We start from the raw sequence: 72,089 nt of genomic DNA on the forward strand, positions 1-72,089 counted from the left end.
TTACCAGTTGGATTCTTTCAATCTGTCTTCTTCTGTAAATAATGCTGATTTTTCAGTCATGGTTCAGTCAGGAGATAAACCATGTGGTACGTGGAATGGGTGCAGTTTATCAAAAGAATTCATACCTAGTAACAGGTGAATGGAGTAAAGAATGCAGTAATACCTAATAGAGAAAGCAGCCACTACTCTTAGGGGTGATATCAGTGCAAAAGTTCCTCCCTCACTCCCACCCCCAAAACACCACTCCCCACCCCAAACTGAGGCTCAGAACCCCCTGGTGGCACATGGCTGTAGCCCAGCAGATAGTGGAGAAGTTCACTGAAGTTCCACAGGAGGATGCCAGCAAGCAGAGAGCTGCCTCCTATATGTAGGGGAAACTCATGGGGAGCTACATTTGGGGTAGGTGGAGTGGGTCCTGAACTCGCAGGGAAGTGGCTGGAACACCCATTGGGATGTTGCTTAACTGAGGTCCACAGTACTTGCTGGGAAACTGCCTGCAGGATGCACTAAGGCTCACTCCAACTTTATTATTTAAAAATTTATTTCTGATTACAAATGCAATATGAGGTCAATATTGGAAAAATGTGGAATCAGAATAGGATAAAATAGGGAAAACCACAGCTCTCAAAAGCATTTAAAAGCAACTTTTACAGAGTATATATATCCTACATGTACATTGTATAGATTGTACAAAAATTGTATTTTAGAGGATGGTAACACGATATGTGTTTATATTCAATAATGTAAGTCATTCCATTTTTTTCTATTTAATAAGGTAGTCTTGGCTATGTTCACCTACTTGATTTTTAATATAAATATTATATTCTACTTGTCAGTTTTCATACATACCAACACGCAAACACAACTGGATTTTGAAATGTCTGGCACTTTTTGGTCATTCAACATTAAAGGAAATACTTTTGATGGACTTTGTTTTTTTACACACTCCTTATATATTACTTTAATAGCATTAGAATAATATACTTTGTGAAATAAAAATTACTAATTCCTAGTTTTGAAATTCTGTTTCCATGTTTTCATTTTGTAGAACTATGATGAACAGTTCTATGCATAAAGGTGATCTGAACTGTTTTTAAGATTCTTCAATATAGTGTCTATAAAGTTGAACTGAGAGGCAAAAGTCATGCATTATCAAAGCTCATAGAAAATTGCTGTCTTGTGTATCATTTAAAAATATTTTCCATTTTAACCATCAGTATGTGTGAGTATACCACAGACTATCTCTGAGAGTATGCCTTAGCATTAAGTTTTCTTTTTTGTTGTTTCAAAACATCATGTAAGTATAATTTTTCAGACTTTGAGTAGAAAAGATATTGCAGTTGTGTGTGTGTGTGTGTGTGTGTGTGTGTGTGTGTGTTTTCTGTGCTTGTGAGAGCAAGAGAGACAGAGACAAAGACAGAGAGATACTAAGGATTGTAAAGGTGGCACAACTCTATCTCATTTTCAGTTTTTAGCTATATAAAGAATCAAAGTACTAATTATATTCTGAAAAATCAAAATATGCCCTAAATGATACAAATTATAATTCATAAACCTAATATAATTTATTATTTTTATTGTTCTCAATTCACTCAGATAATGCACATATAATTATAGGGCTACTATGCAAGGTTCTTTTCAGAACAGCAAGGACTAGATGATTTCATAGCAACTAATTGTAATGCAATAATTCGGGAAGTTTTCTGAAAGCACAAATTTGAGTATGTTAAAATAGTTTCAAATTTTATTTTCCTTGGACGAAAGCTTCTTTTACAGTGCAAATGTATTTTAATTATAAATCTACACTTAAAAATCATATTAAAGGGAAACTATTTTTACTGATACATGCCAGGGGGTAAATAATATTAATGCTAAATGCATACCTTTTAAGAAAAGAATAAAATGGACTATGATATGTCTTTGTTTAAGCACAAAGTTCCAAAGCTCTCCAATTGTCCTTTGGATGAAAGTTGAATCACATTTTCTTTACTATAGAATCAAATCTGAGCATTTCAAGAGGTAAACAGTGATTCTTTGATGCCTTACTTCAAAGCATTCAGAGGAAATTAATCAAATTAATCCATCCTTCTTTCCACTGGTAACAAAAATTATTCACTGCTTTGGACTCAGGGCATTTCACAAGACCCTAATGAGTATTGGGAAGGAAAAAAAAAGTATTAAATGGTGGCATTAAGGAGGAGACTGTAAAGCACTGAATATTCTTTTTTTTAATGCCAGATTGGAAATGTAATTGAGTGAAGCAGGCCCCGGGTGGTTGGAAGCATTGCAAAGTGCATGGCCCGCCTAAAGGTGGCAGCTGCTACCCAGCAACCATGGATCATTGCCACATTGGAATTCAGAACCAGGTTTGGCAGATATTCCAGTGTTTGTGGAAAAGAAAGAAATTCATATTTTAATGTGAGCTCTCTAAATTTTTGAGTGTTGATGTTAACAAAAAAAAGTCTTTGTGAGCTGACTCAAATAAGTCAGGAAGTTCCTCCTTGTTAAATGAAAAAGCATTATGTACTTGACCTTGGTCTTGCCCCTCCCCAATTTTAATCAAAGTCCTTAAAAGCATTTAGAAAATATTTAAGTGACAATTATTTCTTATGTCAATTTTTCCTTGAGGAGCATCAAGAGAAAAATGTATTTCCTTCCAAAAGCCATTGGTTGAAGACCAAGCAACTCTAATCATTTGGCTAATATGATTGTTTATATATTTCCCAGTAATCAAATAATTGTTCTCAGTTGATAAAGGGGAAGAGTATTTAAAAGGTTATTTTTAAATTACAGCAATACAGGTATTTTTTGAAACAAAGGGATATTGCTTTCAATACATTTTTTGCCTAAAATAGATGGTCTCTTTCCATATCTCTTCCAAATCTCTGAACGAATTCTCACGTTTTTTCAAAATTGTTGCTGTAAGCATGGTTAAATTATATCACCTCTATAGCCAGACTCTCATATTCTGAATCCAGTTCTGATGTTGCTAGCTACTTCACCTTGTGTGTCTTACCCATATTTCTTGAGTCTCAGGTTCCTCATCTAGAAAATAATGGTCATTTTGGGATCAACTTCAGAGGCTTACTATGAGGATTTTGTAAGGAAATCTTTAAAGCTATCAGTGATAGAAAGTGTTCCATACATCTTAGTTATCATTATGTCCTTTGAAGTCATTCTTTTTTCCTGGTTTACATGGAAATACTGCTGCAGATGTCAGAAGACACATTTTTCTCCCACCTGAAACATTGCACATTTGTAGCAACCATCTTCATAGAGGAAAACAGAATTCTTATTCACTGCTGCACATATTTAATGTATTTTTGAGATCACTCTACCCCATTTCTGGTCTTTATAAAGTTATCATAAAATTATAAGTGTCTTTGACAATTATCTAGTTACTAGACACAAAAGTATCAATACATGGGAACTCAGAGAGACTGACTGATTTGCCTGGGCTAAATAAATAAGAAAGTGGCAGAACTGGGACTAAAATTGTGTTTCTTTGTTTTGCTTTCATTATATATTTCTATCTAAATATATTTAAGTTGAAATTGTAAATATTAAAAAAATTTGAATGCCTTAATTCATAGACTTTCTCCATTAAATTGGAAAGAAAAGGCTACATTAACAAGAGAAAACCATTATTTTTATAGGGAAATTTTGTCAATTAAGCTGCAGTATGCCAAACATCTGTGTACCTGTCAACCAATTCTACATGATTGACATAGTTTGCATTCATATACAGATATTCCTGCATTTTGAGATCTAGTTTTACACATTGACATTTTAATATAAATGATCAATAGAAAATCATATTCCATGGGCATCATGAATGAGTCAACAAATTTATTTGGCTTACTCTAAATAAATATTTCTTAAATGTCACATTTGCACAGCATTAAAAGTTTTAAGCAAATACTCGTGAAGCATGCCCCGTGACACTGATGATTGGATATATTATCTTGTCTCTTTCTAATGAAGAAAACAGTGTAGTTGCCAACTTTATATGAACTAAGGGAAGTTCTCTGACCACATGAGATGTTATTTCAAAGTAGATTTCCTTTGGAAGGATGATATTATGCTAAAATAATATGAGATTTATTTTTATTGCCCACTAAAGAACTAAGGAAAATACAATGCCATGGAAATTGTTATTTTAATGCTGTATTCAAAAGAATAAAAGTTAAATATAGAACTTTGAATTGCTTTTCTTCTCTCCTCACTGGTAGTATATGTTCGTATTCTGGAGATTGGGAAATTCAACTTCACACAACACATCCAGCTAATCAGATTGCAGAAACATTGTGGTTTCCATCATTTCCTTATCAGTGACAGTCCATTAAAAGCTCTAACCCCATGGAGTGAATTTCAGTTTTAAACTTTTGCATTCTGAAAACGGTCTTCCCAAGACCATTAATAGATAAGATGGATGCCACATTTGTTGACAGTTCAAGATACTTTTACCCCACTAGAACTGTTTTGAAACCAACAACAGACCTATTATCTTCTTTTACAAAGAAATTTTATAGTGCTATTTTAGTGAATTGCAAAACTCTGAAGGAAATTTTACTTTTATTTACCTGTGTTTTTGTTTCCTTACACAATGCAGTAAAATATGTACAATGTGTGTTTGTAGTCTACATTTGAATTGCATCCTTTCAGAAAAATTGAATAGGTCTACTAAAAACAATTTTCCTTTCAAGTGCGGCATGCTTTGTCCTTCTGAGAACAGAAAGATGATGATTTATTCCTGGATTCTTAATAGTTTTGGTTGCAATAAGTTAGTCATTATCACAATTGAATGTCAGGATTGTAAAATAATCAAAACAGCCTTTCCAAACTTAGTGTGGAGAAACTGAACAAATGCAAGCACAAAGATATGACTTCACCTCCTGACAAAGAAGGAGGAGGAGATTCCTGCCCAGACTGATGTCCCAAAGAAACAACCATGATTGTGAGGCATGGCATCCAGGGGGAGTTAAAGTCTTACTATTTTAGGTAGTTTTTAAAATTGAAAATGTGTACAAGTTTCCTTCCATGAATGTAGTTAGAACATGTCAAAAAAGAACGGAATTCAACTCTCTGAATTCAGTCTCAGAGGTTTCAGAATAGTTTCAAATAGTAGGGATAGTCACCTGAAGCAATTAGGCTTTTGAGAAGAATGGCATGTGGGCCACTGCTCTAGCTGTCCCTGAATGGGGACTGGAGACAAGGGCACAAATCTAGGTTTCCGGAGCTGTCCAAACAATAACTAGTGCCTTTGAAATATAAAATTCAGGAAACAATCAATGCATACTTAGGATTATTTGGTGATACAAAAAGTGCAGAAATAAATATGCCTGGAGATGGAGATACAGCTACTGATCTACAGTGCACAGAAAACTGGATACACTGAGTAGAGTGACAAATTCATGGTGTGTTGAAGAGAAGAGCTGTGTTGTCCTGTCAGGTACTGAGATTAAAATCTGTTTACAAAAAATAAATAAATAAATAAGAAAAAAAATCTGTTTACAACATTCAGCAAAAGAGGGTTGGCTCCCTTTGGAAATTTATTTGTACTTCAAAGGATGCTAAATAGAAACAGGATCGAAGATATGTTTGAAAGAAATATGCTGTATTTGAAGTGGAGTCATCTCCCATCTTTAGTGAAAATAGCTCCATAATATCCCAGAAGCCAGGAGCACTATAGAGAGATTGTTTGGGTGGAATTACCAAATACACTTACTTACATTAAATTAATATCAATAATAGTCAATACACTTTGATCATTTTCTATGTATAGTAGTATACTTTATGTGGCTTATGTTATTTAATCTCTTCAATTAATCTATGAGGAGTCACTCAATGTTTGTCAACATCACAGATTAATAAATTGAGTTTAATACAGATTAGGTATCTTTCCTCAAGATTATGAAACTAGAAAGCATCAGAATAAGAGTTTTCAAACCCTTATTTAGCAAGGCAGTATATACTTCCTAATGCATATGATTAAGAAACAAGTTATCTCATACTTTATGTATATGTTATTTGATACTAAGAGACTCAGTCAATCCTTCTGAGGGTACAGGTAATGGTAAACGCTTTTTCTTTCCACCCAAAAGCTTCAGATAAAATGTTTTTAAGTGAATTGACTGTAAATAAAATTTTAATTTTATCTTAACAATATGCTAGAAAGATAGTTTTAAAAGTTTTTCATAATTCAAGATGATTTATATAATTTATATAATGTTCACATTAATTAAAACATGGTAACTGGGGTATACGTATGGATAATTAGAGTAAGTTGGTAAGCTAAATGTTCTGTCTAACATAGATTATAAATTTGAGTAGACAAGAAAAATATGTTGCAATATCCATTTGAGCAACAGCAGCTTCTTGTTACAAACACCATGCTTAATATAACTATCCCTAGATATAAGTGAAAAATATCGATTATCACAGTTTTGCTTTTTGCTTTTTTAGTAAACAAAAGAGATATTAAGTTTCAGAATGATGAGCTCAACTTTCTTATTCCATGTGTCATTAGGATGTGGTATATAAATATTCTCCAACTTTGCTCTATATCTTCACAACAACGTGCAATGATAAACTAATGCTTTGCAATCTGAAAATTACATTTGTCACTTTTTTCCTCTAAGGGTGTCAGATTGAAAAACCTTTCTCATTTATGATCTGTGCTTCAATTACAGTTGAATTCAAGACTACATGAAAGAACTTGGTGCTGACAGTATTCAGTTTTCACATGGATATGGTTTTCCAAGACACCATAGTTTTCTGCTCCTTGTCCTTACTCATCTGTCTACTTGCCTCTTAGATTAAATATTCTCAACAAATATGCTTATTTGAAAGGGTCTTGTTTGAATTTTAATGTTATTATTTTGCTGCCCCATTTATACCTTATACTTAAACAAATTGCTTCTCCCCACTGCTGTAGCTTGTTACAAAGTCTCCATTGTGGATTACAAAAAGGTTTCATAATATCTGACCCTGAGGTGGCTAACATGATTCCAACACAGTATCTACAGGATAAATCCAAGCACCTCAAGGATAGATAGGTGTAGAAAGATCAAGTTAACAAAAACTAACACTTATAATATGAAAAAAAAAAAAAAAACTAGAACAACATGCAGTGCTTAACAAAATAATATACTGAGAAGAATATGAATATTACAATGTCTATATTTGTTGTCACTCACATAGAAGTATGGTGTTATCATTAGTCATTGAATTAGCCTAACTAGATTTTGATGGCTAAGAACACTCTCCAAATAGGCATCTTGATTTTTTCCACTGAGATGGGATTGGAATTTCAGTTCTCCAACTAAGAGATGTTTTATATCAACCCAACTTGACATAATTAGCCAATTCTCAATTTAATGTGTCATCCAATCTCTCCCCACTGATGTTCATAAATTTTGTATACACTCTGATTTCATTGGATTATTCATTATTTTTGACTTGACTCTCTATTCCAAGGGAAAAATAAAAGGTTTTATAGTACATTATAGTAGTTGCTAGATCATATACCTAAATTTTAGCTTCTTTTCACATTTATAATCATAAATCTATTAAATTAATTTCCAGAACATTTTGGAATATAGGTGGATTGAGATACTCATTCTTGTCATGTTTAGATACGTCTGTTGGTACTTATGCTTTCTTTGAATTTTATTAAACATTGAATTGATTTTATCAAGTATAAAAATATATTCTCTCTTAAGATTTAATTGCTATTTACTAGTGATATTTGAGATTTGCTTTTTTTAAAATAATGCGAGTCAGTCTGTGGTTTGACACAGCAAAGTCCATTTCAACTTCTAGCCCAGAACTATTTAAATAATGTGAGAATTAGTTGATTTTAGGTATATGAAAATTTCCTTTCTAAAGACCTGTGATTTTTGTACCTTTCAACATGGTAGTTCTTGTAGATCTTTTAAAAAATTTCTTCATTATTATGGTACTATTCAGTATTCTTCTCATACATTAATCAATGATGCTAATGTATCTTAATATAAATAATCAATTTTATTTAGTAATTAAATAAATTACCATAGAATTATTTTTAAAATACCTTATGATTTTACAACATTTATATTAGGAGTCATCAAGCTCTAAACTATTTTTCCTGAAGAGATCTGGCAAGATTTTATATAAATTTTGAGTAAATGCTTATTTTTGCCTTTTTTCTACTTTATTTCATATTCACACCACAATAATGACTCTTCTAATTTAAAATATAAACCATAGAGATTTCCTTAAAGGTGGCAGGGGAGGACTGGAACTGTCAAAGACAGAGTGACAGGTGGGGTTGGGAATAAGTGAATGGTCTTGAGAGACTCAAAGTTGCTGGCAGCTTGGAACTGCACCTGGTAGGACAGTGGATGGATCTTGCAACTGTACACTTTGGACATAAACTGGTTAGTGGGCTGCTTGGGCCGGCATTCAGCATGCACCATGAAGAGCAATGTGAGGGAAACTGGTACCCAAGTAGGGGCCTTCTGTGTGGTGCTGCCTCGATGGTGTCTTAGGTGTGGAATTGTCCATGCACTTGGGGCAGTAGAGCTTCACCAGGGCCTCACCTGGGGTGTCAGAAAGGCTATTGGAAAGCATTGACTTGTTCTCACAGTGCACGTGGGGCAGTAGCCGAACTCTCCCTGCTGGGACTTTTCCAACATCTGGGTGGTGCCATGGTTTGTGAGGATATAGGTGGTCTGGGTGAACCCATACAGCATCTTGGCTGACTGCTTAATCAGGGTTCTCTGGTTGGGGTTGTCTTCCAGCTCTTCATCAGGCTCCAGGTTCAAGATCATGTCTAGAGCTTGTCTACAATGAGGCACCTGCTCATTGAGTTGACTGAGATTAAATTTGTCCTGGATGGAGTCTTCATCCACTTCACAGAAGAATTCATAGTCATGGAGCCCACAGAACCAGTATAAATAACACTTCCTGATGTTTAAATCATTTTTTTTAATTTGTCATTTATTTTTCCTTACTGATTTCCTGATGCTTCTTTGTCTCTGTAATTTTGCTTTCTTGAGTGATCATAAAAGTCTTTGAAAGTTAGGGGTCTTTTTTTTCTTTTGTTTTGCAAAGCATGTCATGATTAAAATGTGTTTCTACTTATTTTAATGAATTAATAAATAAAAATATCGTAGGAATGATATTTTTAATTTCTATGTCCTTTTAAGTGTCTATTGAACATAGTATCGGTAAAGACTAGTAACCACATCAAAAGAGTTCAGCTCAATGGATTGATTTCACATGTCAGAAGATACCTGCTTAGTCAGACTCAGATCAAAAACAGAATACCAATAACCTAGCACATTCTCATCTCAGTAAAAATTGTTCCAGTTAACTGCTCTCATGACTTCTAAAACCAGAGATTCATCCTGTCTTTTTTTGTACTTAGTATTGATAAATTATGCATTATGCACATTACAGACGATCAATTCCCATTGTGTGAGTATTCCACAATTTTTACGGCTTCTCCTATGAGTGGATATTTATGTGGGTAGCACCCAGTTTGGGCTTACAAATAATGCTATAATGAATATTCTAGTGCATGCCTTTCAGTGAACTTATGAATGCACTCCTGTTGGGTTTAGGTATATATATAGGAGTGGAGCTAATTATCTTTGGAACTGTGTATCTTCAGCTTTTGTAAATACTGCAGTTTTTCAAACTGTCCTTATGCTTGAGGTTTTTTTTTTTCTATTGATACCATTTTTTTTAGTACATCTTTATTGGAGTATAATTGCTTCACAATACCATGTTAGTTTCTGTTGCACAACAAAGCAAATCAGCCGTATGCATACAAATGTCCCCATATCCCCTCCCTCTTAAGCCTCCCTCCCATCCTCCCTATCCCACCCTTCTAGGTCACCTCAAAGCACCGAGCTGATCTCCCTGTGCTATGCTGCTTCTTCCCACCAGCCAACTAATTTACATTCGGGAGTGTATATACATCAATGCTACTCTCACTTTGCCCCAGCTTCCCCCTCCCACCCCATGTCATCAAGTCCATTTTCTATGTCTACCTCTTTATTCCTGCCCTGCAACTAGGTTCATCAGTACCATTTTTTTTTTAGATTCCATATATATGCATTAACATATGGTGACATACTTCACTCTGTATGACAGACTCTAGGTCCACCCACCTCACTACAAATAACTCAATTTAGTTCCTTTTTATGGCTGAGTAATATTCCATTGTATATATGTGCCACATCTTCTTTATCCATTCCTCTGTCGATGGACACTTAGGTTGGTTCCATGTCCTGGTTATTGTAAATAGTGCTGCAATGAACATTGGGGTGCATGTCTCTTTTTGAATTATGGTTCTCTCAGAGTATATGCCCAGTAGTGGGATTGCTAGGTCATATGGTAGTTCTTTTTTTAGTTCTTTAAGGACCCTCCATACTGTTTTCCATAGTGGTTGGATCAATTTACATTCCCACCAACAATGCAGGAGGGCTCCCTTTTCACCACACCCTTTCCAGCATTTATTGTTTCTAGATTTTTTGATAATGGCCATTCTGACTGGCATGAGGTGATACCTCATTGTAGTTTTGATTTGCATTTCTCTAATAATTAGTGATGTTGAGCATCTTTTCATGTGCCTTTTGGCCAACTGTATGTGTCCCTTGGTGAAATGTCTATTTAGGTCTTCTGCCCACTTTTTAACTGACTTGTTTGTTTGTTTGATATTGAGCTGCATGAGCTATTTGTATAATTTGGAGATTAATCCTTTGTCTGTTGTTTTATTTGCAAATATTTTCTCCCATTCGGAGGGTTGTCTTTTTGTCTTGTTTATGGTTTCCTTTGTTGTGCAAAAGTTTTTAAGTTTAATTAATTAAGTCCCATTTGTTTATTTTTGTTTTTATTTCTGTTACTCTAGGAGGTGGGTCAAAAAAGTTCTTCCTGTGGTTTATGTCACAGTGTTTTTCCTATGTTTTCCTCCAAAAGTTTTATAGTGTCTGGTCTTACATTTAAGTCATTAATCCATTTGGAGTTTATTTTTGTGTATGGTGTTAGGTAGTGTTCTCATTTCATTCTTTTACATGTCGTTCTCCAGTTTTCCCAGCACCACTTATTGAAGAGGCTTTCTTTTCTCCATTGTATGTTCTTGCCTCCTTTGTCATAAAACAGGTGTCCATATGTGCATGGATTTATCTCTGGTCATTCTGTCCTGTACCATTGATCTATATTTGTTTTTGTTCCAGTACCTTGCTGTCTTGATTACTGTAGCTTTGTGGTATAGTTTGAAGTCGGGGAGGCTAATTCCTCCAACTCCATTTTTTTTTTACTCAAGATTGCTTTGGCTATTCAGGGTCTTTTGTGTTTCCATATGAATTGTAAGATTTTTTGTTCCAATTCTGTGAAGAATGCCATTGGTAGTTTGATAGGGATTACACTGAATCTGTAGATTGCTTTAGGCTATATAGTCATTTTCACAATATTGATTCTTCCAATCCAAGAACATGGTATATTTCTCCATCTGTTTTTTGTCATCTTTGGTTTCTTTCATCAGTGTTTTATAGTTTTCTGAGTACAAGTCTTTTGCCTCCTTAGGCAGGTTTATTCCTAGGTATTTTATTCTTTTTGCTGCAATGGTAAATGGGAGTGTTTCCTTAATTTCTCTTTCTGATTTTTTGTTGGTGGTGTGTAGGAATGCCAGAGATTTCTGTGCATTAATTTTGTATCCTGCAACTTTATCAAACTCATTGATTAGTTCTAGTAGTTTCCTGGTGGTATCTTTAGGATTTTCTATGTATAGCATCATGTCATCAGCAAATAGTGATGGTTTTAATCCTTATTTTTCCAATTTGTATTCCTTTTATTTCTTTTTTTTCTCTGATTGCCATGGCTAGGACTTCCAAAACTATGTTGAATAAGAGTGGCGAGAGTGGACATCCTTCTCTTGTTCTTGATCCTAGTGGAAATGCTTTCAGTTTTTCACCATTGAGTATGATGCTTGCTGTGGGTTTGTCATATATGGACTTTATTATGTTGAGGTAGGTTCCCTCTATGCCCACTTTCTGGAGGGTTTTTATAATAAATTGGTGTTGAATTTTGTCAGAAGTTTTTTCTGCATCTACTGAGATGATCATATTGTTTTTATTCCTTAAATTGTTAATGTGGTGTATCACATTGATTGATTTGCATATATTGAAGAATCCTTGCAACCCTGGGATAAATTCCACTTGGTCATGGTGTGTGATCCTTTTAATGTGCTGTTGGATTCTGTTTGCTAGTGTTTTGTTCAGGATTATTACATCTCTGTTCATCAGTGATATTGGCCTGTAGTTTTCATTTTTTGTGATACCTTTTTCTGGTTTTGGTATCAGGGTGCTGGTGGCTTCGTATAATGAATTTGGGAGTGTTTCTCCCTCGGCAATTTTTTAGAAGAGTTTGAGAAGGATTGGTGTTTGCTCTTCTCTAAATGTGCTCTTCTCTAAATGTTTGATAGAATTCGCCTGAGAAGCCATCTTGTCCTGGACATTTTTTTGTTGGAAGATTTTTAATTATGGTTTCAATTTCATTACTTGTGATAGGTCTGTTCATATTTTCTAATTCTTCTGGGTTCAGTCTTGGAAAATTGTACTTTTCAAAGAATTTGTCCATTTCTTCATGGTTGTCCATTTTATTGGCATATGGTTGTTTGTAGTAGTCTCTTATAATCCTTTGTATTTCTGCAGTGTCTGTTGTGATTTCTCCTTTTTCATTTCTAATTTTATTGATTTGTGTCCTCTCCCTCTTTTTCTTGATGATTCTGTCTAAGGGTTTATCAATTTTGTTTATCTTCTCAAAGAACCAGCTTTTAGTTTTATTGATCTTTGCTATTGTTTTCTTCATTTCTATTTCATTTATTTCTGCTCTGATCTTTATGATTTCTTTCCTTCCTCTGACTTTGGGTTTTCTTTGCTCTTCTTTCTTTAGTTGTCTTAAAAGTAACATTAGCTTGTTTATGTGAGATTTTTCTTGTTTCTTGAGGTGAGATTGAATTGCTGTAAACTTCCCTCTTAGAACTGCTTTTGCTGTGATGCATAGGTTTTGGGTCATTGTGTTTTCATTGTCATTTGTTTCTATGTATTTTTTATTTCTTCTTTGATTTCTTCAGTGATCTCTTGGTTATTTAGGAGCGCACTGTTTAACTCCCATGTTTTTTTGTGTTTTTTACAGGTTTTTTCCTGTAATTGATTTCCAATCTCATAGTGTTGTGGTCAGAAAAAATGCTTAATAGGTTTCAATTTTCTTAAATTTACCGAGGCTTGATTTGTGACCCAAGATGTGATCTATCCTGGAGAATGTTCCATCAGTACTTGAGAATAAAGTGTATTCCATCACTTTTGGGTGGAATGTTCTATAAATATCAATTAGATCTATGTGGTCTATTATGTCATTTAAAGTTTGTGTTTCCTTATTAATTTTCTGTCTGGATAATCTGTCCATTGGTGTAAGTGAGGTGTTAAAGTCCCCTACTATTCTTTTGTTACTGTCAATTTTTCCTTTCATGGTTGTTAGCATTTGCCTTATGTATTGAAGTGTTCCTATGTTGGGTGCATAAACATTTATAATTGTTATATCTTCTTTTTGGACTGATCCTTTGATTATTATGTAATGTCCCTCCTTATCTCTTGTAACAGTCTTTATTTTAAAGTCTATTTTATCTGATACAAGTATTGCTACTCCAGCTTTCTTTTGATTTCCATTTGCATGGAATATCTATTTCCATCCCTTCACTTTCAGTCTGTATGTGTCCCTAGGACTGAATTGGGTCTCTTGTAGACAGCATATATATGGGTCTTTTTTTGTATCCATTCAGCCAGTCTGTGTCCTTTGGTTGCGGCATTTAGTTTATTTACTTTCAAGGTTATTATCGATATGTATGTTCCTATTACCATTTTCTTAATTGTTTTCGGTTTGTTTTTGTGGGTCTTTTTCTTCTCTTTGTGTTTCCTGCTTAGGGAAGTTTCTTTAGCATTTGTTGTAAACTGTTTTCATGGTGCTGAATTCTCTTAGCTTTGGTTTGTCTGAAAAGCTTTTGACTTCTCCATCAAACCTGAATTAAATCCTTGCTGGGTACAGTAATCTTGGTTGTAGGTTTTTTTCTTTCATCACTTTAAGTATATCCTGCCACTCCCTTCTAGCTTGCAGGGTTTCCACTGAAAAATCAGCTGATAACCTTACGGGGATTTCTTTGTATATTATTTTTTTGTTTTTCTCTTGCTGTTTTTAATATTTTTCTTTCCATTTAATTTTTGTTAATTTGATGAATATGTGTACTGGTGTATTCTTCCTAGGTTTTATCCTGTATTGGGACTCTCTGTGCTTCCCGGATTTGGCTGACTCTTTCCTTTCCCATGTTAAGGAAGTTTTCCACTATAATCTCTTCAAATATTTTCTCAGACCATTTGTTTTTCTCTTCTTCTTCTGGGACGCCTATAATTTGAATGTTGGTGCATTTAGTATTGTCCCAGTGGCCTCTGAGATTGTCTTCAATTCTTTTCATTCTTTTTTTCTCTTCTTTATTTTTCTCCTCAGCAGTTATTTCCACCATTTTGCCTTCCAGCTCACTTATTCATTCTTCTGCTTCCACTATTCTGTTACTGATTCCTTCTAGTGTATTTTTCATTTCAGTTATTGTGTTGTTCATCTCTGTTTGTTTGTTCTTTAGTTCTTCTAGGTCTTTGTTAAACACTTCTTGTATTTTCTCAATCCGTGCTTCCATTCTATTTCTGAGATTCTGAATCATCTTTGCTATCATTACTCTGAATTCTTTTTCAGGTAGATTGCCTATTTCCTTTTCATTTACTTGGTCTTGTAGGTTTTTACCTTGCTCCTTCAACTGTGACATATTTTTTTGCCATCTCATTTTTTTTTTTTTAATGAGTAGGTTGTGTTCCTGTTTTACTGGTTGTTTGGCCCGAGGCTTCCAACACTAGAGTTTGTAGGCTATTGAGTAGAGATGGTCTTTGTGCTGAGATGAGGACCTCTGGGAGACCTCACTCTGAAAAATATTCCCTGGAGTCTGAGGTTCTCTGTTAGTCCAGTGGTTCAGACTCGGAGCTCCCATTGCAAGAGCTTCCGCCCGACCCCAAGGTCATGAATCAAGATCCCACAAGCCATGTGGGGCAGCAAAAAAAAGAAAAAAAAAAAAACAGTAACAAAGTAAAAATAAAATTAGACTAGGAAACTAACAGATTTATTAGAAAGAATGTAAAAATAAAAATATATATGAATCAACAACTGGAGTGTACATCAGTACCCTATAGTAAAAAAGAGGAGGAGGGAAAAGGAAAAAAAAAAAGGTGGGGGAGGGAAGGCCTTGGCTGTGGAGAGCGAGGCCTAAGCAAGGGTGAGGTTTGGGTGGTGTATGGGACCAATGCTCAGGACCCACAGGGCTGGAAAACGTCCTAAGGGCTGTGGGGGATGGGGCTTATACTCAAGGAACAGTAGGAACCCAGGCGTGCCACCCACCCCTGGTCTCAGAGGGTAGGGGACCTCACCTGGGAGCCTAGCAGGGGCAGAGCAAATGCCCTCCTCTCCTCTCCTGCTCCTCTGGTCTGGGGTCTGGGAGGGTCCCTCCTGCCTGCCTCTCTGATCTCCCAGGCCTCTCTCCTATGTCCCCAGGACCAATACGGTAGGGGGAAAAGGGGGCCTTGGAGGGCAGGGGACCAGCCTGGGAGCTCAGCAGGCTCCCTGTGCCCAAGTGAGTAGGGTAATCACCCTCTGCTCCTCTCCTGATCCTCCTGGATGGCCCCTCCTATCTGCCACTCCTGATCTCCCCAGCCTCCCTCCTATGTCCCCAGGACCCATGCGGCCTGGATGGGGCTTTGAGGGGAGGGGGAATTGGCTTGGGAACTCAGCAAGCTCCCCAGCCCAAGGGACACCAATGCTGTCTGGGCTCCACTTCTCCCCCATCGGTCTGCCTACATCCTACTCGTTCACTCTGAGGTTCCTCCTGTCTCCTTGGGGGTCAGAGTCCCCTACCAGTGGCTGGCAGGCACCCTAGTTGTGGGGAGAAGCTAACTCTGTGTGTTCCCACACCACCATCTTGACTCCTCCCCTGTGCTTGAGTTTTGAGGTACATAATTTACTTTGATATTTATAAGAAATCTAAAAACTCAGCTTTTATTTTCCTATTTACACAAACTTTCAGAAATATGTTTTAACTTCAAAATATTTTATCACATTTTGTTATAATTACTAGTTTTATAACATTGTGGTAAGAAAATGTGATGTAAACCCTTATAATTTATCTGTTTTCAAGTGTGTTGCAATTTATTTTAAAATGTCCAAAGTATGTTGGAAAAATAGGAGACAGAAAGTGGATAGAGTGAGAACATAGTTACATAGAAAGAACAGTCTACAGTTTAGTAGTTAAATGACCTCAATTTCCTTTTTCTATTATCTTCCTGTTATGTTGAAATTTTTTCCTTTTACATACTATCATTGATTTCTTATTAACTTCTTTTTTACCTTCTTATCATTTTTTTCTAACACTCAATGGTTTCAGACTAATCATATCCCTAATTTGGACTGGTATATTTGTAAATATCAATTGACATTTCTTTCATTCTTCATCACTTTTTAAATAGTTTTTGTATATAATTTTTTTTAACATTTTTATCAAACATTTGGGTAATTTGTTTCTCTCTGTGTACATGTAGTTATTGCATCTTTAAAACTCAGACTTTATACTTTGCTTTTGATTCAGGAATTTAACCCAAAAAAGGATTATTGCTGTGACATTTATAATCAGATTAATGTTTCTTGTTGTCTTAGGGCCTCTAGTGTGGCTGTAATTTTTAGATTTTGTTTTTTACTTTCTTAGCAGTATTTTTTAATCTCACCTAAACCCATTTTTGCCTCATTATTCCTTTCTCATTCCAGCCTGTTCTTCCCATCTAATTAGTTATTGCTGTTTTATAGACATTATGTATTTTTATGTGATTATGACAACAAAAGTTTTCCTGAAATTCCTCCTAGGTCATTGAGTGTTTTTTTGACACATATGTACTGGGCTCTTATTTTCCAAAAATGATTCTAGGTCTTGGGGACTGATCAACTAGCAAGAAAAACTTGAGTTCTTACACTTGAGGAACTTGAATCTGACAGGGGCAAGGGGGGCAATCAATAAAATATTTGGAAAATAAAAGAATAAACATAGTAGATAAAAATTCATGTTATGAAAAAAATCTAACAGACCAAGAATTTTCATAGTACATTGGGGCAGTTGATGTGGAGTGGTCAGGTGTGGCCTCTGTGAGGAATGAAATTGAAGGAGTAAGCCAGGCGATAATGTGGGGAAAGCCATTTCCAGACAAAGAAATATCCTGTGCAAAAGACTTAAGTCAGCTCTAGTATAAAATACATCCTCTCACCTTTGGAAAAATATTACTTTCATGTACATTTGCATCTTTACACTGTCAAAGTATCATTATTTAGTTTAATAAAGTCTTTGCTCCAATTATCACAAACAAATGTAGAAATGCATTATCTCTTCTTTGGATGAACTTAATCTGGATACTTTATCAGAATATTTTAAGGTATATCATGAACTACAATTTGTTAATATAAAACTTAAAGAGCCAGTTAAAAAATATGAAGTTGATTTTTTATCATTAATTTAGAACAATTTTACATGCTTCCAATTAATTTAGAGATTACCAAAAAAGGGGCATTTAAAAAGCATTTGATCTTCAGAAAACCTTTACTAAGTAATTATAAGCTCTTAAGATCACTTTCCTTTAGGGCTTCCCTGGTGGCACAGTGGTTGAGAGTCCGCCTGCCGATGCAGGGAACACGGGTTCGTGCCACGGTCCGGGAAGATCCCACATGCCGCGGAGTGGCTAGGACCGTGAGCCATGGCCACTGAGCCTGTGCTCCACAACGGGAGAAGCTGCAACAGTGAGAGGCCTGCGTACCGCCAAAAAAAATCACTCTCCTTTGAAAAGGAAAGCATGTGTTCTTTTGTGTAATCCGTCTTAAACTTTAAAGTTTTTCATTCTGGGCAAAAGAAGTTTGCTCAATATTTTCCAAAATAAATATTTCTAGATGCACAGTAAGTTAGCAAAAGACGAGAATTTGAGCTATGTAAATTTTGAAAATTTTAGTGGATTATGTTTGTCACTAATTTCTAGTACTGAATCCTCTCACTAGATCTTTTTAGAACTTATTTAGTTTTTTGCTGTTGTTGTTTTTTTTTTTTTTTTTTTTTGCGTATTACCTTTATTTTGCAGAAAATGTTTTGCTCATTGTCTTTGGCTATTTTTTTCAGAAGAAAAATATTGCCATTGTATGTTTAACAATACAAGAGGCAATTACATATGCTCAAAATAAACACATTCTATTGGGCAGAACAGTGAAATTTCCATTGCAGTTAAAGTCTGTTGTCCTCAACTATGAATTTATTATTTTGTCCCTAACAGCTTAACTATAAGTATGATAGCTGTCACAAAAGGGACCTGAAAACTACTCTGAAGAAACAAGGGATGCAATTGAAAGTATGCTTTTTATTTCACTAAATAAGACGAGTTGAGTTTATTAATTCTAGTGTGTCAAATCTTCTATATTCTGTAAGAGACACAAAAAAATAAGTTTCTGGATCTTAGCAAACAAAATTTTATTATGATCAAGTAATGGTGATTTAATAGTCCAACTGAGTTTTGTTTCCATACTTAAATTCATCTGTAGCATATAAAGGCAACATAGGACAACACTTGTGTTGCAGATGATGGGTGGGGTTATTTTTTTGATGAACAAGAGGACATATATTCCTTTTCATATTTTAAAGTGAAGTTAATAAGATTTTTTTTTCTTTCTTGACCTATGAGACTGTCATTTTGTACCTAGATCAAATCCTGAGTAAAACTGGTAGACATAAAAAAAAAGTAGTGTCTATTTTAAGGAAAGGCTTTGGTTTACATGGAAGGTGGTGACAGGGATATCCATGAGGTTATGAGGCCAAGGTGTGATATTGGCTGTCAGGAATATCTGTGGCCACGACATGGTTCTTATAGAGTGAGAATCCTGAGGAGAAGGGACCTGAGATTATTTGGGTAAGATAGTGTTCACTGGGAAGGTCTGGACTCCCAGCCCATTAGGTAGCTATGCTGTCTGAGACCCTGGTGTGAAGGTGCTCTGCTAGCTGACCACAGGTTGGGGTACTGATGCAGTCCTGTTGTGCTCAGGAGTAACATGATAGTATGTACACACATGCTGAGGCTGGGCTAAGTTCATGGGATCAGATCATGGACAACTTGCAAATGAATTGTCAGAATAGGTTGGAGAATTTTTCCAATGAGTGTATGGGCTAAGTATGAGCTTGTCCAAGTGAGGAGGAGTCCTAGGCACGGCTTTGAGGACAGGGACAGGGATGTGTGAACTGTGGTTCCTCAGCATAGAGCATTTTTCACAGCCATGGGTGGAGAAAAGTGAGACAGGACCTCCAAACTGAGGATGGGGGTTGACAGCAGGTAGAAGGAACTGAGTCCAGGGATAAGCTACTTCCATTAGTAATACCCAGGTTGCTGTTTGTCTCTGGGTTCTTCCATCTTATCTTTGTGATCCCTGCTTCTTTTTGCATCACAGCAAGCCCTTGCAAATCAGTTTTATGTAGTTTTAAGAGCTGTAATCTCTTTCTGGTAAGCCTTGACAGATATGCATTGAGTCTTGAGAATGCCGTGGCTGGTAGTCATCCCCTGTAGACCCTCAACTCATACTATATGAATTTAGAGCTTTTATTTATGTAAGGAGTTCAATATGCACATATGAATTGGACTGACCCCCCAGGCACCCACTCTCTGTTCACACACTTCCAGAAGTGGTTGCTCTCCATCACAAAATCCAAGATAAAACAACACATGGTGTTCGGGTCCAGGCCAGACATACTCAATTTCAGCACTGGGAACATCCTCCTGCTGTTATTGGTGACCATCACCTGGTTGGTGAGCTCTCTGAAGTACAGCCATATCTAACTTTTCTTGGTTGACACTGGGGTCACCCTTCTCCCTGCCAGCCTGTAGCTCTCACTTCAAGGAGCTCAGCTGGTGGTCCACTCTATTGCAGGCTATTCTACAAGTTCCGGACACCAAGGGAGATTGTCCTCTTGCTGACCCTTCTTCATGGCCCTCCAACCCAGACTTACTTACCCAAGAGCCATATTTAACTCCTTTCAACAGCCACTCTTCCAAGAAAAGGAGCAGCAAAGGTCCACAGTTCCCAGGCAGAGACCTGTGAGGAGAAGACTTGAAGGTAGGGGAGGGGCAGAGGGGTGAAGATAGAGGATAGTCCCCTTGAACTCCTGCAAGGCATGACTAAAGTAGCTCTTTGTGGCATTGGATTTGCTTTAAACAATTAAAAATCAGACTATTGACTAGCACACAAATATTTATAAAATATACAAATAAAACTATTGATATCTTTGAAGCCCATTTTTAAACAAAAGGAACATTTTTAAATGTGCCAGGATATAAATTATGGGTACCTCAGGATTATTATAACTTTTCTATAACATTTTATTAGATCTTTATGGTGTTTTTAAAAATGTTGGCCACTGATATTTGAAATTTGATAGGTATTTATAAAGTTTCCTCAAAGGATTCTTATGACAGCTAAAATTTTTGCCTATTTAGACAGACACTTTTGGCTGGCTACTCGGTAAAGTACCACATGCTGTGATTATTACGTTTTGTGCTTTCCAAGTCAACACCCAGATGCCTGTGAACCTGACCTGCACAGAGTAGTTATTTTGGTTCTTTAAACTGCCTGCCAAACTGTTACAGTAGCTTTTACATATGGACAGATGGCCACTTCAGAACAAATCAAAATATAATATTTGGTCTCTGAACTTACTTTTGAATTCAAATCTTTGAAGATGAATGCTAACTCAGATTGAATTTTGGGTTTGACTAATTGTTTTGATGTTCTTAGGCAGTTTTCATGAAACATATTTGATCAAATAACTTAACATGGACTTCACTTCTTATTAGTTGTATAATGTCCCTTCTGGTGTGTTAAATGCAATAAAAATTTGAGCATATATACTAATATGTAGCTCCTACCCAGCATATGATGAACAAAATATGTATTAACAAGAGACATCAATCCATTTCTGAGGTTATGCACGTAGTTTACTGCTGAAATGCGGTAAAACTTTAAAATTTGTAATTTCTGGTCAGAGTTTATGAGAAACATGAATATGAGCAAGATAGGTAAATTTAGTGTTTTTTTAACAAGGTAGGTATGGCACAGACTTCAAACTATAACACAGATTTCAAGCAAACAAGGGTAATTACATTGATTTAAGCAGTTCTTTCCCATTTATTCATATATTTTTTTGTCTTAATTCAGACCTAGCTTAATTCACCCCTCCCTCCCTCCTTTCCTCCCTCTCTCCCTTCCTTCCTTCCTTCCTTCCTTCCATCTTTCCTTCCCTTTCTTCTGTTCTGCCTTTCTTTCTCCTATCTCTTTAAACTGCAGTCCTGAGTAAAATGGATGGTTTCAGATTAACCTAATTAATTACAACTAAATAGCCACTTATGTCATTAACCCAGGATACTTCCCTGGGCTACTCAGATCCAAATGTAGATTTCATATTTTCAATGGAACAATGTTTGTTAGAAAATATATTTCATATTATAATCTTTATAATGAGAAAAATGCTAATTAAAACCAAAACCATTAGTCACCTGTAAGGTTTGAAATATATGAAAAGTTTGATAACACTCTGTTGGTGAGGCTAAGGAGGAAAAAGCAGTCTAATATTTTGTTTTTCAAAATGTAAAATGGGACAACATCCATGGAGAAGATTTTATCAATATCTAACAAAATCATAGCTGTATTTGGCCTTTGATCTATCAATCCCTCTTCCAGGAATCTGTTCCAAAGATCCAAAAGTACACTGACATTAGTTTGAAATGACATGTATCAAATGTTCTTCAATGTAACATTATTGGTACTAGTAACAAAATTGAAATCACCCCCAAAATCCAAAATTCTAACACCAAAATCCAACAGTTATATAAACTGCAATATATCTACACAGTGGATTACTATGTACTTGCGCAAAGCAGTTGGGAAGATCTCTACAAAATGGATTAAATGGATTATATATTGTATATTTTGGAGTATAAATTGTTAAGTGATAAAAGGAAGTTGCAGAAAACTGTGTATAGTATGTCACCTTTTGTGTAAGAAACCCTCCCTTCCTTCCTTCCTTCTTTCCATCCTTCCTTCCACCCCTTTCTCTCTCTTTCATCTCTGTTTCTTTTCTTTATTATTTCACAGTTTGTGCTTTTTTTTTTATATTTGCAAAAATAAATAAGGGAAGGAGAGAAGAAAAACTCATAAAAATTGTTCCCTATAAGGTAACTGTCTCTCCATTCTGAAAAGTGAGACGTTGAAATCATCTACTATTATTGCACTCCTGTCTATTTTTCTAGTCAATTCTGTCAGTGTTTGTTTTATATATTTAGGTGCTCTGATGTTGCATGAATATATATTTGTAATTGTTATATCTTCCTAGTGATTTGACCTTTTATCGTTATATAATGTCCTACTTTGTTTTTGTGATAGTTTTTTGTTCAAATTGACAATAAATTTTAAGCATAATTAACTGTCATTAGCACAAATTCATGAACTGTATCTTCGTTTTTCTCATTTTTTGAAACCTTATATTTATAATCATAGTTATTTATATTTGATAAATAAAATTTTTATAAAGAATTCAAGTTATAAGTAAATGGAAATGTATCATTCAATTTTTGTTTTCTTGCTAGTGGAGGACATAAGCAAAACTAAGATTTTTAATTCATAAATATGGTAATAAAATTGAACATGTATTTAAAGTATTGAAATAGTATAACTGAAGAATAAAAGAAACATTATAATAAATGCTTTATTATCATTAATGTTAAATTCTTTTGATTACTGATTTTAATTGAAGATTTTAAAAATACACTATAAAAAATAAAAATACATTATAAATATATTTGCATTATAAATCTATATTTAAAACTTGTAAATGTTGATAGAACTAATTGTCCTGTTGAATAATGGAACAGAGTTCCTCATCTAATTATTTAATTTTTATGATCCTTGTGAAATAACAGTTAACTATTTGAAATGTGCTATTCATTTTTGTATGTGTTTTACAGAAAGAAATTGTATTCTGTCATAGCTTACATTTCTAAATTCAAAAAGGCAAATATTTCAAGACCTTTATTATCTTGATCATTTTGACACATTTAAAAATCATCCAATTTTAACAAAGATGTCCTTACCAGGAAATGGTAAGTTCTACTGACAAGTTAAAACAAATGACCAATTATTATTTTTAATTATATTTGTTGCTGGGAAAAAGAAATTGTAGAAAACTAGTCAGAGAAGAAGGATTATATCCTTTAATTTGTAATAAATTTATTTGTAAAGATGGGTGATGTGATGCCTAGCTGTAAAAATAAGTAACATGACAAGTAAATATTAAAGCCATGGAAGTGACCTAAAAATACCTGGATAATTATTGCAGATTATATAAATGTGGGTTTCTGGGGTAGGATTGGAGGTACCAGCCACTTTCCACTGGAAACAAAGCTTCAGTGACTTATATTCTATTGCCAGAAGAACTGGGGAATTTAAACATAGAAATAGAGTAATTGGATGATTTATTTCATAAGCATACATTTTTAAATGTTGCTGATGACTTTTCTTGAAAGTAAAGCCAGAAGGATTTTAAGATTCTTAACTGTAAATATTAGAAATGATTATTATAATACTTTCCATGATAAAATTATTTGAAACTTACTCTTGTATATTCCCAATGAAAGGTGATTCTTATTTTTTATTGTGGCTAATTTAATGAAATAATATTTTATACAAAACACAATTTTCCTAACTTGGAAATTATAATTAATTAAATTAAGAACACATTTGAGTTTTGAGTGTTGTCATTTAGACTGTGGGCATTATCAGGGCACAATAATCCACTTGGTGAAAATTTAGTCTAGTTGAAGGCCAATTATTTTACTTCCTAGTAATTCACATGATATGTCCTTGCAAATAGAAGCAGCCACTAGCCAAGTAACTATGGAGAAACAAAGAGCCTTGGGTGGGTGATATTTCAAATTCAACAGTACAAAGCAAAGAAAAATAACACATCTTAACACATAAAAAATGCTAGAAAAAATGTTTACATGCATGATTCGTTTGGTAATTGCTTCTATTCTAAATTTTTTCATATCAATTCAACAATAAGCACCTTCCTATCATATAAATCACTATCACTTATAAGTAAGTAGGGTTGTAGTTTTAAAGTATTTGGTTTTATCAAGTAATATATGCTCATTAAAAAAATCACATGTTAAAGAATGTTTTATATTAAATGTCAACAGAGTCAGATCACTTCTTCACTTCTAAGTCTACTCTCCAGACAAGTTCTTCACAATTGCTTATATTTTGGTTATTTCCCTTCTCAAACAATATATATTTTCTGAATTTATTAATATCAGATAACATTTATTATTCCCCCAATATCAAATATAAATATTTAACTCACTCAGGTCCTCTTCTCCAACTGTTTTAGTCAATTATGTTATTGTTTTGGTTTTTCTGTCAATTATCTTTAGTATAAACAATGTAATTAAACTCAATCATTTTTCTATAGTCCTTTAATTCAGTTTTCATACTTTATATGACAATTTTAATGCCCTTGTTTCTCTACCCAATTTTCTTCACAATCTGCTTTGTGTAAGTTACATTTTTATCATAGCTCTTGGATTTTCATTCCATCCTTAAACATAGCATCTTCTTTCCGTGGCCTGAAGATCGACTCAAAATTGAAAGTAAATAAACAATATTTTCATCATTATGGTTGCAAACATATTGAGCAATAAAATACCAATTATCTTCCCATCTTTAGGAGTTCAAATCCAAATGCCCCTTGAGGGAGAATGTTAGGCTGAAAGAATTTCCTCAGTTGGTAAAACATCATTTAAAATTATATTTGGAAAATAATTTCCATCCTCAGTTTCCGTCATTTTTGGAGGTTATATTGGCCATTTAAAAATTGCATGTACTGCTTTTATTCTCAACATTTTTCAGTTCTAAATCATGCTTATCATTATGTTCTACTACCTTTATTTCTCAAAAGTACCTGTAATGATCTCCACTGGAATTTTATTACCTTCTCTGTTGGGTTTTCTCTTTGTTTTTCTTTTATTATAACTTTCTTTTGCTTAATTTACATATTAGTTTCTTTTCTTCCCTTAAGCTCATAATGAAAGATCTTCATAAACTATGAAGTTAGCAGATAACATTTCTGAGTCCTAAGCACTATAGTGTTGATTTTAAGCTTGGAAATTTCTTTAATCTCCTAAAAATGAAATATATACATATATATAGACAGTATGTGTTCCCCCAGCTGATTGGTAAATAAGACTGTCTTCTATTTAGGTCTGTACTCAAGTGGGGTATTATAGGATGAGAGGCTACACACAGTAATCTCTTTTTTTCACCTGATCATAGCAGTCTGCCTTGCTGTTGATAGCACAAGCACCAAACTGACAAAGGCTTTACTATGAATCAACATTCAGACTATTGATCTTATTTAGGATTTAAATGTTTTATTTAAATGTTTTAAAAAGTTTCATTTTGAAGTAATTGTAGGTTCATTAGCAGTAATAAGAAATAATGCAGAGGGGTCTCATGTACTCATTTCCCAGTTTCTCTCAATGGCGACATCCTAGATTATAGTACAATATCACAACCAGAATATTAATTTTTATGTAAGATGTGTGAAAAGTCAAGGCCCAGTTTTTTTTAACCTATCAGATTGCTCTAGTACCATTGGTTTAAAAGGCTATCTTTTCTCCATTGAATTGTTCCTTTCACTTTTGTCAAAAATCATTTGGGCATATTTGTGAGTTTATTTCTGAATTTTCTGTTCTCTTCTATTGGCCTACGTGTCTATTCCTCCACTCACACCACACAGTCTTGATTACTAAAGATAGTATAAGGATGAATTGGGAGATTGGAATTGACATATATACACTATTGATACTACGTATAAAATGGATAACTAATGAGAACCTACTGTATAGCACAGGGAACTCTACTCAGTGCTCTGTGGTGACCTAAATGGGAAGGAAATCCAAAAAAGAGAAGATACATGTATACGTATAGCTGATTCACTTTGCTGTACAGTAGAAACTAACAAAATATTGTAAAGTGACTATACTCCAAAATAAATAAATAAATAAAGCAGTAATAAAAAAAGATAAAGAAAAAAAAATAAGGCTTAAAATTGGGTAGACTGGCTTCTTCTACTATATTCTTCATTTTCCAAATTCTTTTTGTTCTTCTAGTTCCTTTGTTCTTTTCCATATATATTTTTAAATAATCTGGTCTATACAAAAATTCTTGCTGATGTCTTGATGAGAATAGTTTTAAAATTCTATATCAATTTTGGCATAATTGAAATCCTTACTGTTATGAGCTAAATTGACTCTCCCCAAAATTTATGTGTAGAAGTCTTAACACCCCAGACTTAACAATATGATAATGTGACTATATTTGGGATATGGTCTTTAAAGAGGTATTTAAATTAAAATGAGGTAATTAAGATGGGCTCTAATCCAACCTGATTTGCAATTAGGACAGACACACATAGAGGAAGACTCTGAAGGTTCAGAGAAGAGATGGCCATTTAGGAGCAAAGAAGAGAAGCCTTAGGCAAAATAAAACCCTGCTGACATCTTGATCATGGACTTTAATAAGCCTCCAGGATTGTGAGAAAATATATTTATTTTATTTATGCTACCCAGCCTTTGATATTTTATTATGATGGCCCTTGCAAAACTAACGGTTACCAAGCTGAAGCTTCCAATCTATAAACACTGAATGTCTTCCATTTATTTAGAACCTCTTTGATTTTTTTCATGAGCATTTTATAGTCTTTTGATGACAAGTCTTGTAAATATTTGATTATTTGGATATATTTCTATATTTCATTTTTGAGTGATTATAAAAATCTCACTGCCCATAGTTAATTCCTAGCAAATAGGTTTACAATTAATATTTTATGTTTGTTTTATATCCTGTATCCTTGCTTAACTTATTAATTCTAAAAGGGTATTTTTTTGAGTATATGTGTATTCCTAGACTTCAGTTTGTATACAATCATATCATCTGCAAATAGAGACAAGTTTATTTCTTTCTTACCTACATATCTGTCTTTTAATTATTTTTCTTGCCTTACTGAACTTGCTAGAACACCTCATACTATGTTAAATGAGTGCGGTGAGAGTGAATATCCTTGCCTTGTTCCTGATCTTGAGGAGGGAAATAATTCAGTCTTTCATCATTAAGTATAATGTTAACTTTGGGATTTTTGGTTTTGGTTTTCTTTTTGTTTTTGATTTCCATAGATGCTGTTTATCAAGTGGAAGAAGTTATTCTCTATTCCTATTTTTCTGAGAGCTTTTTGTCCATTTGTTGTTTTTACAACATGAATGGTTGTGAAATTTGTCAAACCCTTTTTCTGCATTGAATTATATGACCACGCAATTTTTTTTTCTTTAGGATTGGGTCAATTACATTGATAATTCTTGAATATTGAACTGGCTTTATATGCTGAGAATGAATATCAATTGGTAATGGTGTATAATTATTTGTATATATTGCTAATTCTATTTATTAATATTTTGCTAAGGATTTCTACATTTATTTTATGATGGAAATTGGTGTGTAGTTTTCTTTTTGTGTATTGTCTTTTTCTTGTTTTGGTATTACTATAATAATACCGTCATAGCAATAGAAATAAAAATCCAGTATTTTACTTCAAAAACTGTGATCCTCATGAACAAGATCTGTGATTTCTGTCATTAAAGATGTGGGGATAGGGAACTAACAAGCCATTATTTTTAAGTTTAATACTTGTAATTTATTCTCTGGAATCATATGATCATTTATCATATGTGATTGCCAATAGGTGAATTTTACAACTACAGTAAGGGGTGGTGGGGAAGTACAAAGAGATTCTTCTAATACCAGACACAAAACTGAATTTCTGTGTAATTTAGAACAAATTGATTTAACCTAATGGAATTGAAATTTCTGTGCTGTAAAATGGGAATTATGATGCCAACTATTAACAGCATTGGGGAAATCAAATGAAATAATATAAGTAACATCTTGTAAGAACATAGATTTTTTAATAAGCTTGGTGAGAAATTAACTGTATCTCTATTCTCTATCTATCATCTATAGAAATAGAAAAAAATAGAAAGATAGATGTGGGCCGGGGATAAACAGGATTTCCACTTCCAACATCCATCATGTCCTTAAAAGAGAATGTAGACTAGGCTTTGGTGGGTTTGACAGGAAAGTCAGAATCCAAGTTGCTCATAAATATTTCACAGGAAGGACATAGATGCTGCTTAAAGTTCTTTCTGAATGGTGTTAGGTGACTTGATTCTGATAAAGCTTTGAGCTTAGAAAAAATGAGCTTTGCGTATTGACAAGAGTCCTCACATGGGGACAGGGTCAAAATTAACAGACTCTGCAACCCAAAGGAGGCTGGCTGAATATTCCCGCTACCTTTGCTCTGATCATGTGACCATCTCACGCTTCTGTCACTTTCATTAAATAAAAATTAATCTTAACATATTTGGGCAGGAGTGGGGGTGGGTTGGCATGGATGTCTACTCTGTCAAGGATTAAAAAATATCCTTTAGTTCTCATCACCTAATCAGTTGATTTCAGCTCCATTTTCTCCCTTTTCTTTCTTTATCACTGCCTAACCTTGTCCCCTAGGAGTTTCAGACCTTGTTATTCATAAATGGCATAACTTCGTGCACCCTTTTCCTTTTTACTCAAAAGTTTTCTCTAAAATCAAAGGATTACTTGGCTGATTATAAAATTCTTGCATCACATATTCTTCCTCTCAGTATATTTTAGATACTGATCAAACTGTCTCCTTGCATGAATATTACTGTGAAGATGTCGAATCCATCTTGATATTTCACACTAGTAGGGGGCATGATTTTTTCCCCTCCTACTCCTAGGATTCTTTCTTTGTACCTGAATTTTAACATCCTTACCAGAATATGCTTTGATTTGGAATGGTAGGTATGAATGTTAGGTTTCATTATTTCTTGGAAATCTATGAGCCCCTTCAGTCTACACATTCAACTTGTTTTTATTTCAGAAAAAATGTTGAAAAAATTATACTTTAAACTCTTTCTGTATTTTCATTTGCTTAGTTCTTCTTTAAAATATCAATAATGCATGTTAGATATACCTTTTTAAAGTCTAGCGTTCCTTCTGTGATCATGTTTACATTCCCCTTTCTCTCTCCCTGCTCCACCTCCCTCCCTCCCTCTCTTTCTTTCTCTCTGAGTCACCCTCATAACTACTTATAAACATCTAACTTTTTCCACCTATAACGGGCATTATTCTCTACACTGGCTTTTCATTTTTTGTCATATTGTGACATTTTGCAACTCAATTCTATATTCTTTGGACATCCTATACAGTCTCTTTGGAATACTTTTTTCTCATTGTTCAAATTTCACTTATTACTTATAAAGATGATATTATCTATAAATTCTGTGAGAATAATGAGAAGCATTTCTTTCATTCCTTTGTTTTACTGTAACCATCTTTTTATCAGAAATGACCATTTACTGATTTAAAGAAAACTGTTTTGCGCATAGAGCACATATCATTTCCTTTCTAAGTATGATCCATCTTTGAATTATTTTTGCTGCTTGCCAGAGATGTTGACAACTATGGTAACTGGGACTATCTGGGGCGTGGATTTAGAGGTGTTGACTCCAAACTTTTCCTCAACAAATTGCTTGGGTGACAGAAAAATCTTCTTTGGTATTTAGCGTACATTTGGCAGACGTGAAAACCATTCAGTATTTAAGGATGGGGAAATTTATAGCTGATCACGGGTGACTAGAGTGATGGAATGGCTAAAGGCGTTAAGGGAAGAGGAGGGTTGTTCTTCATAGATCAAGAAACTGTCACTGCCTTAGACTACAGCTCATGTGACCATTTTCGCCCCAGAGCTGCTGACAGTATGAGGGGTAAGCTCTCTGTCTGTGTCTGCTACTGTTAGAAATGTATTTTGCTATTAAGCAAAAACCAGGAGCCCACTCTACCATTGCTGCTAAATTACTCTCGAAGTTGCTGACATTCACTGCTGCCTAAAATCACCTTTAAAAAAATGGCTTTATAAAATATAGGTTAAATATAAAATTCACCCATTTCGCGAGCATTTAATTCAATAAATTTTTGTATATTGTAGAGCTGGTCTGCCTTTCTTTGCCTCCACCCCTGCATGCTCTTCTCCTAGAATGGAGGTTCCATGCCAAGAAGACCATGAGCAAGATGCCTTCTTTTGTCGTTATGGTCCTGCTACTGTCACAGCCCCTAGGTGCTGAAAGAAACTGAAATAGCAAAGTAATATTCTGTTTCTTCTTTCTTCCTTCTAAATTCCATCTAGTGCCTCCAATTGGCAGAAACCAAGAGAAATTCAGAAAGCTAGGTTGTCTGAAATATGTGGCTTGCATGTTTATCCCTCAAAAGTACAGAAGAAAGTGCAGAAAGGAAAGTGTAATATTGAGAGCCCATCATATTGAAAGCTAGAGTATCCAGAGCACCCCTCAACTTATAAAATCATGGATTGCCTCCTCTATTCCTGTCTTAGCCCATTCAGGCAGCTATAACAAATTACCGTAGACTAGGGAGGGAGACGCAAGAGGGAAGGCATATGGGAACATATGTTTATGTATGACTGATTCACTTTGTTATAAAGCAGAAACTAACACACCATTGTAAAGCAATTATACCCCAATAAAGATGTTAAAAAAAAAAAAAGTATATGCACCTATAACATAAAAAAAAAAAATTACCGTAGACTGGGTGACTTATAAACAACAGAAACTTATTTCTCACACTTCTGGAGGCTGGGAAATTCAAGATCAGGTGCCAGCGGGTTTGGTGTCATTCATTCATGAGGGATCTGCCCTTATGACCTGATCACCAACCAAAGGCCCCACCTCCAAATGACATCCCACTGTAAATTAAGTTTTAACATATGAATGGGGGCACTAACATTTAGTCTACGGCAATGCTTTTCCTTCTCTCCTCTATTCAGCTCTCAGTGAAGTAACTTTCAGGCTAGGAAAGAAAGTGTACAGATGGTTTTATTTATTTTTATTATTTATTTTTTTTTATTTGCCAGGTATCTGCTTTTCTGTCGCAAATATCTGGGTCCCAACAGGATATATTCCACAGTACCCAGAGCCTTCCTATAACTCTTGATGTCTTAACTGTCATTTTGTAGAGGTTGTGCAGAATAAGATACTTAATATTTTTTTGGAAATGTACAAATATCTTGGAGACTGAGGAAGTTTGTGAAAATAAATATCATGCACTCTTGTTTAGGTTAATATTTCACATTTTTTGGCTAGTATAATTCTATTTGTATATTGAAGGTTTTTTTCTATTATATTAAATCTTGAATTTTCTACTATTCTTTTTTTTTTTTTTAATGAAGTCCAAGGTCATTGTTGGTACAGCAATTCATCAGTGAGGACAAACAACCAATTTATTGTTGCTAAACAGATTAACATGCCAATCCTTTAAAAAAAAAAGCCTTGTACAATAATAGTAGCCATGCGTTAGCCACTTTAATATAAAATGTGATCAAAAGTCAAAATACAAGAGTTCAAAAGGCATAGAAAAACCAAAAATTTTCAGTTTTATTACAAGTTTTAGATTCTGGAAATAGTTTAAAAAAACAAAAACTTATATGCTAATTTCAGCCCAAGGCTAATTTTTTTACGACCAAACTAAGAATTACTACAAGGGAACATCAATGCAACAAAGAAGTAAAATTTGCAAACCCAAGTCACAAACTTGCTAACAAAGTTAATAATCATGGTAATGGACAGCACCAAAGAGCAACTGATGCCTCAGTTAAATTTGAAAGAAACAATGCCTTCTCTAGGGCAGAGAAACATGCAAACAATTCTGCTTCAAGAAATTTGCATAGAAATGGAAAATGCTAGAGCCTTTACCACAAATGAAATTACAAAGCCTCAACATGTTAAATTCAACCCAAGGAGCACCAAATGTTAAATTGGAGCCAAGGTATGACTCAAAACATTTAATTTCCAGCTATGCAACTAGCAAGATCACAAGAATTTCAGGTGTGGAAAGGCACCCTCTTTTCAAGGCACGCTCTTGAAAGACATGAATTTGATACAACATAACCTTAAATCAATGCAGACATTCCTGTAAAATTTAAATTTTAGAGGGCACCATAAGGCATCAGGATCTCTTCTCAAAGTCACTCTTGATATTGTCAGCAACAATCACATCTTTATGATCTCATTAATGACCTTTCACAGATCTCTAGCCTGTACACGTACAGCAGAACCCCCAATATCGTGGGAAGCCCTTTCAGTTTGGCCCTGCTTAACGTGTTTGTAGAATGACTTTTAAGCCCAGCCGTGGCCTAAATGGTGTGAAAGGGACTACTCCCTGGGCATCTCAAGACTTCTCTTCAGCCTGAGCTGTCTCCCAGGCCCCTCTCTTCCACACCTGCCCCCGGGGTAAGACTCCAGAACTCTGGGATTCTGAGCCTGACCCCAGGCAACCTCACCGACACCCACCTTTGGAAGCTCCACTATTCCTCATCTCCAGCTCTCCCTGGTGGGGTTCAAAGTGACAGTTTGGTGCAAGGACTTGTAGAAACAATGCTTATTTACAAATTCGTATTTTGTAGACCTTTCCTTAATTGAACACCTGTGACCTTTACAGTCGCTCTCCAGACCCTTTCCAGAGGTGTAGTAGAATATGCGAAGCAAAAGGACATTTTATTTCTACAGGAAGAAAAAGGATTAACATACATAGTAATAACCGTGTCCATCAAGAGTAATTTGTAATCAGAAAATGAAGACAAATGCCCCAGAAGCCTGCATTTTATCGACACTGCCACTTTCCCAAAACAAGAACCTCAGAAACAAGTCACTGGATCTGCTTTCAGTGAATCAGGAGCTCCCACATTTGTATTCCTCAATCTTTGAGAAAAGTACCAGATGAAACTGACCCACCCCTTTTTGTGTAAAATAGTAACTAACTGAACTCACATCTCCACGCCCTCATCCACCTGTTCAATGACAAACAGTAGTCAGTTCCCTTGAAGGAGACTTACACATTTTGGTATTTCTACCAAAAGAATTGAAATTTTCAAGCAGAAAAAAAGTTTAATTACAAGTAAGTGAGTGGCAGCCCAAGTGAAGCCCTTTTACTATGATTTCCAATTTTCTGTTCAATCCACACTGCAGAGATACAAGGAAAGCCACCATTTTGTTTCCTAAATTTTATTTAAGAATTCATACAAAATACTCCAGATAACTGAGTTTCAATCCTCATCTTCCTCCTCTTCTTCATCTTGTTAATCTGGAAGTAACGTAATTCGTAACTTTCTTTGCTGTTGGCAACTACGCGTAACCAATCACGGAGATGATTCTTCTTCAAATATTTTTTGGTGAGATATTTCAAATACCTTTTGGAAAAAGGCACCTCGGAAGTTACAGTGATCTTGCTTTTGCTTCTTTCGATTGTTACAACACCTCCTCCGAGATTCCCAGCTTTTCCATTCACTTTGATTCTTTCCTGAAGAAACTGCTCAAAATTGGCCGCATCCATGATTCCATCTTCTACAGGATGGGTACAGTCAAGAGTAAACTTCAGGACCTGCTTCTTTTTTTTTGCCCCCCTTCACCACAAGCTTTTTCACTGGCGCCATCGCCGCAGCGGAGGCAGAAAAGCTCTACTATTCTTTTGTTCTTTTAGTCATTTGCCAGGGGTCGAAAAGATGAGATTGAAATAAAATGCTTTTATTCCACTGCTTTTTAACAGAAAATTTGCATTCTCTACTTCCAGCCTGTCTGAAACCAGTTTCTAATTGTCTCTCAGGAGAAACAATACTGTTCTTTCACCCAGTACTTTTTGTTTGTTGTTGTTGTTCCAAAGTTCATATCATGGGTCTGTCACAGAAGCAAAATTATAAATTGCAAGTCATTAAGGTATGGTGAATGCCCATCTGTGTAAGAACATGTCAAAGAAATGTTTACCCAGTTGGAATATCACTGGCCAATCTACTATCTACTACTGTATATAGTATGTGTATTAATATCCTAGTGCTGCTATAGCAAAATACTACAAGTATATGACTTAAAGCAACAGAAATTTATTTTCTCACAGTTCTGGTGGCTAGAAGTCTGGAATTGATGTGTCAGCAGTGCCAGGCTCCCTCTGGAGACTCTTGGGAAGAATCCTTCATTGCCTCTCCCTAACTTCTGATGATCATTGGCAAATACTTGGCGTGCCTTGACTCGAAGTTTCATCCCTCCAACCTCTGTCTCCACCATCATATGGCCCTTTACCCTGCGTGTCTACCTCTCTGTGTCTCTTTCTCCTTATAAGGACACTAGTCATTGGACTTAGGGCCCACCTCAATCCAATATGACCTTACCTTAAGTTGGTTAAATCACAGAGACCCCATTTCCAAATAAGGTCACATTCACAGGTGCCTGGGTTCAGGACTTCAATATATCTTTTGGGGGGACACAATTCAGCTCACAACAGTACTAGATATTATTAGTAGCATGGAGCTGGAAGATCTGGTAGATTTTTAGACCAATGGCAGCCAACATATAGTATATTGATATTTATATCAAACTGACTAAAATTACCTAAAAATTTCCAAAAATGAATAAATCTTCAACTTTGAAACTACTCACCTGCTTATTCCATTTTCTATTCAAAATAAATATACAAAGTATGATGTGTGTGTGTGTGTGCACGTGCTATATGTATCTACATGGATTTATGTGTAGGACTTTTCAAAATCCTCATTTCTAATTTACAACTGTAAAACTGAATTCTGAAGCTTAGACTAGACAGAAATCAGGGCTTCACGTTGAGGTGGTAAAGTTACACATACATCAATTCTGATAACTAAATTATTCAACAAATTACTTTTTTTTCTTTTTTAAATTGAGATACTATTGACATATAACACTGTGTAATTTTAAGGTGTACAATGTGTTGATTTGATGCATTTATATATTGCAATATGATTACCACCATAGTGTTACCTAATACCTTTAATGTGTCAGTTAATTATCACTTCTTTCTTTGTGATGAGAACAATTAAGATCTAGTCTCTTGGTAAATTTGAAGTTCATAATACAGTATTGGTGACTATAATTACTATGCTCTACATTAGAACTTCAGGATTTATTTATCTACTAGTTTTAAGTTTGTATCCTTAAATAACATCTCCCCAATCCCCCAACCTTCAGCCCCTGGTAATCACTATTCTACTCTGTTTTTACAAGTTTATCTTTGTTAGAATCCACAAATAAGTAATATCATACAGCATTTAATCTTCCTCTGTCTGACTTAGCTCATTTAGCATAATAAATCAGGGTCCATCCATGTTGTTGTAAATGGCAGAATTTCATTTTTTTCATGGCTGAATTATATATATATATAATAATATTAATTATAATATAAATATATATATATATACATACATATATATTTTGCATCTTATTTATTCATCCATTGATGGACACTTCAGTTTTTTCATATCTTGGTTATTCTGAGTAAAGTTGCAATAATGACAGAAGTGCTGATACCTCTTTGATACCTTATTTTGCTGGGAAAAGAATACTCTCTTCGACAAATGGTGTCTGGAAAACTGGATAACCACATGGAGAAAAATGAAATTGTACCTCTATCTTATACTCCTCATAAAAATTAACTCAAAATGGATTAAACACTTCAACGTATGACCTGATACTATAAAACGTCTGGAAGAAAACATGTAGGGAAAGCTCCTTAACATTGATCTTGGCAATGATTTTTTGGATTTGACACCAAAAACACAAGCAACAAAAGCAGAAATCAACAAGTGGGACTATATCAAACTAAAAAGCTTCTTCACAGCTAAAGAAACAATCAACAAAATGAAAAGGCTACCTACAGAATGGGAGAAAAATTTTGCAAACCATATACAGAGTAAAGGGTTAATGTCCAAAATATATAAGGAACTCATACAACTCAATACAAAATAAGCCAACTAAAAAAATGGGTAGAAGAACTAAGTAGACATTTTCCTAAGAAGACACTCAAGTGGCCAACAGGTACATGAAAAGATGCTCAACATTCAATCTGGAACAATTCTTGAGTGTACAAATCCTTCACCTCCTTGATCAAACTTATTACCAAGTATTTTATTCTTTTTAATGCAATTGTAAATGAGATCATTTTCTTAATTTCTCTTTCTGATAGGTATTATTAGTGTATAGAAACACAACTGACCTTTGTATATTGATTTTGTATCTTGCAACTTTACTGAAACTGTTTATTAGTTATAACAGTCTTTTGGTGAAGTCTATTATAAATATTATATCATATCATCTGCAAGCAGAGACAATTTAAATTATTATTTTCTGATTTGAATGCTTTTTATTTCTTTTTCTTGACTAATTGCTCTGACTAGGACTGCCAGTACTGTGTTAAATAATAGTGAGAACAGGCATTCTTGTCATGTTCCTGATCTTAGAGCAATAGCTTTCAGCTTTTCATCACTGATTATGATGTTAGCTGTGGGCTTCTTATATAGGGCCTTTATTATGTTGAGATAAATTTCTTCTATATCCACTTTGTTAAGAGTTTTTTATTAGGAAAAGATGTTGAATTTGTCAAATGCTTTTCCTGCATCTATTAAGATAATCACAGGATTTTATCCTTTATTTTGTAATGTGGTGAATCACATTGATTAATTTGCAAGTGTTGACCCATCCTTGCATCCCAGAAGCAAAGCCCACTTGATCATGGTGTATGATCCTTTTAATGTACTGTTGAATTTGATTTACTAATATTTTATTGGGTAATTTTGCATTTATGTTCATCACATATATTGACCTGTAATTTAATTTTTTTGTATATCCTTGTCTGGCTTTTGTATCAGGTAATGATGGCCTTGTAAGATGAATTTCAAAGTGTTCTTTCCTCATCTATGTTTTGGAGAAGTTTGAGAGGGAATGGTATGACTTCTGATAATATTTGGTAGAATTCACCAGTGAAACCATCTGGTCCTATAACCAAAGATAGGAAATCTGAGAGGAATGAAATATTATGATAAAACATCATAGCCTAATTGAAGTTGGGGGACAAAGTCTTGGTTGCTGTGACAGTAAATTACTCTTAGTTTGAGTAAGAGCTTCTCACATACCACTATGTTCTACTTAAACATGACTAGGATTTCGGGTGATCCTATGACCAGAGCTACTCATCATCAACTGGGCATAATCATATCATTAAGCCATAAAGTCAAGTGGGCACAGCAGAAGTTGACTGTATAATGAAAATGATACATTCAGGATTAGGCCAAACAGTTTGAATTTGACTTCCTATCTTCTAACTGTATTTTTTTTTTCTTTTCTGTCATTATCCAAGATAATTTTCTTTCTCATGAGTAGTCCTAAATGGTTTCTTTACAAATCTATCATGGTAGTTTTGATATTAATTTGGGGGATGGAAATAGCAATAATAATAAATGTATGTAGGGCATTCCAGTGACTTCTGGAGAGACATGTTCTCCTGATCTGAAAGGCAACAGGAAAAGGAGAGAGAGGGCACAGCCTCTGAACGTTTTTATGTTTTTGCAGAAATGCTGTTACCATAGAAATTCAATGCAGAGTCATGTTAAGGGGTTAAAATATACAAGCAACCCATCTTAAACATACTACATAAGGAAAAATCTGAATTTTGTTATATCTAGTGTAACACATTTAAATTAACATTACTATCACTCAGTAATTTGGCATTGTAAATCTCTTAAACACAAAATTATCATAAACTTCAAACAAATAAGTCTCTCACAGCTTAAAAACAAACAAACAAAAAATGGGGCCTCAGGTTAGGATTCAATGTGACTTTTTTCAATTTTGAAAAACTTATGAGTTTAATAGGAGTTAAGAAGAGGAAGGACAGGGGAGAGGTTGCTAAAGGATTTCCTCCTGGGGTGATGCAAATATTCCAAAATGAGATAGTGGTGATGCTTGCAGAACTCTGTGAATACACCAAACAATGAACACTTAACCACTAATGCTAAACATTGCACACTTTAAAGTGGTAAAATGTATGGTAAGTAAACTATATTTCCATAAAGCTGTTATTTTGAGAAAAAACAGCTTATGATAGGCAGTCTCTTCCTGGGTGCTGGCATTGTATATAAAGATCATATATTACCTAGTTCCTGAAATGTGACCACTTTTCTCTCTAATCAAACTCAGGAGTATATTTTTTCTCTTTGAGTAAAATTAAAACAAAATTTTTAAAAGTAAATGATTCAAAACACAATTTAATTTATACCAAAACATGAATTTTATTAATTTGTAATTAATTTTAAAAACTGATTAAGACTGTAACTCTTAAATTTTTACCTATATTTACTTATTCTGTTTCCTTATCCATAAAATGGGGGCATTTATCATATAATAAAAAAAATGTAAAGCAATTAGAACTTTTCCTAGTGCCTAGAAGGTGCTTTGTAAATATTTATTATTATTAATAAGCAATGCACAGGCCATATTCACTTCTCCAATAGAATATTTTTATACTTTACCAAATAAATTTCTTATTTTCCAGTAAGTATTATTTTTTCCTCAATTTTTTTTCACAAGCTGTCCACTCGAGAACACAAGAATTTTAAACACCAATCTTCAGCTCAATTAGTTTATAAAGTAGGTGTGAAGTCACAAAACTTCAAGATATTGTTTATTTTTTCAGAAGTCACAGGTCTTTTCGGGAATTAGGAGGTTCCCATCACATATGAAAATAAAGTAACATTGTTAAAAGAATACCATTCAACTGGCATAAACATTGAAACATTCTTCAGTTTTATAATTTAGTGAATTCTAAGCTCCTATTTACCATTTCCACACCTAAAATCATGATATTAATCCAATTCCTCATGCTCAGTTCAGTAATGATTATGCATTCTCATTATGAAATTTGGAACTTACCCAGTTGTACCTGTGAGTGGATGGATGCAGCAACCCCAGCCAGACAGAGGGGTGATTACCATGGTCTCAGTCCCTTTAGAAATTTAAGTGTGGGCCACAACAGGGCCAGATTCATGGGCATTTGACCTGGGCAGTCCCACAGGTCAAATGAAGGGCCCCATACTTAAAAGAACCTCATGCTTGGTCTATTGCTCTGCTGTCACTGTTTTGAAATTCTTACTAAGTTTTGAACAAGGAGTCCTACATTTCATTTTGCACTGAACACAGAAAATTATATAGCTAATCCTGGGTCATAAAGCCAGGTAAGCTACCAAATCCTGTGGTAATAATTAAGGGTAGGAGGAAATTAGTATAGGTGTTTGAGGAGGGAGAGGATGAGTATTAATGGTACTCTGAACCTACCTGCAGCAATGGTGTCTGTACCTCTTCCCACTAACCTCTCATAAGTTTCCCCTCAGAAACACGGACAAGAACTACGGAGGAGGGACTTCCCTGGTGGCACAGTGGTTAAGAATCCGCCAGCCAATGCAGGGTACACGGGTTTGAGCCCTGGTCCGGAAAGATCCCACATGCCGCGGAGCAACTAAGCCCGTGTGCCACAACTACTGAGCCTGCACTCTAGAGCCCGTGAGCGACAGCTACTGAGCCCTCATGCCTCAACTACTGAAGCCCGCGTGCCTAGAATCTGTGCTCCACAACAAGAGAAGCCACTGCAATGAGAAGCCCGCTCATCACAATGAAGAGCAGCCCCCACTCGCCGCATCTAGAGAAAGCCTGCACACAGCAACAAAGACTGGACACGGCCAAAAATTTTTTTAAAAATTAAATTAAAAAAATGATTCTGGTTCAAAAGAAAAATGCATATACAAAGCTTAAAAAAAAAATGATGAAGGAGCTGTTTTCCAAACCTCATGCACAGAGAAGAGAATCTGTATGAAGCAAGGGATGGATGGGAGGTGTCTTGCTTACATCTCTATTCAAGGAAGACTTCTGCAGGAAGGATAGCTGGTTGACAGCCTCCAGCTGCCCCAAGATTGGCCAATGTGTTCTTGCCAGACTGCTTCCCCAGTGACTAAGCACTATGACGTACTAGAATCACTATATTCCTGCCCACCCCTAGATTCCTAGAATCCCTGTAATGGTAGACTTTGCTTAGGGAGTCTGATTACCTAGTCAGTTAGCTAGCATCCTCTCTCTCTCTCTCTTTCAAATATATATATATAATCGCTATTGGGATCATGGGTAAATTTTTGTTTCTTTCACCCTGCTTTGCTTATGTGTATTTTTTTTTTCTGCAAATACATGTGCTACTTCAAGGACTTATAATATTGTTGGAAATCATCAAGAATAACACATTTTGTGATCTGTTTGAAAGGAATAAATGATTTCACCCACCTACGTTTACTGACTACTCATGAAATGCAAAGCTTCACCTAATTTACCCTATCATCAGAAAAATGATTCCAGTTTTGGTACAAAAGGATACTTCCAAGTATCCTTTCTGCAAGATTGTAGAAAAGCAATCTCATGTATATTACATGATAGCTTTTACATGAATTACTGCTGCTGCAAATCAGTGGGCAATGTATGTGGACAAATACTCAATGTTTTAATGTTTTTTTAAGTATAGGTTGCACTTTTGCATTTCATGGTGCCTTTTAGAATTAACTATATCTTTTTTATTTTTTCTTTAATGTCACAAACTATGTTTTGAAATATTCAAACACATGAGAAAAAAGGCTTATTGAAGTAAATATTCTGCAATTAGTATTTCTTATGCCACTTATACCATGATTACATGAAATGTAAAATCACTGCTTTTGAGTATTAGGAAAAAAATAGAAGGAATCATAATTATAGGCAAGTTTTATTAGGAAATGTTTAGGTTAACTCTGAAATTCAAGTATAAATAAGATTTTTTTAAATCTCAGTTTATAGTTATCACAAGTATGTGTGATAAGTTAAGTTTTGCTAACCAGTAAATTGGGGTGGTCCTTGAATCTTCCTTTGGCAGTTCCTCCCCTTCATTTCAAATCAATCAGAAAGTCTTACAGACTCTACATCCTAAACCTTTCTTGAAGCCCTCTCCTCCACCCTATTTCTGCTGGCATTGGGCTCATGCTCATTTTTTCTTCATTTGAGTGCTCACATTCTGGCCTCCCTTCTGACTCTCCACATTGTTGCCAGTGATTGTTCTGAAATGGAAATATGGTCATTCCTCTGCAATTCACATCTGTCATTGAGTTCCCAGAGCCTAGCTTGAAGTCAAATACTTGTTGGCAATATATTTGAGAACTTTTTTGATCTTACTCCTGCTTGCTTCTCAGACTCATCCCTGTCTGCCTACAAAACCTCTCTGCTCTGGCTCTGAACTCCCTGTCATCATTCAAAAGTTCCATGAGTTTTCACAGCCCTGCAAGTTGCATCTTCCGTTGCCACTGCCTGGAGTATATTCCCCTCAGCCCAATCCTGAAAAATATAACTCATTTCTCTTTTTTCACCTATATTTTTTCTTAAGTTCATGATTAACATTGCCATTTTAAAAAACCTCAATGCAAAAAATTTAATTTGCACACCATAAAATAATTTAATATTTCTGTATAAAATATTCTTTTATTTCCCATTTCAGAATAACTAAACCATAATATCACATGACAGTTTTTCTCAGCTGATTTCACTGATTTTCCCCCAGCAGATAAACAACTTACCTTGAGTTAAACACTTCCTCCTCTGCCCTTTGCTGCATGCCGAATAAAGCTCTAATAAACATCTTCAGGTATTGCATGTGGCAGACATTCTAACATGTCCAGGAAATTCTTAAAGCCGGAGACTCTCTTTGTTCGTTTCCATTCCCTAAATGTCTTGGATACTTGCTACATGGCAAGTACTCATGTAATATTTGTTTAGAGAATGAAAGATAGCAAATAATTGAGAACAAAACTTGACTTTTTAGTGTTATTTTGAAATTTTTTATCAAAATGACAGAACATAACTATTCAGTTATACATTTATCCTTGGTCATGTTCTTGCTTAAATCGTGTAACTATTAACATACAGTTCACTCCAACAGCATTTTTATGTTCCCACGTATTAGGTATTTTGTTGTTTGCTTGGGAAACTCAGATAAATACAACATTGACTCTTTATTCAATGTTTTCTTATTATAAGTGAGTGATGAAATAATAGTTGGTACTACTCACTGTACTCTGTGCCACCTACTATTTAATCACCTAATAAGATACTTCGAGGTGAAATTTAATCATCAGCAGTCTTATTTTGTATATGTGTGTAAAATAATTTAAATGCATTCAAAATATGCATTGTGTTGTGGCAATATAGGTAAATTTATGTATAAAAATCATTGGATATAATGGTTATTCAATTAATATTTTGGATTGATTGAATATATCACTAATATGAATGAGTAATTCATACTACTATAATCCTTTCATTTCAGTTGAGCTCTCTATATTTTCTTCTTTTTTGAAGAGAATGGCACTTCAGTATAATCACAAAGAGTGAATAGATGGGATTGCATAGTCTCAATCAACCTACTTTTTACATGCAAAAAATTTAAAAACACATAATTATAAATTTCCTATATTTCACAGTAAACATTATTGTTCAAACCTTAGAGTTACAACAATATAAAATGTTAGTAAAATCAATGTTTTGTTGAAATTATAGTAATTCATGTAAGATTTCTTAGAAACTGACACTAGTGAAAACTCTGAAGTAGTGTAGTTTTTTGGCATTTATTTTTCAAACTTCCAATTGGAAACTCAATCACAAAGGCCCATCCACAGAGCCACACACTATCTACCCTGATTGCATCTCATGATCCTTACTTCCCTGCCTCCACTCAAACACTGAGTTCTTAGTAGTAATTTTTCAGGGTTTTGATCTCTGATCTGTGCCTTATAATTTGATGAAAGTAATTTTTGAAAGGTTAATATGTCAGGACATTTTTTGCAAATGTCCTAAACAGGTTCTCTTGTATTACTATGATTATTAGTTTCATTATGTTGCCATAACAAATTGCCACAAATTCAGAGACTTAACACAGGCATTATCTCACAGTGCCTTCACAGTCTGAAGTCTAGCTTCCTTGGGTCTCAGAAGGCTAAAATCAAGGTGTCTACATGGCTGTGTTCCTTTCTTGATGCTTTAAGGCAGAATCCACATCCTGGCTTGTGTGAGTGATTGGTAGGATTCACTTCCTTGTGGTTGTAGGGCTAAGGTCCCTGTTTTCTTGCTGGTATTACCAGTTGGCTAGACATCAGGGATCTTTCTCAGCTTCTAGAGGCTGCTAGCCTTCCTTGGCTCCTGGCCCCATTCCTCCATCTTCAAACCAACAAGAGTGGGTCAAGTCCCTTAAGCTTCATCTCTTTGACTGATGATTCTGTCTTCCTCTTTAGCTTTTAAGGGCTCATATGATTACATTAGGTCCACTCAGGTAATCCAGGATAACCTTCCTAATATAAAGCAATTGATTAGTAACCTTAATTCCATGTGAAAGACTCTTCTCAGCAGTACCTGTATCACTGCTTTACTGAACAGCTAGGAAACAAAAAATCTTGGGGAGATATTTTTACAATTCTGTCAACCACTTCATGTAATGATTTTTTTTTTCTTCTGGAAAGCATATTGAATAAGTTAACTAAGTAAATATTGAGCATTTTTTTTAGCACTTTATCCTATGATGGTTTTCTTTTTCAAAGAAAGAGTACAAACAAGGGAGAAAAACATAAAAGAACATTCTTCATTCTAAGTCTCTCTCTCTCTCTCATTCTCTCTCAACCTCTTCTTCTCTCTTAGTTGTTTTGTTGCTGTTATAAGTTTTTCTTAAACATGCAGCTTCTGACCAATGCCATTGAAAGCCCAGGTACATTCTATCTTCCTGCTTCGCCATTTTTAGCATGTGGATTCCATTCTCCCATTCATAGTATGGTTGATAATCTTCTAACAACCTGCCATTATTCCAAGCATAAATAAGAAGAAAGGGTGGAAAAAACATGAAGTGCCTAAGGGCAAAAGCATAACTGCCTGCCTATGGAGCCTCACCATTCTTCAAAACATTCCCAAAAGCTCAACTCAGTGACTTGTTTCCATCTAATTGTTGGAACCATGCTACATTGCTTTCCTTAGATGAAAGATGACTAGGAAAACAGTGGGGCTGAATAGATTGGGTTGATGAACACCACTGTATCTGACACACTATCATCAGACAGAAGATAGCATGGTTTATATTTGAATATTTCTTGTCTAACATTGAACAGAGAAAATAAGGAAATTTGTGCTCATCTGACTGAACTGTGCCTTGGTGTCCTGAAATTAATTTTATGTGGATTGAAGAAATCAATAATCACTAAATTTCAGAATGGAATTTCAATTTTCATTTAGTAAATCCTAAACCATATGTAATATTTGTTTAAATTGTTAATCTTTCTCAAAAAATATTGACGTTTTTAATGTTAACTTTATGGGATTAAGCCAAAGATATCAAGAGTGTTAGAAATTCCATGCCCTATATATTGTGAAGTGTGGAATGGTATGAATATATGATCTTTTGTCTTATCACAAATTATAATAAATAAGCTTTTAACTTGACTATCTGTTAAGTTCTGTAGCTTTTCTAAAATTAGGATTAAGTTAAATTTGAGCTAATATATTCTAATCCATGTAAAATTTACATATCTGGTTTTGTGACTTTTTGTGACTATCCTTCAAATCAGCATTTCTATAGCAGAGCCTATCTACCAGAAACAACAAAATTTAAGGCATGTTATTTTGTACTTTCAGTGATCTTAGTCCTTGCACTTAAAAAAACTCCATATCAATATACGTTAATGGGAAGACTTTGTAATGTAACAAAAAAATCAACAATGTTTTTTTACTTCACTGTTCTCTTGTCTGGGTGGCATAGTGTAGATGATGGGTAATAAAAAAAAAATGAGATTCAAAGCAATTATTTTCCAAACTGCTGGCATTGAAAAAATTGTAGTCATTTGGAAACATTTAGGGCTCTGAACCAAATGAACTTACTATTATATAAAATGCAAGAATCAAAATACATAACAGTAATCCCTGAATTTCAAGGGCAAATCACTTAGCTATAATAATTTTAAGTCCTTGAGCATTTATTATAAAGCATACTGACAATGTGAATATACACCTGGCTATATATCTCCCAATAACACATTGATTTTCAGCTATTTCAATAATGGTATAGATCTCAGCATAGGACTGTTCTATGATAGAAGCAATCATTCTAAGGAAGGTATGTATTTAAGGTTATGTCAAGTTGTGAGAAACTTACTAAGTACTTCTGTTTAAAAAGTTCCCTGTTTAATATGTTAAAACTTTGTTTACAATATTCCAAGGGTATTTTATTCCAAAGGTCTTTCATCATAAAATATTTTCAGTGTAACATTTACTATTATGTGACAATTCAAGCAGGTAATACATACTTAAGAGTTTACAGTTTGTCAGAGTCAGACGTGAAGTTGTCTTTCTTAGAAAGTGACATCTAAGAGAAGACTAATGTTCCAAATAATACAATAGTACTGCTATATACAGAAAAAAACACGTTCTTAAAACAACACATAACAAAACAAAATTGGTAGGATGCTAGAAGAGCAGATACTTGAAGAAGGATGATTGCAGACTGGCAATGCCATGTGAAACAATACTGCACTGAAGAAACTGGAGGAGTCTGCATGCCCTGAAGGACTCTTTCTTCATGAACTCCATTGGCCTCTCACAGCAAAGGGTCTGAAAAATCAACTACGAAGTGCCTATGGTGATACAGACTGGAGAGGGGAACACAGTCATGTGGGTGGGACAAGTATATGCATCCCGATGCTTCCTCTTTATTTCCACCACAAGACAAAAGCTTTAATCAGAAAGAACAGTGACACTACTGGCCTTAGGGTATATTAAGGCCAGTTTTAACAAGCTTATATGATAGGTGAAACAATCATTTGAGGGTAGAACCTGATTAAAGGTATATTCATTAAAAATATAACAATGTATATTTTAAATTAGCAGGAAATTACTACAAACTTTATAAGAGATGTATAAGTAATAAGTCAATAGTGGAGGTAAAATGATATACTATATAATGTTTATTTAATGCAAAAGAAGGCAGAGCAAGAGTATATAATAAATTAAATAAATACAAAACAGCTAGCAATTTAGTAAAGTTTTTATCCAACGACATCCATAATCACGTTACTTATGAATGGCTTAAATATAACTTTCTTAAGAATGCAATTGTCAGATTGGATCAGACAGCAAGATCCAATTCTACTGTGTCTATTAGAAATGCAGTTAATATATACTGATAAAGATAAGTTAAAAGTAAAAAGATGGAGAAAGATATGCCATGAAAATATCCCCCAAAACCTTGAATAGCTATGTTAATATCAGAAAAAGCCAGCTTCGGAACAAGGAATACTATCCAGAATAAAATGGGACAGTATATCATCATTAAGGGTCAATTCTCCAATAAGACATAATGACCATAAATACATATATATATATATATTACTGATAACAGAGCATCAAAATAAATGAGACAAAAATGGAAGTTAGTAAAACAAGTTGGCAGTTCTAAAATTATAATTGAGACATCAAAAATCCTTTCCCAGTAATTGATAGAACAAATAGGCAGAAAGACAGTAAGAGTATAGAAGATTTGAACACTATCAACCAAATAGTCCTAATTGACATATAGAACAATTCACCCAACAGTAGAATACACATTATTTTCAAAGACATATGAATATTCAACAAGATAGACCATATAATAAGCCAATAAAAATATCTCAAACAATTTAAAAGAGTAGAAATCATAGCTACATTTTAATAGCATAATAGAATTTAGCTATAAGTCAAACAGGAATAAATCTAAAAAATTCTCAAATCTTTAGATATTAAACATCCCATATCTAATAACCCAGGGTTAAAGGGGAAGTCTAAAACCAATGAAAAAATAGTCTGTATGAAATACAGATAAAAATACAACACATCAAAATATGAGGGATACAGCTATAGCAGTGCTTTCAGGGTCATTTATAGTATTGAATACTTATATTAGGAAAGAAGAAATGACTCAGATCAATAATTTAATTTTTCATCTTAAGAAATTTTTTTGTGTGTGTGTGGTACGTGGCCCTCTCACTGTTGTGGCCTCTCCCGTTGCGGAGCACAGGCTCTGGACACGCAGGCTCAGTGGCCATGGGTCACGGGACCAGCCGCTCCGCAGCATGTGGGATCTTCCCGGACCAGGGCACGAACCCGTGTCCCCTGCATCGGCAGGCAGACTCTCAACCACTGCGCCACCAGGGAAGCCCCATCTTAAGAAATTTTTAAAGAAAAATAGAGCAAACTAAACCCAAAGCAAGTAGAAAGAAGTAATAAAGAATGGAGAAGAAATTAATGAAATTGAAAATAGAAAAATAAAAAAAAAATCAATGCAAATAAAAGCATATTCTTTGAAAAGTTCAATAAAATTGACAAACTTCTAGTTACAGTGACCAAGAAAAAAGGGAGAAGAGCTTCCTATAAGAATGAAAAATTTCAATATCAAGAATGGAAAATAAAGGGACATTGTTACTGGCAACATCGGTTCTAAGAGGAGTCCCGTAGATAGCCTGTGACCTCAGTGTTATCACAGAGTTGGATTTCAGAGTGGTGGATTTGGAGCCCTTAGTCAAGTTCATTCTTGGTATTTGGAAGTAAGTGAAGAAAATTCTCAGTCACAACTGTGAAAACGTCGTTATAAAAATAAAAGGAATATGGGTTGTTCTAGATGACCAGAAAATTCAATATGTGATCTTTTATTAGATCTTGGATCAGAACTAAGAAATAAAAACAACTAGAAAAATATTCAGTGGCATATTTGGGGAAAATTGTTATATTGAACACATGACATAAATATTAAAGAACATTTTGTATATCAGGCTTAAATTTTCTGGATGTGATAATTACAATTAGATAAAATATCTTTTAAAAAAAATGAAATACAAGCTAAAATATTTGTGTGAAGTATCAGAAACTTAGTTTTAAATAATTGATAAATATGTAATCAAAATGTGTATTGTTGTGAGTGTATGTTTAGGTAGACCGAGGGTGAGAGATAAAAGATATATAGCAAATAATGAAACCTGGAAACTCTAGGTAAGGGATATAGGAATGCAAACTTCTAATTTTTGAAAGTCACATATTTTTATACTAAAATTTGGGTTAAAAATAACAACGGTTTACAGTACGTTCTTATGGTTAGCAGTTTATAAAAAGCCAACCCACTTCACAGTTCTTGTCATTATTTTTTGCTGTCATACTGCTCAAGTGCCTTAGCCATTATAAATCTGAACTCTTCACCTTCCACCTATACCTCATCCAAATGACACATAAAATCTTTAGTGATTGTGCTGTTACATGGTGTTCTTATTGCTTTCAGTTGAGGGTAAAATTCAGTTCCGAAATTCCACCTTGAAGATTAGCATTTAAGTACAAACTGGTAGCTTAGTCTTTCCAGAAAGCTGAGCCTGAGGCAGAGGAGTTACGTTCATTTCTAGGGAGAAGTGAAAGACAAAGTGGCAAGGAGGAAGGGAGAGATGACACAAGTATAGATTATTGAACTGCCTACCACTAAGTAAGACAAATTACAGAATACCATGATTACTCTCAAAAATCCATACTAGCTTCATTTGGGGTCCTTCTATTGCAAGGGATAAATAGGACTGAATTTACCAACAAATTACTGAATCCTACTGTTCAAAGTTTATCCCTTGGGAGATTAACTCCCACATACTTTCAGGCTGTGCAAAGGAACGTGCCAAAAGAGGTCCTGTAACGGCTCAAACAAAGAAGTCGTCAGACAGGGAGTAAGAGGGGCACAGTATGGGCGTTTTGCAAAGCACTGTCAGCTTGTGCGTACGTGAAGATTTTTATGGTTCAGCCACAGCTTATGGTCACCCTGGGAACAGAAACAATAGACAGTGAGATGGAGAAGATTGGAAGGATGGAGTGTGCATGTGGGTGTGTGGTGGTGTGGGTCGCGGAGGGAGGGGGCTGTGGGTGGAGGAGGCTGGACTTATGGAGTCCTTTGTAACATAGAATAGCAGAAGGGGTGACTTGTCATTTCCAAGATTAGGCTGTAAAAAGACTGGCTTCCATCTTGGCTGCTTTCTCTCATGCTTTCTTGGATTTGATCACCATGTTAGGCCACCTTGTCGAGCAGCCCTGTAGGAGGCTCATGTGTCGAGGGACAGAGACTTGCCAACAACCACATGAATGGACTTGTAACTGGATTTATCCCTCCTCACTTTGAGTCTATAGGTGTGACCAGAGCCCCAGGTGGCCTACAGACTATAATTTCAGTATTGATGTTAGACAAAGGCACTTAACTAAGTCACACTCTGATCCCTGACTCCCAAAAACTGTTAGAAAATACATTTTTATTGTTAGAAACCATTAAAATTAGGTAATTTCTTACACAGCAGTAGATAATACACTCTCCTATCTCATTCCCCTTTGTGGTCTCTGCCTCAGTCACCAGGCCCTAGGCTCTCCATTGTGCCCTGTTTTCCCTCATGTCTGGACCTTTCAAATAGTGCCACCCATGTAAAATAATATTCCGTATAACACTTCTAGTTAACTGCAGCATTTCTCTAAAATCTGAACTGCTAATCACATGCCCCGTGGCATACATTAAAAGCTTTCTGTATTTTCTTGGGCTTCCCTGGTGGCGCAGTGGTTAAGAGTCTGCCTGCCAATACAGGGGACACGGGTTTGAGCCCTGGTTCGGGAAGATCCCACATGCGGAGCAAATAAACCTGTGGACCACAACTACTGAGCCTGCGTTCTAGAGCCCGCAAGCCACAACTACTGAAGCCCGCGTTCCTAGAGCCAGTGCTCCACAACAAGAGAAGCCGCTGCAATGAGAAGCCCTTGCACCGCAACAAAGAGTAGTCCCCGCTCGCCACAACTACAGAAAGCCTGCGTGCAACTAGAGAAAGCCTGTGTGCAGCAACGAATACCCAATGCAGCCAAAACTAAATAAATAAAATAATAAATTTATTGAAAAAGAAACTTTCTGTATTTTCTTAATGGAACCTATCCAATTTGGAATTATATTTCTGTATGATTATTTGGCAAATGCCTGAGATTACCAGTAAATTGTAAGTTTAATGAGGCAAGGTTTTGCTTTTTGTTTTTTTCACTCCAACACTCAATGCAGTGTTTGACACAGTTCTTGATTAATAAGCATTTTTTCAATTATCATATGATTATATGAGAGGCATAAGTGGTATAAAATTTTAACAATTTACAGATACATTACCTAGAAAATTTTAGTAATGTAACAAAAAATTAAAATAAGCAATGTGTTAAATTGGTGATCTAATCATATACCAAAATTACTTCTCCTAATAAAAATTGATAAGAAACATCATAGAAAGAAAAAAAAAACTCTGTTGCAATAGAACAAAAATTTACATATTTAGAAATAACTCATTCAATACATTTTAGAAATTCAACAGATAAAATAGTGAAGCATTATGGAGAGTCTTCAAAAAAGATATGACTAATGGAAGTAAATACCTTGTTCTTGTATGGGAAGAATCAACATCAGAAAGGTGTCTTTCTATTAGTCATGTGATACATTAACATGGTACATAGTAATTATATAAATACATGTTGTTTTCAACTTGCACTATTAAAATTATGATTTTAAATAGAAGTGCCTAGCAGGGAGGAGTATGGGAGAAGTCTCTGCTGTGAGAGAGTGCTGATGCTTGCTACTTACAGGACATAGACAAATAGCTTCTCTTTTCTTAGACTAAATTCTTTATCAGAAGTATAAACTTAATTTGTAGGAACTCAGATTTTTATAAGGATTGGTAGAAACCATTAAAAGAAAGTTCATAGCAGACTGACAACTATAAAGCTATTAATTTGTTTGCTCTTGTAATTGTAATTATTACTATTACTCTCATAGTTAGCATTGCTGCAGCATTATCAAATCTGATTAACTATTTCTGTTGAGCTCTTTTATTGAGTGGTAAAATGAGTACGTACTCTCTTGGAACAGTGTCTCTCATTAGAATTACCTGGGGATTCTTGTTAGGAATTTAGTTTCTTGTGAATCTCATTAGGATATTTGGAAATGAGGACCAGGAATGCACACTTTAAAAAGAAACCGAGGGCTTCCCTGGTGGCGCAGTGGTTGAGAGCCCGCCTGCCGATGCAGGGGACACAGGTTCGTGCCCCGGTCCGGGAAGATCCCACATGCCGCGGAGCGGCTGGGCCCGTGAGCCATGGCCGCCGAGCCTGCGCGTCCAGAGCCTGTGCTCCGCAACGGGAGAGGCCACAACAGTGAGAGGCCCGTGTACCGCAAAAAAAGAACAAAAACAAAAAAAGAAACTGAAGTGATTTTCCACCCACACTCAAGTTATGATTTGTAAAATTCACTGTATTACCTTTTGAATTAAAGTTACATTCTCTGTGGGATACATTCTATTCTACACCCAATTTAAATCTAGGATATGTCTATTTCTAATTATTTCAAACCAATTAACTTTCCTTAGTTAGTAATAAAATTCACATTTACTTTATTAGTGTATTTTTTTCTTGCTTAATTTTTAAAAACACTTTTAATGTGGATGTATTAATCGTACCTTTCATTTTAATTAATGATAAACTGGATTCCAGAAAACTGTATGTAATTTTATTAAAATTAATCATAATGAAGTTAAAATAATCACATTTAAGAATGTGCATTTCCTTCTAATAGGGATTAGATTTCAACTGCTGTTTATATGTCCATGTATAACTCATAGAACCGTACTCTGTATTAAACTCTGATTGGTATTAACTGTTTTTTCTGCTCCCTCACTGTGATAATATTACCTAAAAAAAAGAGACTTGGGGTTTCAAAATGGCTGACTAAGGGCATGTTTTAATCTCTTCTTCCTTCAAAAATCCCATTGAGATTATAGAAATCACAAAATATAGTAAATAAACAGTTAAAGACTTGGAGGTCCTAAAAAACCAAGAGAAGTCCCTAGTAAATCAATTATTCAGTTATTTCTGAAGGATACAGAGCCAATAAGATCAGATTGCCTTGAGAGGATAAACCTAATCTGAAACTTCCACAACCCAATATAAGCAAAATTAAGACACTTCAAAATAATGTGATTTCAAACGTCCTTAAATGCATCAGGTCAAGAAATATATGGGAAACTAGAGAAGACTGTCTTGTAGCCAAGTATGAAAGCTGTTAATTCTGTGCCAGTTACCTCTTAACATTTTCTGTATCTAGAGGATTTGTCCCAGAATACCTCTCCAAAGAGATCAAGTATGGCAGGTTCCCAGAGTGTTGAAGCTGGAAGGAGAAGCTGAGAGGTGTGCTGAGGAAAACTTCTGGTCATCACCATAGAAAAGGCTATTTCTTCCTGTTCAACAGAAAAACCAGACCAGACTCAAGTTCATAATTACAATCACAGCTAGAAATCACATAAAGTAAAAGTGCATCTGCTGTTTGGAAAAGAAAAATATTTAGTGTTGTGCTGAGTGAATAAAAAGAAGCCACTTAAACAACTACTATTGATCAATGCTAACTACTGTTATAAATTTACACAGAAAAATCCATAATGACCAAATATCTGAGTGGAACATAGAAGAGGAACACTGGCTGGAGCTAATGAAAGAACTATCTATTAAGGAAAGAAATTAATGGAAAAATAAAGACAAATAACTTAATAAATATGCTTAGTAATGTTTGAGAAGATAGCATTCCTGTAAAATATGAATATGAAACTTTTCTTTAAGGGAGCTTAGGAATTTAAAATAAATGCATATGCAACCTCAGTAACATATATCCTACTAAGGGATAGAGAGAATATAAGAGAAAAAGGTATTTAGATAAATAAATAGTACAACATATCACTGAATTAAAAACAACCCCCCAAAACCCTGTTAAGATTGATGATGCTTTCATCTGAAACATTCAGACAAAATTAATGAACAAACAAAATAATAATAAATTGCTACAAACTCCTAGAGAAAAGGAATATTTACACTTTAAAACAGTCACATTTTCTTTATTATCTGATGAGGTAATAAAACATGTATTGAGAGATGACCCCATTCTCCAAAACAATATAGCGACATGTGCAAGTGTGGTCAAAAAAAAAAGATATTGCAAAAACAACTCTGTAACTAATTATGCAAGTATAAAAAAACAAATATATTGAAGAAATATAAAAATTAAAAAATAAAGTACATACATATTTTTTTCAGAAAAAGAAAATTAATCACATAGAAAAGGTCAGTAAAACTGATAATAAATTTATATATAAAAAACTATATATGTATGTACATATATATGTAAATAGCAAAACACAGCTTATGCTAAATTGTGATAGATAATTTTATGTGTCAACTTGCTTGACTGGGCTGAGGGATGCCCAGATACCTTGTGAAACATTATTTCTGGGTATGTCTGTGAGGGTGTTTCTGGAAGAGATTAGCATCTGAATCAGTAGACTGAGTCAAGAAGATGGCCCTCACCAATGGAGGGGGGCATCACGCAATCCACTGAGGGCCTGAATAGAACAAGAAGGCAGAGAAAGGGTGAATTTACTCTCTGTTGGAGACAGGAGGTCCCTCTTCTGCCCTTAGATATCAATGATTTCGGTTCTCAGGCCTTCAGACTCAGACTGGGACCTACGCCATTGGCTCCCCTCCACTTAGCCTTTGGGTTTGAAGAGGAACTACGTCACCAGTGTTCCGGGTCTCCAGCAAGCCAACTGCAGATCGCAGAACTTCTCAGCCTCCATAATCATGTCACCTTCATAAAAAAATTCTCTCTGCATATCTTTATATCTGCTTCAGGCTCTGTTTTTCTGGAGAAAACTGACTAAAACATAAATACTTTTTGACAATACTACTTTGGAATGTAATGCAATTTAAGCACTAAATATTTGTATTGCAAAATAATACAAGTTCAATGCAATCACAGAAATAAAACATTTTCTAGCTCCTTCAAGCAATGAGGTTTTTTTTTTTATGTATAACTTATTACATCTTTCCTCATGAATTTAAAAAGATACTGAAACCCAGCAGGACCCTATGGGGCTCCTGGGCACAAAAGCCTTTCTGTATCCCCTTCTCTGAGTTCCAAAGGCCAGGTTCGAACAGTTGCTAATCAGGAGACGGGGGGATGCAGAGACAAGGGAGGAGCAGTCTAGAAACAATAGTACAGCCTTGAGGGCAGGGTCCTGGTCCCCCCACACCCCCACCCCCACCCCCCGCAAAGGATATTCATAACAATATCTTTGAGCTCTTCTGCAGAACTAAACCCCTCACCAAATGGAAGATGTTAACTACTTGATGAAGCACTCTTCATTCCAAATAAGGTAACAGTTTGCCCATCACCACCTGATGCCAGATGATATTTGGATTGAAGGAATGCACAGCCCGATCCTTATCAGCAACCCTGCCCCCTTGACTATAAGGCTCTTCACAACCCCCCCTCCCTTTTTGGACACACAGTTTTGAGGACATTATACCGCTGTGTCCCCCTTTGCCTGGCAAAGTAATAAAGCTATTCTTTTCTACTTCACCCAAAACTCTGTCTCTGAGATTCAATTCGGTGTCAGGGTACAGAGGCTGGATTCGGCTTCAATACCACGCACCCATACAAAAACATACATACACACAAACACGTATGTAGATGTGTTTGCTGTTTACTTCTATAAAGAATGGAAGCAAACTATGCACAGTACTCTGAAACCCGCATTTCCCACTTAAACATCAATCAAGATATCATGTGAGGATGGACATAAAGTCACATATAAAAACGGTAATATTTCTGTATTTATATGTACTATCATTTATTCAGCATTTTTACCATTTAAGAACGTTCATGTTGTTTACTGTTTTTGTTTGTATATATAAAAACTTATAAACAAGAAGAGATATTTTAGATGGCAGGACCAACCCTTGGGTTTAGAGGTAGGGAGGGGAGAAGGATCAAGAAATTCCATGCAAAATGTATTGCTATGTTATAGGAGAAGTTATGCATAGTGATATTTTTGTTATTTGTTTGTTTTACCAGGGATATATACATAGATGTTTATGCTGCAGTTAAAGTTGTTTTACATTTAGATACGGTCATTTCAGTTACCTGTGATGTCGAGAGCTCAGCTTCTCCATACACCAGTGCTGAATCGAACCTCGGAGACAGAGCTTTGGATGAGATAGAAGAGGATAGCTTTATAACTTTGCCAGGCAAAGGGGGACACAGGGGGCTTCTGCCTCAAAAAATTGTGTGTCCCCACCCAGGAGGATTTGATAAGGAGTTTTATAACAATGCTTCCCAAGGGTGGGGTTGCTGACAAGATTAGGGTGTGTGCAGGGTCTCAGTGGCGGGTCTCCTAATCTAGATGAGCTTCTCTGCTCCCTTTAATCTTGCCTCAAGTGGTTTTTTGGCTCCTCCTCCCTTGATTAGCAACTGTTTGAATCTGCCCTTTGGAACTCAGGGAAGGTCAAGGAGGCTGGAGTCTCGCCGACAAGAAATAGGGGACAAAAAAGAGACCTCCGTGCCCGGGAGCCTCAAAAGGGCCCTGCTCGGTTTCACATGTACCATTTATAAAGAGAGGATAGACATTTTTAAGTATTAGAGAAAAATAAGAACCATAAATATAAAATACAAACTATTTCTAGAAAAGTTTTTAAATTGGAATACAAGAAAATGCAGAAACAAGGGAAAAAGCAAAAGAATTTCAATGAAAACCAGATATAAGATGAAGTATATTATGGATCATAATAATTGTGAATTGATATAAAGCTTGCATTAAAAGACAAATTTTCCTAGACTGACTCCTTAAAATTCTATCACTATATTATTTATAGTAGACAAATCAAAAGCAAAATTTAAGACATTTAAAAGTATCTCCATTTATAGACCTGGAAATTTTAAGCAAGATTAAAACAAGATTTTCAATGTAAATCTCAGTCAAAATAGAATTTACGGTAAAAATGCTTTAAAAATCAAGGGGTTTGCTTTATATCAGTAAAAATTATGATAAACAAGAACAGAGAAACATCATAAGTGTGTAAAACTTGCACAATATAACACGCATGTGAATGAGGGAAATACTCTAAAAAGTGGAATAAGAAATAGAAAATTCTAGCAGTTAAGACATACTTAAGAATTTACAATTTGTTAGAGTCAGATGTGACGCTGTCTTTCTTAGAAAATGACATCTAAGAGGTAACTAATGTTCCAAATAATGCAATAGTGTTACCGGGTCCAAGCTCGCTCTGCTCGCCGCACGGCAGGCCAATAAATCGGGACAGGAAGTGGTGAGGCAAGGAAGAGCGATTTCATTCAGAAAGCCGGCAGACCGAGAAAATGTCGGATTGGGGTTCCCAAAAAAACATTTTATCGGGGTCTGGATGCCAGTTTCTTTTACAGAACAGAGAGGGAGAGAAGGTGAAGAAGTAAAGTAAAAAAGGCCATTTATCTTGCAAAATAGGAGGAGATGTGTTAATTTCTTCTTAACTGCAGCCATTCACAAGCGGGCAGGGTCAGATCGGCTCCCTGGGAGCTGAACAAAGGCAGTTTAGTTTAACATTCAGGCAGAGGGGCAGTGTTCCTTGAGGCAGGCCATTATGTATGATATAATAAGAAAAGCAACGAAAAGCAAAGGTTAAATTCAAAGAAACAGATCTAACCTGGAGTCCAATTTAGCTCTTCACTGTTACAATAGTACTGTTACATACAGATAAAACAAGTTCTTAAAACAACACAAAAGTAAACAAAATTGGTAGACACAGCAGGAAGCTGGTAAGAAGAATTTAGTTAGAAGGACAGACATTTGAGGAAGGTTAATTGCAGGCTGGGAATGCCATGTGAAACAACCCTGCACTGAAGAAACTGGGGGAGTCTGCTCGCCCTGGAGGACTCTTTCTTCATTAAATCCATTGGTCTCTCACAGTAAAGGTCTGAAAGATCAACTAGGAATGCTTATTAGTGATGCAGACTGGAGAGGGGAACACAGCCATGTGGGTGGGACAAGTATATGCATCCTGATGCTTCCCCTTTATTTCCACCACAAGACAAAAGTCTTTAGCTAAAAAAACAGTGACAATGTTGGCCTTAGGGCATTTTAAGGCCAGTTTTAAAGACCTTATATGACAGGTGAAACAACATATCACCTATAGGTAGAAACTGGTTAACTAAAGGTCTATTAATTAAAGATATAACAATGTATATTTTAAATTCACAGGAAATCATTACAAACTGTATGACATGTGTAAGTAATAAGTCAATAGAAAACAGTTTTGTTCAAATATAGCAAAGCAAGCAAAAAACTAAGAGGAGAAAACAAAGAAGGAATTATATCATAATAAAACTTGGTTTTACTTGATATTAAAAAGTATCTATCCATACCCCTCTATATATTAACCTATAATATATGTGTCTACGATATGAATAACATTCAATCGATTCAAACATCTATAATGTTTTGCAGACATAGAATATGGGCACTAAGAAAAATCTCACTAAATTTGCTTAAATGGCAACCATATGGATTATGGGCTGATGAATATATAATATGATAAAAATAGTTCTCAGAAAGACATTGATGTTTCAAGAATTAACTAAAAACCAAGAAATAAATTAGCTAAGCCCTCAATCAAGAAGATAACATAAGAATAATTTTTCTAAGTCATAAAAAGTTTCTGTAACAATTCAGCAGATACTTGGCTTAAAACAAGCAAAATGTGTTCCATTTATTCTCTCACAGTTCTGTCAGTATTACTTAATCTGAGTCATAGTGGCGGCAGGGCCATGGCCCCCTAGAGGCTCTATAGGAGAATTTTTTCCTTGACTTTTCCAGTTTCTGGTGGCTGCAGGCATCCCGTCAAATGTGGCCCCATCATTCCAGTGTCTTTAAGTATCTCTCTGCTCCATCTTCACGTTGCCTTCTCCCCCATCTGTGTAAAATCTGAGTCCCTTTTATAGGTATACATGTGATGGCATTTAGGATAATCCAACATAATTTTCTATCTTAAGATCTCAATTTAATCACATCTGCAAATACCCCTGTTTTTTTGCAATATAAGGTAACATTCACAGGTTCCAGGGATTAGGTTGTGAATATTTTGGGGGAAGACATTTTTCAGCTTACTACGATGCAATTACAATATTAATAGATACACAGAGATATAATACTTTAATTTTAACTGGTATTGGAAATATTTAATATTTACTTTCAAAATATTTTTAATGACCATAGGAAAGGATTAGAAAAATGTTTCCTTCAACTGAGAATGTGTATTTATAGAAACCATCACCATCATTCTTCACTCAGGCACTGTGATAAGACAGATAATGCAAATGAATGAACTCTAAATCTCTGAACAAATAATAAATGTTGCTAAAAATCTACTGATTCTACTAGAGAGTCAAGGATGTCAAAATATCATCAGGATAGTATCGGTCATATTTTAAAGTCTACACGTTACCCTGAATCAGGCCTGAGGAACTAGAATTCACTGGTTATGGAGCAGAATTCCATGAGTAGTGGTCATAAATAAGTAAACAAATAAGTTTTTCAAATATCAAACTAAGCTTTCATACTGTTCATTAATCTCACTGAACTAGCACCTGATCCTCAGAGAAATGGTCTCAATCTCATTAAGTTGAGGCAGCTGCCATTCCAAAGAAAATAAACAGAGAGGAAGAATATATTCTCTCTATAGGAGTATTTTAAAAGAATGCCCATCAGAAGCTCTGTGGTTTGAACAAGTACATCTATTACAGTTAACTGGAATAGGGCAGAGTGAATCAGTTTCCCAGTTCTGAAATGTTAAAGGGCAGACATTTCATTTTATTTCTTCCTGGCTTCTCTACATTAAAAAAATGATTCCATTCTTGACAGACGGCAGCAGTAGAAGGCCTTGTTACAATGCACGGTCATTCTGGTGAATGACTTTGATTACCCCGGGTCCTGGTGCTGTGAAAATCCGGTAAAACATATAAGAATAGTTTCTTTTTAGTAAAAAAAGGAAAATGCCAGGAAATTCTCTCTTAAAAGAAGAAATATCCCTTCCTATGGAAGTGAGAGAAAAAGCTGAAGCATCCTTATTTTACACAAGGTAAATGCTTTAATGAGAAATGGATAATTTTGTTTTTGAAATTTGAAAGATATACTTTCTCTCTCTTGTTTTTTTTCTTAACTTAAATCAACCTGAAATTTTATATGAGTATATAATTTATCTTTAATTCTTTGAATTGAGTCTGTTTTAGAAACAACAACAAAAGTTCTTTACAAAAGACTTTTTAATGTAATTAAGTTTTATAGGACTGAGCTCCATGAGTTTAGGACTCATGTCTTTTGGAAACTTACAGAAATTCCATAGCTTGGAGAAGGACCTGCCCCTAAATCAGTGCTCCATAAATATTGTTGAATGAATTAATGATAATTTATATTTAGTTTGGACTAAATGACCCTTAAGTAAATGAAAATTAATAAAATAGGTTGTTTTATTGCTAGCTCAAGTCTGTTTCACAGTGAGCCCAGTGAATATTAGATAATATATATTCTGCAACTATTGTGATGCATTTCTAAGTGGTATCCTATTTCTCAATCAAGGATGTCCTTGTGGTTAAGTGGCTTTCATTGCTTGAAACAACAAAATCCAGTATGTGAAAATGATTGGTGTTGAATTAGTTCACGGTACACCATTATTAGAAACATTTGGGCTTCCCTGGTGGCACAGTGGTTAAGAATCTTCCTGCCAATGCAGGGGACACGGGTTCATGCCCTGGTCCGGGAAGATCCCACATGCCGTGGAGGAACTAAGCCCGTGACCACAACTACTGAGCCTGCGCTCTAGAGACCGCGAGCCACAACTACTGAAGCTCGCGTGCCTAGAGCCCATGCTCCGCAACAAGAGAAGCCACCACGATGAGAAGCCCTCGCACCACAAGGAAGAGTAGTCCCCGCTCCTCACAACTGGAGAAAGCCCGCGCACAGTAACGAAGACCCAATGCAGCCAAAAATAAATAAATTAAATAAATAAATTTTTTTTAAAAAAAGAAAGAAACATTCAAAAATATGCTGAAGTTCATAGGCTAAAAACCTAACTTGGAAAATAAAAAGTTAGATTGTTTCAGGAAATATATCAGGACTAACATTTATTTGGTGAAGGGAAATTCTTCTTTCAAAACTGCAATACTGGCAGTACTTTGAGCTATCGGCTATTCACTTAAAAGTGAATGCATGTTATATTTTGTTTATTAACAAAATGCACATAAAATATTTCCCCCCACACCTAATCACTTATTAATAAGATTTTATTATGATCGTATCTAAAATATTAATTTTATTGATTGTGGTTTTTGAATATGTCTGTTACCCAGTGGAATAATTTTCAAGTCACTGCTAATGTGAAAATGGGCCCAGTCTCACAGTTATCCAAAAATAAGCCCCCAAACCCTTAAAGTATAACACCAGTGACCTTAATTCTTGCATTCAGACTGAAGTATACAAAAGTCTGAAAAACGAGACCCATATTAGAGAGACACATCACACCATTTTAATTTTTTCCAAATAAAAATCTAAAACTTTTTCAAATACACACACATATACAGATGGGGGTGGGGATAAGGTGGTACCAGAGAACCTCTTTAAAGGGATAGATCATGAGATTGAAATCATTTCATTGAAATTTTTCTATAAATAAAGAAGACTCACATTGAACTCGCTGCTGCTTTTACATTTTTACTATATATAATTTGCCAACTTTTTCCATAAAATGAGGCATATGATTATATGTATGTTGAAAATGGTATAAGTAAATATATAAGATTTTTTGATAGTTGCTGATTTTAAGAATTTCTTTTTCTCTTTCATTTCATGTATACCTATTTCTTACATCTTATAGTTGCAGTTATTTTGACTTTCTCTTGAGATTAACTTAGAAATAAATAACTATATTTCAAATTTTAAAAAATCCTATAAGATTTTTTAAGATAAAATCATTAAAAAACATTTGTCTATGAGAATCTCCTCCACTGAATATCAGAATGTATGAAAAACCCACTCTGGTACAATTATTTGGAAAAACAGAAAGTAACTTCTTAAAAATAAAATAAAGAAAAAAGGCATAAAAGGCAAAAATTTTCAGCCCCAAAGTAACATATTTGTTAACAAAATTATTGCACAAAACAAAAAAGTATAAGGAGAAATAATCACATGTAATAACACTAGAAAGAGTCAGTGTTAAGCTTTTGTTTGCCGTCAAATAGATGCATTAGTAAAGTTCTTAAATTGTGTGATAAATCGTAGGAACTATAGGAATGTTTGTCTTTGCTATTGTTTTTGTTATTACGTATTTTATCTAAATTATAAGGTTTTTTAGATTTATCTTGTGTTTAAGGCCCGAAGATTTAGAATATATCATATAGTTATATAATTAGAGAGGTCTTACTAATTTGTATGACATTTTTATTATTCACTATTATCCATTTTCAGAAGGTTTGTAAATTATTCAAATAGAAAACTAATTGGACAATATACTTCTTGAAATATATTCTTGTTAACAAACTAAGTTACAGCAACTTAGTCGTATTAATGCAATACCCAATGTTTGTAATATTATGGATGAGCACTATGTGAGAAAAATACATTTTAAAATATTGTAAAACCACTAGTAAATACAGAGGAAAAGTACTACCTTTTCTTAAAGTTAAAATTAGAAAACAGAGCAAAGGCAAATGTTTATATAGATACCCACAAATAAAAATATTTGGAAAATAATTGAATCTTAATTCTAACTATACATTACATAAGGTATTACATATACATATAAAGTATTAAGTTACATTGAATATTCTAAAGTCATTAGTTTTATAACTTAAAAATTACCTATGAAATAACAAAGAAAAAGCTCAAGTTATACATGTGATGGAGAATGATTCAATTCAAAGCTCATAGATAAGTTATTTAAGATCTGGATGAGGATGAAAAAAAGTCAAAGCAGAATGCAATCTTTGCTACAACCGAGGTGATAATTATTATGGGACTTAAGATGGAGAGATGATCATTCATATCAGGGGATTTAGTTGGGCTTTAAGATGAAGGAGGGAATGTCTGAAATGAAATTTGAGAGGACAATATCATCAGGGAGAAATTTCAGTAAAGTAGGTTAAACAACTATAGAATGTAGATCAATCAAGGGGGAAACACATACATACGGAAAGCATGTTGCAGAAGTGAAAATAATTGTGTTGAGAACTTTTTTGTTTTTATTGTGATTTCTAGTTGTTATAAAATGCCCCTAGGAAATTAAATGTGAAATGAAAATTTTTATCACTGGATAGGAAAATAGACTATAATCACTAACACACAGTACTTTAATGTAGATAAGGCTGCATTCGAAGTGTTTCTCGTGTATTTATTTATTCTTGACAACAGATATGAATATATTATCTCCATTTTACAGATGAGGAACAAAGACCCAGAGACATTAAATAGCTTGCTCAAGTAAACACAGCCAATAAAAGGCAGATGTATTTATTTTACCCAAATAGTCTGACCTCAAATCTGTGCTCTTAACAATTACACTAAATACTGTTTCTCAAATTTTTAAGAGCAATGTCCTTGAACAAATATAACAACACTTCAAATTCTCATTGTTCTTCCACTTATGAATTCAAGCTATGCCATTTGGTATAAAAATTTATTTTTCCAAGAGTATCATACTTACTAGAAATCTTATAAATATTCTTAAATATTTATTCTCAGTACCCTCTCTGTTGTGTTCTTAAACCTGAATATGTAACATGAGTGGAAAAATGACAAACTCCTTTCTTTGAAGAGTAGGGAACATGCAGATAAATAAGATTATATTTAGAAATTCATCATTCTTTCTCCTATTAAATGGAAAATAATTATTGATAAAGAGCAGAGTGGATGTTGCAAGAATTCAGTGAAATAAAATAAAACAAAATATATGAATAAGAATAAACAATCTGAACTATATATACTATACATGCCAGGGACTAAAGAATATATGGATTTGATTCAAATCATGCTTTATTCTTTCTATTTTTATCTTGGACTATTTTTGTTCATTTACATTGAAAATAAATAATTTTCCAATTATTTATTGAAAAAGTACATGAGTGTACTTGGCAGACAAATTCAGAAAACTTGACAAAATCTGTAAACATTGATTTAAATAAAAATATCACCCAAGAGTTCTTTGAAGAGAGTCACAACAAATGTTTGGGTTCTGAGTCAGCCTTTGGTATTTGTTTTCTTTGACCACCCTGAGATCACTGATTTTAACTATCTTCTGAGGTCTGGAGAGTGAATATTTCTCAGCTGCCCAATTTGTTCTGAAAATGTTAGCTCTCAGGAGAAAGCTTCATCTTTCAGACCTCTTTTTCACATTACCCTCTAGCTGCCAATGCCACGGTATATATACTCCTAAGAGATAACCCAAAGTTTCTAAGATGTCTTCTAAGTAGCTAGAAGGGAATATCAGAGATAGCCTCTCTCTCTCAATCACACACACACACACACACACACACACACACACACACACACACACACACACACACACACGCTTCCACAAACACAGAGCTTGTAGTCAGTAAATTGTAGATTGGTGTTGTATTTGCAACGCTGCTTATCTGATTTCTTCCTAAAGATTTTAACCTTTACAGAGTATCAATCCTACGCAAAGTTGTGAAATAATCAAACCATGCCTTTAGTGCCTTTGGTCTGACACAGAGTATTGTTCCTTTTTGAAAGGCAGCTTATTCTAATTCTTCTGTTACTCCATGTCCTTCATGTGCTTCTCCTCCTACGAATCCCTCCAGCCTGCCGCATTGACACCTACATAAAGATCTGGAAAGCTCACTCCCGAAAATGTATGTTAATAGCTTACCAGCTTCAAAGTAGTTCCTATTTTATGTGTGTTTTGCATTTTCCTATCTTCCATCATCACATGTGCTAGAGCATCATCTTTTGCTCCCTGAACAATCTCAGCATTTTTGACCATATATGTATGAGTTTATATCTAGACTCCCTATTCTGTTTGTTTATCCTTATGCTAATACTACACTATTTTAATTACAGTAGCTTTATAATAAATCTTGAAATTATGTAGGATATGTTCTCTTCCAAAATGGTTTTAGCTAACTTAGATCTTTTGTATTTATATATACATTTTAGAATCAGTTTGATTATTTCTTTGTAAAAAGACTACATTTAGTCTATAGAGCAACTTGGAGATAACTTCATAATATTGTTTCTCCATTTATTTTAGTTTTCTCTAGTTTATCTCAGCAATGTTTTATAATTTCTAGTCCTCAGCACTTACATATATTTTATCAAATGTATCACAAAGTATTCATGTTTGCTGATGCTACTCTAAATGGTATTTTTAAAATGTTCAATTTCCCATTTTTCCTTGCTAGTATATAGAAAAACAATTGACTTTTGTATATTAATATTGTACTCTGTTTCCTTGCTAAACAAATTTGCAAGCTCTAGTAGCTTTTTAAATAGATTCCTTAAGATAGTCAATGTACACAAACAGGTCAGCTGTGAATGAAGAGAGTTGTATTTCTTTCTATCCAATCTACAAAATCTTTATTTCTTTCCCTTGCCTAATTCCACCAACTAGTATTTCTAGTTTATTTTTGAATAGAATTAGTGAGAGTGGAAAAACCTTCTTGTGCCCAAACATAAGAGTAAATTTTATAATTTCACCATTACATAAAATATTAGCAGTAGCTTGTCCAGTTTAGAAAGTTACTTGTTATTCCTAGTGTTTACTGTTTAGGTCTATGATCCATTCTGAACTAATTTTCTGTTTGATTAAGGTAAAAGTTGAGGTTATTTACCTATTGTTTCATATGGATATCTACTTGTTCCAAAAGGATTTGTTCTAAAAGCATCCTTTTCTCCACTGGCATTTTTGTTGAAAATTAATTAACCATGTATGAGTGTATCTATTTCTTGATATTCTGTTACATTAATCTATATTTCTATACTTACACCAATACCATACCAATGTGATAAAGTATGTTTAGAGTAAATCTCGGAATCAGGTAGTACATGTGTTCCAACTTTTTTTTCTCTTTGAAAGTCATTTGGGCTTTTCCGTGTCCTCTGCATTTTCATAAAATATTTAAAATCACTTGTCAATTGCTACAAAAATAATAAATATTTTTCTGCAGTATTAATTTAGATTGTGTTAAATCTATAGATTGATTTATTAATGATGACATTTGGAAAAGTCCATTTAATAAAAAAATTATCATGCCTTCTTATAATCATTATCATACTTCACATGATGTATATAACAAATAAAACATATACAACAAAACAACCTATAGTCATTGGTATAAAATATTAGGATCCATCAAATGACAATGAGGTGTTTCTAGAATTTGGGTCAGATGATGACTCAAGGGTTTGTTTGCTGGCCTTAGAAATTATGTGGATAATTGAGGACATACACACACACACACACACACACACACACACACACACACACACACACAATTTGGAAATGTAACATAAAATATCGTCTTTTAGAGCAATCTAATAAGGAAAGATACATTCATATCAAATTAAACAAACTAAAAGTTTAGGCCAGCAGAAGAAGTCATCACTTTCGTAGGGAAAAAATAAGCATGTATAGATGAAAAGGGATAAGTAAGAGGAATATTGCAATTGTAGTTCTCATTATAATGTGGGAGCTATAGGCAAGAAATATTTCATAGAAACAATGAGCTTCCTGGATTACATACTATGAGTTAACTTTGTCATAGCACAATAGTTTAAAAATCCTAATTCAAACTCATAGTCTTTTGATAGTGTTGAAAATTCATTTGGTGGGAGTATGGATAAATTGACTTTCAATTAATGAAATTACTACAACAATTCCTTTATAAATACTTAAGAGATTTAAGTGTATCCTAGCATTTTGCTTATTTGGTACTGCTTATAATTTTGCATTTATCCATTATTAATACATGGAACGCATGAGTTAGAAAACACCCATACTCATTAAAGTTAGAGGTAACGTACATAGGCAGGGTTCCAAATTTTATTCTACTGGTAAGTTTGAAACTTTGCTTTTGCCATTTTTCTTTTCTTTTGTAATTGTAATTGGACTTACCTCAGTAGGAAAATGTTTTAAACTTGACTGCAGTTTCCATATTCTCTTAATTTTTCTTTGCATTTTATTTGATACATTTTTCTCAAAAAACATAGTAATGGTTTAAATGTAAATAATTAAATATACCATTCATTCTCGTTAAACATGTTTGGGAATTAAAAATGACTGTGCCCATTGGCTCCTCTTTTCTGTTAGTGGCTGGTGTAGGAATCAGGCTCTGCATGACTATGCAGATTGAGACTGGGAAATGTGAAAGGCCAACAGAAGAAATAGGAGTTAGCAAAGAACATTAATTGTCTTTAATGACGTGCTCTGTTTAGGTTAGAGTGGGCCTAAGTTACAGTTTGTCATTTTTATAAGAGTAAAGCAGTTCACTGATATCACATTTGATTATTTTATTTATATTACAGGGCTCCTTACTAGTTGGTAACCCCTGAATGTTGTCTGGCTCATCTATTTCCGTATCACACTCTAACATGGCCAAGACTTCAAACTGAGTCGCCCCTACCTACCTTTCCAACCAGAAAAGACTTAACACCACATATCTCATTGATTCCAAGTCTTTTACCCCAAAGTCTATAAGGCTATTTCTTAAAAAGTCCCTGACTCACTGGTTAAAATATCTATGAATTGAGTCAACTATGCTAGAGACAGGACTGTGGGTTGGAACAAGGTTTTAATTCTGAAATTGGGGACTTCCCTGGTTGTCTAGTGGTTGAGACGCCACACTTCTACTACAGGGGGCACGAGTTTGATTCCTGGTTGGGGAAGATCCCATATGCTACGCGGTGTGGCAAAAAAAAAAAAAATTCTGAAGTTTAAGAGGCTGGGAGCAGAAAGGTATAAGCACCCTTTACATCGTTGCACAATTCCTTTACCTTCCAGAAGTAACTGGCTACTTGATCAAGAGCCTTGAAGCTGGTGCGACATAAAGGAGGTTTAGTAGCTCAAACAGGTGGCTTTGGAGCCTCTATCCTTGTCAGAGAACTTGAGGGAAACATGTCTGGAGTTTTAGCATAGATATACAGGTATCCAGTTGCTGACTATGTGTAATGCAGGTATTCTCTTGAAAGAGAGATCATTTTGGTGATCCTCTGCTAAAGCATTAACAAGAAAGAGTCTCTGATATACATCTATTCTTTAACTTAGCATAAAAGAACCTCTTTTATTGCCCCTTTTCATTACTACTGGTACATAAACTTCAATGTAATATAAGGTTGCCTTTAAGTAGGCATGAACTTTTCACTGTTTCATATATTTTTCATTATAACACTGTCTTCTTCGCATTCATTCTAACAGTAGTACAGGCCTCTTGAACTTAGGTCTGCATGTTGCTGAACATTGTGTAAAAACCTAGTTTATATACAGACGAGAGCAGCAAGATTCTCACACACATGTTTCTTTTCTGGATGTGAAAAATAATTAATTGTCTGTTAAACACTCTCAGTGTCCATTACTCCTGGTATGTGATTGTACTGAACAACTCTGTATTCTTCTGCTTATTGTTTTATCAATTCTCACGGGTGGGTAGGGTTGAAATACCATTTATGTGCAGCTATACTTTATCACTTTTTCACCATTATGAGATTAAAAGGTCAATATCATTCTAAAGGTCATAACTGACAGGTTATTTGCAATATTTTTATAGACTTACAAGAAGAAAAATTAATTTGTTGCATCTGTTCACACTAGAAAAACTGTTTTTGGTAAACATAATTGTAAAAGTCTTTCCTGTAGTAAAGACTCATAGTTCTGCTGTTTTAGGTATAGCCTATAGTCTCAATACTATTGTGGGGCTTGGAATGCAAGTGTAACTAAAGGCACAAATTCTGTGCCTCAGATAATCATAGGATTATAAAATGCTTAAATAGTTTCTACTTTGCCCTCAATTTTATCTTACCTACCTGTCTGATAAGCATCATGTCTTAGCCTTGGTTTCCTAGAAATCAGAACATGAGGAAAATCTTACATATTCAATTATTGTTGGAGGAGTGGTAATCAACTGAAAGCAAAAGTGTAGAAAAAGAGGGATAGGAAATAAAATGTCATGTTTTATCAAACTGAACATAGTTTCAAAAAAACAAGTACGATTGCTCAGTTATGGAACATCTCCATGAGATTACACAGCACCACATAGAGCAGTTCCTTAAAGGAAGAAAGGAAAGACATTTCTGTTAGTTGCTTTCCACCTCCTGTCTCTTGTAATCAAAATCTTTGTGAGGCATTAATTCACCTAAACTGGGCCACTAGGAAGGCAGGAATTTTCAGTTGGACATGAGTCCAGCTCAGGTGGACTGGATGCTGGAGCTGCTGTAGCTCATGCCTTGGAGGGCACACAGGTGGTCATGTCTAATATCCATCCCTGGTCCTTTGGCACCCTGGGACAACTTACGGTGTTCAGAGATGAGAGGCAGTCACTGGAGCCAGGATTTTAAAATCATTGCCTTCACTCTGGAAGTGAGGGAAATGAATGAGACCCAAGTAACTATGAGTGGTGTATTGACTCGGTCTGTAACAGTTTACCCTTCATGCCAATTAAATAGCATATACTCTTATGATATACAAATCTGTTATTAGTAAAAGAAGCCCTGAATTCTACCTCAAGAAAGAAGGAGCAACTACAATCCCTCAGAGTAGAGGTCAATGTCAATATCCTTCAATATATTCCTTGATGTTACAGGTGATCCTAGAATCAAAGTTGATATTTATCTTATACTTCCTTTACCATTCAATCTAGATTTCAGTCACCTTTGGACAACATTTTTATTCTCACTCATTTGTCTGATGGAGTGATGAGAATTTCATCTCTTGAGGCATAAGACTGTTGATAAGAATTTTCCTACTTCCTCCACTCAGTTTTCAAACCTTTAACTTTCACCAGACCCTGTTAAGTCTCTTGCTCTGTAGTTCACTAGGACCTAGACCATTTTGATGTTCCAGAAAACAACATGCTGATTCACTATATTAGTGATATACTCATTAGACCAGGGAAGCAGTAAGTAGCATGTAGTCTTATCTACTAAGACACAGGCAAACCAGAGGGTGAGAGATAAAATTTCAAAGATTCATCCATCTGCAGTTATTTGTGACGTTTTTGTGAGTCTAGTGCTCTGTGACATTAGAGGAAATTCTCCTAATTTATAATACTTGTTATACTTTGAACTTCCAGCCTATAAAAAATGAGGTGTGGTTTTTAGTGGACCACTTGAATTTTAGAGGGCTTGTGGTTACTGTTCTGGTGTTTTTTTTTTTTTTTTTTCTGTAGCCTACAATACAATACTTAGTGTGTGTTTTGTCAGTTTTTTTTTCTCTTTTATCCTTTTTTTTTTTTTACATCTTTATTGGAGTATAATTGCTTTACAATGGTATGTTAGTTTCAGCTTCACAACAAAATGAATCAGTTATATATATACATATATTCCCATATCTCTTCCCACTTGCGTCTCCCTCCCTCCCACCCTCCCTATCCCACCCCTCCAGGCGGTCACAAAGCACCGAGCTGATCTCCCTGTGCTATGCGGCTGCTTCCCACTAGCTATCTACCTTACGTTTGGTAGTGTATATATGTCCATGCCTCTTTATCGCTTTGTCACCGTTTACCCTTCCCCCTCCCCATAGTCTCAAGTCCATTCTCTAGTAAGTCTGTGTCTTTATTCCTGTTTCACCCCTAGGTTTTTCATGACATTTTTTTTTTAATTCCATATATATGTGTTAGCATACGGTATTTGTCTCTCTCTTTCTGACTTACTTCACTCTGTATGACAGACTCTAGGTCTATCCACCTCATTACAAATAGCTCAATTTCGTCTCTTTTTATGGCTGAGTAATATTCCATTGTATATATGTGCCACATCTTCTTTATCCATTCATCCGATGATGGACACTTAGGTTGTTTCCATCTCTGGGCTATTGTAAATAGAGCTGCAATGAACATTTTGGTACATGACTCTTTTTGATGTTCTGGTGTTTTTATGTGGTATTTTAGAAGATAACTTGATTTGAGTGAAGCATAGAGAGGGTGCTACATGATATTGCAGCCTACCACTTAGGTATATAATCCAGCAGATCTGATGGTAATAAATATATCTGAGGTAGGTAAGGATGCTAGGCAGAGTTTTAAGGGATTCTCTACAACCAGAAGTTGTATAGATAGAGGTGGAAAAGACAAAGGCCTGGTTGAAAGTTTGGCATGGTCTAGCGCCACTATGGAAAATTAACTACTATCTCATTGCAGTGCCCCCTCTCTCCCTGGGATGACCAGGGTTTTGGTGATGGGAAATACTCCTAATAGGCAAAGATACAAGCAATACACTTAGTTATCCAATATGTATGTCTGATGTGTGGAAATACTCTAAATTCTGTGCTGTGGTAGAGAACTCTGCCATGAGGTCAATGGCCTGAAAAGACTAATGCAAGAAGCTTAGGGCTAAGGACTTCTAGGGAAAATACATATGGATTATTTAGAACACTTTAGTAAGGGCTGGGTTGGAGACTACAGAAAGAGTAAATCATGATTATTCTCCCTACCATGGGAAAGAGGAAGCCATGGAGATGGATGGCTATTCTTACTGATTCAAGCAGCCAGCATTATAGTAGAGAAAGATAGAATCTTCCATTCTAAGCAATTCTGAATATAAAATTTGCTCTGGATATAGATTTGGGCTCTCCTGTTCTCAATTCACACTTTTTTCCAAGAACTAAGTAAACTATACCACCTATACACTGAAGACCCCCAAATTCAGTATTTGGGATCATTGGAAAGGCGGCCGTATTTTCATAGAAGATAGTGATGGAGCAGACAAGGATGTAGGAGGACTGTGAAAAAAATGTACAAACTTGGAGGCCAGTCAAGAAATGTGAGTATTTTAAAAAGGAAAAAGAGTTCAACTGTATTGAATGTTGTTGCTAGATCAAATAAAATTAGATATCAGATCTTAGCAAAGCGAAGTCATTTGAGTGTTAGGTGCAAAGCACACATAGAGGTTGGTTAAAAAGTGAGTAGGTATGGAGGTGAAGGCATCCTGAATCCACTAAGAATCTTTACAAACAATTTTCCATTTTCTAGCAATTTGTTTTTACATTGCCATCAAGCATAATTTTGCCATATCTTAAATGATGACTGCTAATCTACTTCTTTTTTGTTTTACTAAAACCATTTACCCTTTTACCTCCTTCATTCCTTACTTCACTGACTTTTGATCTAAAAAAATAAAAGTGAATATATCATGAGGCTTGACCCATTGCCATTTTCTTACTCTATTAATCTCTCTACTTTCTTATCCTGTCACTATAGATCCACTGACTAACCAAAAATTAAAAATGCAAGTAACTAATTAAGATAGTGTGTCTATCATTTTATCTCTTATTATTTCTTTGTATCTTCATAGTAATCCTATAGGAATATCATTTTTTTTACTCTCATTTTACAGATGAATAAGCTGACACTCAAAGTCACAAAATACGGAAGTGGTAGAAGTGGGTTTCAAACCCATTCATTCTGATTCGATACTTGTTTTTTGATCACAGCTCTCTATTAAACCCTCACCAATCATTTGAACTACCCTTCTGTTCAAATTGCTCATACCTTAAAGCTTCCCATGAATTAGCTATTGAAAGATGTCATTAGCCAGGGATTAGGACTTGGATGTCTTGGGTGGGTGAGGAAATTATTCTGCCTACCATATGACCATTGAATTTTTTAAATTTAAACTTTATTTAGTTTCTTAAAAATAA

General features: G+C 34.9%; 3 pseudogenes; all 3 read right to left on the bottom strand.

Moving 5' to 3' along the window:
• Positions 1-8,258: 8,258 nt before the first annotated feature.
• Positions 8,259-9,459, bottom strand: LOC132522670 (casein kinase II subunit beta-like; annotated as a pseudogene).
• Positions 9,460-19,059: 9,600 nt separating this feature from the next.
• LOC132522671 (T-box transcription factor T-like) lies at positions 19,060-20,958 on the bottom strand (annotated as a pseudogene).
• Positions 20,959-32,277: 11,319 nt separating this feature from the next.
• On the bottom strand, positions 32,278-33,832 carry LOC132522991 (large ribosomal subunit protein eL22-like; annotated as a pseudogene).
• Between the last annotated feature and the right edge of the window lie 38,257 nt (positions 33,833-72,089).

Source organism: Lagenorhynchus albirostris, chromosome 7 (genome assembly GCF_949774975.1).
Source record: "Lagenorhynchus albirostris chromosome 7, mLagAlb1.1, whole genome shotgun sequence".
Taxonomy (NCBI): Eukaryota; Metazoa; Chordata; class Mammalia; order Artiodactyla; family Delphinidae; genus Lagenorhynchus; species Lagenorhynchus albirostris.